Raw genomic sequence first — 72,089 nt, forward strand, 5'->3', positions numbered from 1 at the left:
CCACATACATTTCTCAAATCAAGTATTGAGAGGATTATAGTCACATATCCATCCAAACCCAATTTGGTCCAGCATGAGAAAGCATTTCTAGCATGATCTCTTCATTTCTCTTTCAAGGTTCAGAAGAGATCCAAGTATGAATAGCTTCTTTTCCAAGATAACTACCCAATTGGATGAAGATCGAAAGCTTTCAAGTAAAATCAAGAGAAAAGATAGAAGAAGAATAATGAAAACTAGTATTGATCCATCAAATTATAACAGAGCTCCCTAACCCAATGAAAGGGGTTTAGTTGTTCATAGCTCTGGAAAATGAAAACAAATATGGAGAATACATGATGAAACTAGAAGTACAGAGAAAGTAAAAAAATACAGAGAGTAGTTCTATGCCAAGAGGCTCCCTATAATTTCCAACCTTCAATTTAATTCAAAGCTACTCCTATATATACTACTCTTCTGTTCTTCTAGTTGGCTCTTCAAGTCTTGGGTATGGGCCTTTGGATCTTGAGTTTGAAGCAGTTCTCTTCTTCATTGGGCTTGGCTTTACTTGTAGAGAGAAAGTGTGTAGTGGGTAGAGACTTTAGCTCAGGACGTTAGTGGTGTTAACGTTCAGTGAAAATATAGGTTCGAGAACGTTAGTGACAATCACCTTTTTCACTAACGTTCCTCACCCAAGTAAGAGCCACGTTATCTTCAACGTTAGTGGCACAAATGTTGCCACTAACGTTGCCTCTTTGTCCTTCGCACACGTTATTGGGACTTGCTTTTCCCAATAATGTTGAGAAGTCTCCCCCTTCCCTACGTTAGAGTCCACGTTAACTTAGTTAATGTGGCTCTTTTAACGTAGGCTTGCCAACCTTCGAGAATGTTAGTGACACTTACCATTGTCACTAACGTTCCAATGTGCCCCTATTTCTCACGTTAGAGTCCACGTTAACTAGGTTAACGTGGCTTCTAACGTGGCCAAACTAGCCATCTCCAACGTTAGTGACAAAGTTGAGTGTCACTAACGTTGGCTCATCATTCCCTTATCTACGTTAGCTTCCACGTTAACTAAGTTAACGTTGGAGTTGACGTGGCTCATAGTGGCTTGTGTGGGCTCATTCCAACGTTAGTGACAATGTTGGGTGTCACTAACGTTGGCTATCACCTCCCTTCTTCACGTTAACTTCCACGTTAACTAAGTTAATGTGGGAGTTAACGTGGCTTATTGGGGTTTGTGTGGGTTCCTTCCAACGTTAGTGACAATGTTTGGTGTCACTAACGTTGTCGACCACCTTGTTTCTTTACGTTAGCTTCCACGTTAACTAGGTTAACGTGGGACTTAACGTGGCTTATTGTGACTTGGCCAACGTTAGTGACAAAGTTGAATGTTACTAACGTTGGCTTCCCCTTTACCTCTTAACATTAGAGGCCACGTTAACTAAGTTAACGTGGCTCTTAACGTGGCCACTTATGAGCTTGGTCCAACGTTAGTGATAATGTTAAGTGTCACTAACGTTGGCTCCCTTTCCTTTCTTCCACGTTAGAGTTCACGTTAACTTAGTTAACGTGCCTCTTAATGTGGGCAATGATGGCTTCGAGAGCGTTATTGGCAATTACTTTTCTCATTAACTTTGCAAGTTACTCCCATTCCACGTTAGTGTTAACATTAGTGTAACTAACGTAGCCACTAATGTGGTTCTTCTTTGCTTCCTTTGTCCTGAAATCAAGCAATAAAGTGCATCAAAGTTCTAATCCAAGTCATGAGAAATGCAACATCCAATTTGTCATTAAGTTCATGCAAAATCCTCATGAAATCATGTAAGGTGCACAATGTATGCTCGAATCAAGATGTAAGTGAATATCTACCCAAAACTAGCTTATTTCCTAAGGAAATGCATAAAACTACCCTAAAAATAGTAAAGAAAAGGTCAGTGAAACTGGCCAAAATGCCCTGGCATCATGGTTGAACCAACTTAGCTAACTTATGACCACACAACAAACTCAGGAATTTACTCCATAGTATGAACTCCACTCTGGTCTTTTATAAAACACTCATTCTCTTTTCATTTGATTCAAAAGGGAACAAGCCTACAAATAGGCAAGGTGAAGATGCAGCAGGTATCGTGGACAGCACACATATGACAAAAGCAATAAAAACAAACATTAAATTCTAATGATTTAAACTAATGAGTAACTATTAATCAAGGGCACCTTGGGACTTCCAATTTTTTTAGCATTTCAAGTATATGGAATTAAGTAACAATACGACCTTCGGGTGATGGTTTCTAGCTGTCCCCTTATTGTCACCATCCATAGTTTTTGCTCCTTTACTTCCTTGGATGATGGTGCACCATTTCCTCAGAAGGCTCCTGCAAAGTTATTGGAAGTTGCTTGTTCCCAAAGCACTTGAGAAATAGTTAGCTTGCATGTATGCTTGTGAATTTCTGAACTTAATTTGGTGTGTGAACACCAAACTTAGTTCCTTGCCTAGTATAACAGATTGCATACTTGCAGAGAGCCTCATACGTTGTTATTAACTAAGCAACTATTAACTAAAGACTAAACTACTGCTAAGTGCTTCCCCTGATTAGTTGGAACTAGCATTTTGCCATGAATTTGTGTTGCTGTGTGAGGAGATTAAAGGGTACGGATAAATGAGGAATTTGGTTGGTTAGGACGAGGTGTGATGAAGGAATTTTAGATGCCGGAAGTGTGAAGTGTGGAGAGTGAGAATTTGAGTGTGAGGGGTAAATACGCACTAGGACTCACTTATATAGGGAGATGATGAGGGGATGAAAGGTTGGATTGATGTGGTGGTTGTTGGATGGACGGATGGGGTTTTGCAGATCATGAGCACAAGGATCCTCATCTTTATGAGGGCTATTGGTTCGGTCTTCAAGGGTCTCCTTTCTTCAATGTTGCATGGCAACATTTTCCAATGCATTCCCCTTTGGGGCACGTGTGTTGTATCCTCCTTTTGTGGTGACCAAACCTTCTTCATTTAATTGTCCAATCAATCCTCTTCAATGCTCCTTTCCTTTTCCCTATAAAAATAAAATAAAAAAAATCAATATCATAAAAAAAGTTTAAACTTTACGGCTAGAATAATAAAGAAAAAGAATTAGATTGTTTATTCATGAACACCAACTAACTAACTAACTGTGTATCCTTATATGCATATTCGTGGCACTGATAAACCCATATTTCATGAGTTCTTTTGTGCTTAATTTGAGTGATTTATACAATCCTTCACCTACTTATTCACATTAATTGTACGGTTTTACTTTCCCTTCCTTATTATGTGATGTATGTGAAAAATATGTTTCCTAAGCTCTAAAATTAATTATTTAAATTACCTCTATTTCCATTCGATGTCGTGATCAGTGTGTTGAGTAGTTTCAGATTTTCTAAGGCAGAATGACTTAAAGGATGAAAAAGGAAACATACTAAAATGGAAGGAGAAAGCAAAACGGAGCTTTGAATGAAACTGGTATTCACACGGTCGCATGGACGATGCGATCGCGTGCCAAGCACGAATCAGCAGCGACGCAGCTGCATGACTGACGCGATCGCGCGCCTTAAGTAGAACGCACATGACGCAGTCGCATGACTGACACGACCACGTGGCAATGAAAATCTCCAAATGACGCGACCGCGTGACCCACGTGGATGCGTGACAGAGGCCACGTTTCAGAATTTACAGAATACGCCCCCAGCGATTTCTGAAGCTCTTTTTGGCCCAGATCCAAGTACAGACAACATAGACCAGAGGTTATAAAGTGTGGGAATGCACCCATTCAAAGAGAGCTCGCACATATTTTACTTTTCAATGATTTAGATTTAGTTAAGAGGGAGATCTTCTCCTCTCTCTCTTAGGATTTAGGATTTCTTCTTGCTTTAAGAGTGACTCTCTGATGACAAGTCATCTTAGCCTAGTTTCACTAGCCTTTTTCTTTGTTTTTATTAAGTTTTATGCACTTTCTTGCATTCTAAGTAAGTAATTTGGAGTGAAAATGCATGACTTCTCTAAATCAAACAACCACCATGTAATTGATGCAAAATCATGAGGTTTAAGCTAAATTTAATTGATAATTAATTGATTTATAAACCTTGTGAATTTTGTGATACTTTGATTGGTTGTTTTGGTTACTTGTAGGTGAAGAAAGAAGAAAAGCGTGGCTTAAGGAGCATGCCCAAAGGAAATAAGAAACGTTTCCAAGGGAAGCAACAAGCGTGTCCAAAGGAAAGAGAAAGCGTGGCAAAGGGAAGAAAAAGCATGGTCAACATCAAGGAAGAAAGGGAAGCTAAGTTGAGAAAACAAACTGAGCTTCACAAGGAATGAAAGGAGAAGGCAAGGTACAAAGCTAAGTTAAAATAGTTACCTGAGCACTAAAGAATGCAAGGAAATGGTACAAAGCTAAGTTAACTAAGTTAACTTTATCGGGGACCTCTCCAAATTAATTCAAGAAGAAATTCCAAGGGATGAAGCCAACAAGATTCGAACCAAGGACCAAGGAGAAGCAAGGAACTCACCTTGCAAGGAAATTCAAGAAGAAATAGTCAAAATGCAACCTCCAGGGTTCGAACTTGGAACCACACGCTACTCCTTGCAAGGGAATTCAAGAATAAATAGCTAGAATGCTTCATCCAGGATTTGAACCTGGGACCTTGAGACCAAGAGCAAGGCGCTACACAAGGAAGCTCAGTTGGTTTTTCCAACTGAGCATTGCCTCCCCCAAGCCCCCACAATGTGACACGGTCATGACACCAAGGAACAAGCAATTTTGGCGCAACAAAAGGCTTTGAGTGCACATCATGACACGGTCTAGAGCTAAGTTGGATTTTCCAACTGAGCTCTAATACAATTGACACTCAAACAAGGCTGGGCGCACCAATTTGACACGGATGGAGCATGCTTGAAAGCTAAGTTGGATTTTCCAACTGAGCTTTCCCCTTGAGGTGCAATTTGGGCTACAAATTGGATTAAAAATCCAATTTAATTCATTTCTTCACCAAATCAAAAGCCCACCCAAATTCCAAAATCCAAGAATAGAAAGTGTATAAATAGGAGTTAGTTTGATGTAATTAGGACTTTTACTTTTGAACTTTTGACTTTTGGGATTCTTACTTGAGAGTTTTCATTTTCATTTTTGAGCTTTTACTTTGAATTTTCTGGGAGAATTGGGAAGGAGAATTGATCTTTCTTCTTCTTGGTTCTTGCTTGAGCACTGATGAATGGATTTTTGACGGTTTAGAATTTCACAAATGAAATCTCGTTGCAAGTATGGTTTCTAAACCAATCACTAATCCTTTCATACAAAAAGTTGTTTGTCACTAAAACAAACCCCTAAAATTTATAAACCGAAGTATTCAAACCTCGGGTCGTTCTCCCTAGGAATTGTAATGGAGTGTCTTGTTATCGGTTGTGAGTTATATTTGGGGTTTTGATATGAAGCATGAAAGATAAATGGTAAGAAAGTAAACTAATGGCTAAAAAGGTCTTGGCAAGGGTTGGTGGTCAAGGATCTCTATCCTAATCACTAACCACAATATGAGAATTGGCAAGGATTAATCTCATTAAATCATCCTCTAACTAGTAGTAAAGGAAAGTCAAATGAGCTATATCAATCCTAGTCCATAAGTCCTAACTCTCCACTAATTCAATTAGTGAGAACTAGAGTCAATGAATCCCAATCATCAATTACTTGGACATTAGTAACTCAAGAGTTCCTAAGTTACCTTTCCAAGCCAAGAACATAAAACTCTACTCTAAAATCCAACCAAGCATTTCATCAAACACTTGGAAGGCATAAAAGGAAAGCATAGTAAAATTGCAAGAAGAGTAAATCTACACTACTCAATTTGCAAGGAATTAAACAACAACAAATCAAATGAACACAATTATTATGATTTACCTTGAATTGAATTGAAAGAGAAAGGAAGGAACAAAAGTAGATCTACAACAAAATGCAAGAACAACATAAAGGAAATTATAACAAAAGGGTGGAAGAAGAATGAATGTAACAACAAGGAATTGAGAGAAGAAGAAGATGAATTAAAATCTAGATCTAAGAACTAAACCTAATCCTAATTCTAGAGAGAAGTGAGAGCTTCTCTCTCTAGAAACTAACTCTAACTACTAAACTAAGCTAAAACTAAACTAATGGTAACTAACATATGTTTCCCTCTTCACTCCTTGGGTTAAATAGCATCAGAAATGAGTTGGATTGGGCCCACAAGGCTTTAGAATTCGTTGGCCACGTTTTGCTTTAAGTGAACTAGGTGGCAGCAACGGCGCATGCGCGTACTTTGCGCATGCGCGCCACCATACGTGTAGCAACTATGGCAAATCTTATATCGTTTCGAAGCCCCGGATGTTAGCTTTCCAACCCAACTGGAACTGCATCATTTGGACCTCTGTAGCTCAAGTTATGGCCGATTAAGTGCAAAGAGGTCGGCTTGACAGCTTTCCGGTTCTTTCATTTCTTCATGAGTTCTCCAACTTTTCATGTTTTCTTTCTTCATTCCCTTGATCCAATCTTTGCCTCCTAAACCTTAAATCACTTAACAAATATATCAAGGCATCTAATAGAATCAAGGTGAATTAAATTTAGCTATTTTGAGTCCTAAAAAGCATGTTTTCACATTCAAGCACAATTAAAGGAGAATATACAAAACCATGCTATTTCTTGAATAAATATGGGTAAAAGGTGATAAAATCCCCAAAAATCAATACAAAACAAACCGTCAAATTGGGGTTTGTCAACCTCCCCACACTTAAACCAAGCATGTCCTCATGCTTAAACCAAGAATGAAGTAAGGGTATGGCATTTATTCAATGGAAACTAACTAAATGCAATCTACCTATATGCAACTATCTAAATGAATGTAAGTGCTTGGTCAAAATAAATCAATTCCCAAGAAACATATATGCACAAGGGCTAAGGACTAGCAAGTCTAATCCACAATTGAATTGAGTTATTAAATATTTTTACAAACTTGCATGAAGAATGATGATCATAGGTGAAAACATGTAATTGAGCATCGAACCCTCACCGGATGTGTTTGCACTCTATTCGCTCAAGTGTTTAGGGTTGATTCACTCAATTCTCCTCTATTTCATGCTTTCCAAGATTTGTTTTTCTTCTAACAATCAACATTTATTTCATGCATGCATACAAGTATCATGAGGTCTTTTCATTGGTTGTAATGGGGCTAGGGTCAAGGTAGGATGCATATTTGGTCAAGTGAGCTTGAAATTTGAATCTTTGATAAGCTTAAACTTCCCACCTAACCTATGACATCCTATACAATTAAGTTCTAACCTAACTACCCATTTTCTCACTTTTTCACATACTCATGCATTTTCTTTTCATTTCACAACTCATATGCATTGATCTTATTGAGCTTCACTTTGGGGCATTTTGTCCCCTTATTATTTCTTTCTTTTTCTTTTTCTTTCTTTTTCCATTTTTTTCTATACTTTTCATATATTTTTTTTTCTCATTTTTTTTTCTTTCAAACTATATACAAGAGTACCAATGCATAAGGTCTATACATTTAATCAATACATGAGCATGTACCCAATTCCCAATATTTACAGTAATAATACAAAACTACCCTTTTGTTCACCCAATGTCCCAAGGTTCCCACACTTGAATGAGACACATACTTTAGCCTAAGCTAATCAAAGATCCAAATAAGGACATTTATTGTTTTTTCGCTTTAAGGCTTGTAATGTGCTAAATTAAAAACAAGTGGGTTAATCGTAGACTCAAATTTGGCTAACAATGGAAGATAAAAGGTAGGCTATTTGGGTAAGTGAGCTAATAAAATGATGGCCTCAATCATATAAATGCATGAATACACAAAATAATGGACATAAAGAATCAAACAAATCAAAGATTACAATCATAGAAAGAGAATAATGCACACAAGAAGGAAAAATAAGTGGTTATAAGATGTAACCACACCATTAGGCTCAAATCTCACAAGCTTGTGTTCTTAGCTCATAAATCATGTTCCACAAAATATATAATTCAAGCAAGTTCTATGAAAAGTTTTCCACTCAAATCAATTGGTGCCCTATAGATAGAAATCCTTGGAAAATTTCATTATTTTGACTAAGCTTATTGTGTATATATATGCAAAAATAAGAAAATGCAACAAAAATCCAAAAAACCTAAAATGAAATGCAAAAGTGTTGGGATTAGAAATTTGTCACCCAAGATTGCCGATCGGTCGGACGACCTCCCCACACTTAAAAGTTTGCACCGTCCTCGGTGCACTCAAAGATGAGCAAGGGGGTACGACAACTCTCCGGATTGCTATGTGTTCTTTCTTCCGCCTCCATGGTTGCTTGTGGTGCATTCGTTATGAAAAATAAAAATATAACACCATAAGATGAGAAGATATGAAAGCAAAGAAGCATACATTGTTGGAATGAGGTAGATCACTAGAAATGAGTGAGTGAATTAGTGTGACATTAAGAAATATTAGGTGTGTGAATTCTAAATTGCGCGGTTTAGAATACACATTAGCATAAAATCTATGTCACAAAAGAAGCATGCACTTCACTTATCCTAGTGTGCTTGAGATGCTTTAAGTAAGCTTGTAAGGTAAGACAAGCATTAGAGACACATGAAAGCATTCAAGTCAAACATATGGATGGATATAATCATGAACACAATGCATTAAGGTAAATGCACAACATCATCCATCAAGAGGTTGCCTAATCGAGGGAAAAGGATCCAAATCACATGGTGGCTAGCTACAACATGCAATTCAAAAGAGTTATAAGCTCAAAGACAATTCTCATCACTTGGTATTTTTTCAAAAGGTAAGCATGAAGAACTCAAAACCAAGTAACAAAATATAACCTCAATCATAGAATCCAACAAAGATTATCTAAAAACATTCATGCTAAAATAGCATTTAGGCAATAAGGGATATAGCAATGTATAGTAAACAAAGTCAATACTCCAACACTTATGGTGAAAAGAGAGAAAATAAAGTGAAAACTAAACTAAAACTAACTAATCAACTAACTAACTAACTAATTTGTTAACTAAAATAAATGGTTGTCAATGGTGTTTGGAAGTGTTGGATGAGGGGTAGGAGGAGGGAAAAAGAAAGGAAAAAGGGAGAAATAGAAGGAGGAGAAGAAAAGAAATGGATGGAAGAAAGGGCATCCACGCGCACGCACGCATGGCGCGCGCGCGTCGTTGGCTTATTTCGAGAGTGGCGCGTACGCGTCATGTGCGCGTGTGCGCAAGTGGGGTTTGTGCCAGAGGCACAACGTTGGCGCGGCGCAGGCACAACTCTCTGGAAAATGTATGGAGGTTGGAACTTCTCAATCCGCGCGTACGCACGCATGGCGCGCACGCGTGGATGGTCGAAAATGCTGGAAGTGCACGTACGCGCCATGTACGCGTACGCGTGGATGGTGCTCTGTTTTTCAAAATTTTTTTTTCTATGTTTTTGCACCAATCCAAGCATTCCAAACCTCCAAACAGCTACCAAAACACCATAAAACCTTATTTAACATACTTAAACTACCAAACATACTCAACTAACTAAACAAAACATGAAATTAAACTAATTCTATCAATATGTACAAAAGAGAAAATGAAAGGGTTTTACCATGGTGGGTTGTCTCCCACCTAGCACTTTTGTTTATTGTCCTTAAGTTGGACTTATGGGGAGCTCCTCATCAAGGTGGCTTGTGCTTGTATTCATCTTGGAACTCCCACCAATGCTTGGTTCTCCATTGTGCCCCAAGATTCTTCATGGATTGAGCCAAGTCTTGATGGAGTTCTTCACAAGCTTGGGGCTCCCAAAGTTGATCCTCTTCTTGTAATCCGGGATCCCACACTTTGTTTTCATACCCGTCTTGAGGTTGATCATCATTATTAGTCCAACCGGGTGGTGAGTAAGGTGAATTCTCTATATAGTGGCCAACAATCCTCCTTGACCCATCTATTTGAGCACTACTCCAACCTTTATATCTCATGTTTGATGCATCAACCATAATGAGCCTTGATTTGCAACGCCAACCACAAAACCTTTTTCGTTTACGCTTCATCCCACAAAGCTCCCTAAGTTGGCCATCCGTTTCAAGCAAACCATATTCAAGTGGGATAATAAAGCTAATAGAAATAAATTTCACCCACTCAAATGAAGGAGTAGATGGCAACCTAGGCAAAGACAACTCCAAGAGTTTTCATAAGGCGTATTCAATTCCCATCCTCCTTTTTCTAAGGATTTCCACCTCTTCACAAGACTTCTCAATTATAATCCTTTGTTCAACAATTTTATATAAACCTTTTCTCCTACTCAAGTCATAAATGGGAGGGTAAGAAAAATTTACCTCCACATTGCTTTCCATCTTGTTGGGAGAAGGTTCTTCATGCTCAAAGGATTCTTCACCACTAAGGTTTGATGCTTGATCTTCATCACCAAGGGAACTCACTTCTTGCTCTATCCCATCCAAATCTTCATATGGAATATGTCTTGGAAGGTGTGCACCTTCCTTCCTAGCATCAATTTCAATCATCTTGGAGGGGTTTTCTTCAATTCTAGCTTCCCATGGAGGCTCCGCATCTCCTAAGTCTTCAACCAATTCTTCCCTTTCTTCAATAATCATAGCTTCCTCCAATTGTTCCAATACAAAGCAACTTCCCTCATTCTCCACCAATCTCTCTTTTATGTTATGCTCTTCATTTGATTCCCCACATGTAGCCATGGGAGTTCCTTGAGAGTTCAAGCATTGGGATGCTAACCGGTTTACCACCTCATCCAAGGCGGCCGTGAATTGTTGCACATCCCTTTTCATTTCCTCTTGTCCTTGAACAAGAACATCAAGGATGTCATCCATTGGAGGTTGGGGTGGATGGAAGGGTTCATCAATTTGGGGGAAGGGTTCATAGTAGGAAGGTGGTTCTTCTTGGTAGAGTTGTGGTGGTTCTATGTTTTTCACTCTTTCCACTTGTTGCACAACACACTCCATGGTTGCTTGAAATTGATCCAATGCTTCCTTGAGACGATCCCTTGACTCTTGTTCCTCTTGGATAATATGATTAGGATCATGTGGCTTTTGGATCAATGGATATGAGTATTCTTCCATGGGAGGTTGTGGTGGAAAGTAGTATTCATCTTGTGGTTGAAAATTTTCATATATTGGAGGTGGTTCATCTTGGCAATAATGTGGAGGGGGTGGCTCTTGGAAGTGGTGATGTTGAGATGGTGGTGGCTCTATATGTGGTTCATATGGCTCATACGGTTGTTGTAATAGTGGATATGGATGAGGGTCATATGAAGGTGGTTGGTGAAAAGTGGCTTTTGAGTATGGTTGAGGGTTATGTTGAGGGTATGGCTCATAGGCATATGGTGGTGGTTCTTGAAAGTCACAAGGGAGTTCACCATAGCCATTAGATTGATATGCATCAAAGAATGGCTCTTCTTCATAGTGTATTGGTGGAGGTTGTTGCCATGAAGATTGATCATGTGCATATGGCTCTTCCCACCTTTGGTTATCCCATTCTTGATACACATCTTCATTGTAGCCCCCATTACCTACAACATAGTTGTAATCACACTCATAGCCAAAGTGAGAATTCATGATAGCAAGAGAAAATAAAAATAAAATCAAATAAGAAGCAAGAAAATTAAATCCTAAAAACTAGTAAGAACTAACAAAGAAGCAAAAGGCAAACATATTCACAATATTCACATATATACAATAACCAATAACATAACACCATTGCAACTCCCCGGCAACGGCGCCATTTTGATGAATGGATTTTTGACGGTTTAGAATTTCACAAATGAAATCTCGTTGCAAGTATGGTTTCTAAACCAATCACTAATCCTTTCATACAAAAAGTTGTTTGTCACTAAAACAAACCCCTAAAATTTATAAACCGAAGTATTCAAACCTCGGGTCGTTCTCCCTAGGAATTGTAATGGAGTGTCTTGTTATCGGTTGTGAGTTATATTTGGGGTTTTGATATGAAGCATGAAAGATAAATGGTAAGAAAGTAAACTAATGGCTAAAAAGGTCTTGGCAAGGGTTGGTGGTCAAGGATCTCTATCCTAATCACTAACCACAATATGAGAATTGGCAAGGATTAATCTCATTAAATCATCCTCTAACTAGTAGTAAAGGAAAGTCAAATGAGCTATATCAATCCTAGTCCATAAGTCCTAACTCTCCACTAATTCAATTAGTGAGAACTAGAGTCAATGAATCCCAATCATCAATTACTTGGACATTAGTAACTCAAGAGTTCCTAAGTTACCTTTCCAAGCCAAGAACATAAAACTCTACTCTAAAATCCAACCAAGCATTTCATCAAACACTTGGAAGGCATAAAAGGAAAGCATAGTAAAATTGCAAGAAGAGTAAATCTACACTACTCAATTTGCAAGGAATTAAACAACAACAAATCAAATGAACACAATTATTATGATTTACCTTGAATTGAATTGAAAGAGAAAGGAAGGAACAAAAGTAGATCTACAACAAAATGCAAGAACAACATAAAGGAAATTATAACAAAAGGGTGGAAGAAGAATGAATGTAACAACAAGGAATTGAGAGAAGAAGAAGATGAATTAAAATCTAGATCTAAGAACTAAACCTAATCCTAATTCTAGAGAGAAGTGAGAGCTTCTCTCTCTAGAAACTAACTCTAACTACTAAACTAAGCTAAAACTAAACTAATGGTAACTAACATATGTTTCCCTCTTCACTCCTTGGGTTAAATAGCATCAGAAATGAGTTGGATTGGGCCCACAAGGCTTTAGAATTCGTTGGCCACGTTTTGCTTTAAGTGAACTAGGTGGCAGCAACGGCGCGTGCGCGTACTTTGCGCGTGCGCGCCACCATACGTGTAGAAACTATGGCAAATCTTATATCGTTTCGAAGCCCCGGATGTTAGCTTTCCAACCCAACTGGAACCGCATCATTTGGACCTCTGTAGCTCAAGTTATGGCGGATTAAGTGCAAAGAGGTCGGCTTGACAGCTTTCCGGTTCTTTCATTTCTTCATGAGTTCTCCAACATTTCATGCTTTCTTTCTTCATTCCCTTGATCCAATCTTTGCCTCCTAAACCTTAAATCACTTAACAAATATATCAAGGCATCTAATAGAATCAAGGTGAATTAAATTTAGCTATTTTGAGTCCTAAAAAGCATGTTTTCACATTCAAGCACAATTAAAGGAGAATATACAAAACCATGCTATTTCTTGAATAAATATGGGTAAAAGGTGATAAAATCCCCAAAAATCAATACAAAACAAACCGTCAAATTGGGGTTTGTCAAGCACTCTTTTATTTTCTTGCTTTGGATCCTGGGTGAAGAATTGAAGAACTTCTGTTTCAATCTCACCTTGAGATCTCTTGTTTACTTTCTCTGCATAATTGAATTTAACTTTCTGTTTACTGCTTCATCTTCTCTTCAATTCTGCAATTTACTCTTCTTCACTTCTTTTGCAATTGTTCTTGTTGGATCAAGGAAGGATTTGAGATCTTGACTTGTTATCTAGTCTCTTCCACCCTGGGATCTTCAACCACTTTTACTTTGCTGCAAATTAAGCACTGCTTTCTCTATTTTTAAATTCTCAAAGCATTTTACTCTTCTGTTAAGATCTACTTCACTGCAATTCAATTTTCTCTTTTATTGTTTAATGCAATTTACTTGTTCTTGTTTAATTTCTACAATCCCAACTCCCAATCCCTTTCACAATTCAAGCAATTTACGTTTCTTGCACTTTAAGCTTCAGCCATTTACATTACTTGCAATTTAAGTTTCTGCAATTTAATTTACTTGCACTTTAAGATTCAGCTCATTTATTTTCCTACTCTTTAGTTTACTGCAAATTTCCCCTTCCCCTTTACTTTCCATGCAATTTAGCTTCTGCAAATCACAAATCACTCAACCAAATCTTGATTCGCTTGACTAAATCAACCACTAAACTAAAATTGCTCAATCCTTAAATCCCTGTGGAATCGACCTCACTCATGTGAGTTATTATTACTTGATGCGACCCGATACACTTGCCAGTGAGTTTTGTGTTGGATCGTTTTCCACACATCACTCTCAATCCAGGTTTTATATTTCTTTATTTTAACTTCCCTTTCACTTTATTTATTTATCTCAGTATCTGAGTTGGCTATTTACCTTTATAATTGGATCTATGAATTCTTCCATGTTATACATTGTTATTTGAATTAATAATATTTGAGGTATTTTCAGTTTATGATTGTTCTCTTTGAATTAAGTTACCATTGCTTCCCATTTAAGGACATTTTTTATTATTCCAGTAATTTTATTTTTCCCCTTTTGGCCCTGGTTAAGAATTCAGTAACTCAACAGTTATTAAACTCAACATAACTGATAATCGTTATCTTGCTAATTGAGCTGAACTTAAGTAATCCCAACCTTTTCTTAGGAAATAAATAGGATTCAAAGGTCGATTTAATTAGTCCTCTGACTTTCCTTTGCCCTAGTAAAGGTTGACCAAGCGGAGTTTAGATTCAACTTTCATTATAGTTAAGAGAGATAACTACGTTGGACCTTCAACTTCTCTTACCTTGCCAAAAGTCTGCTTTACAGTATTTATTTATTTTAATTGCCATTCACGTTACTTGTCATTTAGATTACTTGCTTCTCATCTTCTAAACCCCGATTACAACCTTTATAGCCAATAATAAGAACATACTTCCTCGCAGTTCCTTGAGAAGACGACCCGAGGTTTGAATACTCGGTTAACAATTTTTAAAGGGGTTTGTTACTTGTGACACCCAACACGTATGTACGAAGGGATTTTTGTCGGTTTAGAGACTATATCTACAACGCAACTGTTTCTATGAATCTCTTTACTGGTAAAAAGCCCAACGTCAAAATGGCGCCGTTGCCGGGGAACTGCTAACGTGTGCCTTGTTATTGGTTATTGTAAATTTTTTCTTTTGCTTGTTTATTTATTTTTGTTTTTCCTTTTTATCTTTATTTGCTACTATGAACTCTCACCCCTCTCGCTTTGAGTTTGGTTCTAATATTGTTAAAGGAAATAGAAGTTACAGCAGGAATGTGCATCAAGGTCAGACCAATCAAGGATGGATGAAACCAAGAGGATCTAATCAACCCTTTTGGCAGCAACACCCTCCGAGATATCCTGGACAAAGACCATTCTATAGTGCATACCCAGCTGAAAGACATGGTGGACAACCTTGTAACTACCAACAAGCCCCACCTCATGCATATAAACCATCCTTTCAACATAACCTCGAACCACCACACTCACAAGCTTCTCTTCACCATTTGCCACCATATGATCCTTCCTTACCCCAATACCAATCCAATCACCCCCAATCACCACCACTTTCCTTTGTGTCATGTCCAAGTCCAGCAACCCGAGAAGCAGAGGATCGCCTAAAGAAAACAGTAATTAAATTTCAAACAACCATTAAACAATTGGAGCAAGCGATAATTCAATGGGCTTCTAGGCGCTCAAATACACAAGGATTAGCCACAGCCCCATGTGGACAGCCCAATGAAGAGCAGAGCATGAAGGAATTGCCAAAAACTCCAGTGGACAAGACAGAGCATGAATTTGTACTAGAACAATTAGAAGAAGCTGTCATTGTTCAAGAAGAAGAGTTGGTTGAAGACCTAGGAGATGCTGAACTTCCATGGGAATCCATAATTGAGGAAAACTCCGTCCAGAATGCTACAGTTGATGCTAAGGAGGATACTATACAATCTCCAAGGCAAAACGTTTATGAGGAATCAGACGGAATAATCCAAGGATCAAATTTCCTTGATGATGATAGTCACAAGTCTAGCTCTCCTAGTGATGAACTTGCATCCGCAAGTGAATTCTCTGAGATCGAAGAATCTTCCCCAAGTGAATATGAAGATGATGCGGAGGTAGATTTCTCTCAACCTCCAATCTATGACTCAAGTGATGAGGAAGACATAGAAGACTTTGACCAGGACACAAATACAATTGAAGATCTTGGCAAAGAAGTGGAGGAATTCACAGAAGAGCACAAGGAAATGGAACTTGCAGAACCACCAAAAACACCTATCCCAAGGTCATTACCACCTAATACAGGCTTTAAGTGGGTACAATCCTTAACTTATAACTTCACTTATTCACTTGAATATAGTTTGCTTGAAACAGATGGCCAGCTTAGAGCTCTCTGCGGCTTTAAGAGTAAGAGGGAAATGGCTCGTACTCAGAGCTGGTGCACAAGGTTCAATAAGGTTCCACGCTTCTCCTCGAAGTACACGGATTGGTATCATGCTCAATTACATGGATCACGGAAAACGTTTGGTCACCAAGGTGAGATTCTACTTTTTAACCCGCCCGAATGGAAACATGTAGATCAAGACGGAGGCGGATTTAAAAGCAAGGCTTGGAATCCTGGACTCTATCCTGACATTCGTTGTCCCGGGAGCCTGAAAATCTGTTTGGAGCTGCTCAGAAGCTCTGCATGCTTAGTTTGGGACCCCGGAGGCTATTGGCATTCCAAGCACTGGTGAAGATTTTTAGACGAATTTAAACATAAACCACCATAACAGGATACTCCTCCAATGTCCAACTTAAGGACTTTAACTAAAAGTGCTAGGTGGGAGACAACCCACCATGGTATGGTCACTTCTTTTTCAATTTATTTCTTGTTAATTGCTTTCATTTTTCCTTTTTCATTTTAATTTATTAAACCTGGAATCATGCATAACATTCATGTTAATCATTGCATTCTGCATTTTTCATGCATATAAAAAAAAATAAGGGTGCACGACGCGACCGCATGCCCCATGCGATCGCGTCATATTGCGAAAAACACCACTCGCGCGGCCGCGAGATATATATATCGGCGTAAGGATCCAATGAACAGAAAGTTAGGCTGGAATCGTGCGGCCCTTGTGCGTTTCGCATAAATTGGCCCACGCGATCGCATGCCCCATGCGATCGCGTCACTTGCATAATACCAATCCCATGCGACCGTGTGAGCGACGCGATCGCGTCGCATGGATTGCACATCACCCCAAAAAGGAGACAGAGAGTTGCGCTAAAACGGTGCTGGAGTCGTGCGTTTAGCACGAATTCCAGCGACGCGATCGCGCGACCCACGCGATCGCGTCCCTCGCAAACCCCCCTCCTTCTATCACTAACCCTAAACCCTCTCTCCGCCACTGCCCCCCTCAGCCGTCACCGCGACGCCGTGCCCCGCCACCGCACCGGATGCCGCCGCAGCCACCTTCTTCCCCGTTCCACCCCTCCCGCCTACCAGGTTCCGCAAAACGCAACCCTCTTTTATCTGTTCGTCGTTTTTCTGTACTTTTTTTTTTCTGTTTCTATTCATCATTAGGATAGATAGATATCCATGCTGTAGTGGATTTTTAGGTTGTTAGGTAGCTTAGGCTGTGGTTAGTGGATCTAGGTCTGTTTACTTACATTGTTCCTGTTTCTGTTTTATCATAACTGCAATTCTGCTGTTCCTGTGACCTCATTCATATGCTGTGATTTCTTGCAATTACTGCTTGTTACTCTAAATTTTCCTGTTTCTATTCATTACTGGTAACTGCATCAAGTTTTTAATTCATATGAACTGCTATGATTGCTGTTTATTTTCCGGGACAATCCAATTTTAGCCGGAATGCTGCCCAAATTTTTTGGAAATTGTTTTCATTCATGTTTTGGTTTGGCATTTCTGAACTCTATTTTACTCTGCTTTACCCAAACCATTTCATGAATGCTATGGCAGACATTCTTATCCTCTTTGATTTCCTGGTTCATAAACTGCATTTGTGATTCACTGATTCCAATTTTTGCTTTCTTTATTTCTATTCGAATCAGCATCACCCTGTTTTCCTTGTTCGATTATGAGTACTTCTATTCTTACCTGTGAATCCTTGTTATATGGAATTTTTCTATGCCACCTACATTAACACGCACTTTACTAACTCACTAATTTTAATTTACTAATTTCTTTTTCAAATTCTAACCATACTAACCCTTTTAATCTCTTTTCTGATTATTTTCACTTTCCTCTAACTTTCTCACCATGGCATATTGATTATTTTTCCATTTAACATAAATTCAATCACATTTCATTTACTCATTTTCCTTATTCTATTTCTCCTTTGCCGCTTTGAGTTTCCTTTGTTTAATTGCCTATTTGCTTTTCTATTTTATCCATATCCTGGTTTTCTGTTTTTCAGGATGTCTGCCTCACAAAGGAAAGGAAAAGGCAAGGCTACTGGCAAGCGCAAGAGAGGAGATTCCTCCCAGTCCATCATTGCTTTAATGCACGATTCTTCATGGCGGGAGAAGAACTTCACACAGCAGGAAAAAGCTGACCAGCTGCTCCCTGCGAATGATCCTATAAAATTTGCAAACCGGTACTATGAGCTGAAGTACCCGGCTTTTGCAAACTCCAGAAATCTATACCTGGAACGAACTCTGAAGATTCCAGAAACACTCCAGCAGTACACCACTGAGCAAATCAAGCAAAGGGGCTGGTTTTTTCTGGAAAGAACACTGACAGAGGTCAATTCATCTTGGGTACAGGAATTCTACTGCAACTACTATCTCACTACCCTAGATGCAGTGAACCTGAGAGGAAAACAAATTCTGGTCACTGAAGAGGCCTTAGAGGACATTCTCCGGCTCCCAGCCAAGTCTGATCAGCCTGATGGTTATTCAAAGACTGAGGAGGACATGCGTCAGATGCAGTTTGATTGGGATGCCGTAAAGGCACGGATAGCTCTCGACCCGACAGTTCCTTGGGAGATGGGTCAGGACACTACCATGCCTAGAGGGATCAAGAGAGCATACTTAAACGATAAGGCTCGGTTATGGCATCAGATCTTGAGTAATTATGTGATGCCGAGTACTCACGAGACGGAGATCTCGGCTGCCATGATCACCCTCCTTTGGTGTGTACTGGAGGGTAAGGACCTTTATTTGCCACGTTTCATTCGGTACTATATGGCCAGGGTCCACGTCCGAGGCACCCTCCCCTTTCCATATCTAGTTACACAGCTAGGCCGTCGAGCTGACGTGCCATGGGAGGCTGCCGATGAGAGACCACCAGCGGCGGATTGCAGGAAGATCATTCCGCACAGCCGGACCTTCTTAGCCTTGGGCCACAGACCACCACCATTCACTGCAGATCTTGAGATCCCAATCCAGTCAGCACCTCCTCCACAGCAGCCAGACCCTCAGCCCACCACCACTGAGACTCCAGCTACCATCCCTACCAGTGATGACACCCCTTCACACCCGGCTTGATTGAGCATTGGGGACGATGCTTCCTTTTAAGAGTGGGAAGGTCGCCATCTCTGGCGTTTATTTTGGTGAACCACTACATCTTTTTTCTTTTATTTTGGATATTTTTCTGTATTTTTCTTTTTACTGTTATTCTCTGAGTACTTATACATTGCTCTTATGTATTTTTACTCTATTTTCTGTATTTTGCATCTTTAGTTCATATTTTAGCCATTTAGTTTATTTTAGTTATTTAGTTTAGTTTGCAATTCTGATTTATTAGTGGATTAATTAGTATAGCTTACCCTTTTTAGCATAAGATAGTATGGTTTAAATTGAAAAATATAAAAAGGAAGTAAGCTAGAAAATTGAACATATCAGATTTAAATCCATAAACCTTGTATATAGCATTACATGATGTAGTTAAGCTGACAACATTTCATCTAGGAGGAACATTAAAACTTTAAAAGCTACCCTAAATAATTTTTTTATGAGAATAATGGGAATTTTTAACTAAACCTGCATACAATATAAATGATATATGATGCTTGAGTTAGAGAACACACAGCCTGTGAGTCTTGAGCTTAATTGTATGGTTGCATTCAAACCATAATTTTATTCCTGTGTGTTTCATTTCTTTTTATTCTGATGTTCTTTCCTTTGCTTTAATTTATATGTCCAATTATAGAATATAGAATAGATACATACCAAGAGAATGATTGAGGCCATCATTTGATTTCAGCTCACTTACCCCAAATTAGCCTACCTTTTACATCACCCTTGTTAACCCCCTTGAGCCTTTTAAAACCCCTTTATTCTATTTAGCCAAATTACTATCCTTAAGCAGAAAAACAAAAGAAAATCCCAAGTGAATCCTTGGTTAGCTTAAGATAGAAAATCATGAATAGAGTTAAATGTGGGAAACCTTTTGGGAACATGGATGATAGAAACAAAAGGGTAGAGAAGTTAAAAGAAATAAAATAAATTTGGGAAGCATGCTCATGAGAAAATCAAAGTGATTTAATTGCCATGTGCCTTGAAAAAAAAATTTTTAAAAAAAGGGGATACAAAAGAAATTCCCCAATGCAAAATAAAAGCAATGCACATGGAATAGAAAAAAAAATAAAAAGTGAAACATGAGCATGTAACAATAAGTGGGATAATCTGGGAAAATAGGTAAAGAGATTTTTGTTTTACTAAATATGTATGTTAGGTGAGATCTTAGTCTAATTAAGGATTCACTTATTAGCTCACTTGACCCTATACATAAATCCTTACCTTTACCTTGGCCCCATTACAACCTCAATTAAAGACCTCATGACTTTTTGGTATCACTATATTCTATAATTGTTGATTGGTTAGATAAAGAACAAAGCTATAGAAAGCAAGAATAAAAAGAAAAATAGAGTGAATAAACCCAATAAACACTGAGTGACTAGAGAGTAAACACAAAATCCAGTGAGGGTTCAGTAACTCATCAACATATATCTGTGCTTAAATTTACTAATTGTTTTGCAAGTTTGTACAATGTTTTCTTTCCCATCTCATTTGCTAAAATGCTTTATTATTTAAGGGTTGGCTATATATATATATATACATGACTCCTTGAGAATGTGAATTAACTTGACTACATGTAAGCTTTATATATGAGTGAATAATTTAGAGTTGCATGATGCATCATTTGTTTAGGTAGTTGCATTTAAATTAGGTTGCATTGCATGACATTCCATCACTTTAACCTTAATTATTTACCTTGGATTTAGCATGAGGACATGCTAGTGTTTATGTGTGAGGAGGTTGATAAACCCATATTTCATGAGTTCTTTTGTGCTTAATTTGAGTGATTTATACAATCCTTCACCTACTTATTCACATTAATTGCACGGTTTTACTTTCCCTTCCTTATTATGTGATGTATGTGAAAAACATGTTTCCTAAGCTCTAAAATTAATTATTTTAATTACCTCTATTTCCATTCGATGCCGTGATCAGTGTGTTGAGTAGTTTCAGATTTTCTAAGGCAGAATGACTTAAAGGATGGAAAAGGAAACATACTAAAATGGAAGGAGAAAGCAAAACGGAGCTTTGAAGGAAACTGGTATTCACGCGGTCGCATGGACGACGCGATCGCGTGCCAAGTACGAATCAGCCGCGACGTTGCCGCATGACTGACGCGACCGCGCGCCTTAAGCAGAATGCACATGACGCGGTCGCATGACTGACGCGACCGCGTGGCAAGGAAAAGCTCCAAATGATGTGACCGCGTGACCCACGCGGACGCGTGACAGAGGCCACGTATCAGAATTTACAGAATACACCCCCAGCGATTTTTGAAGCCCTTTTTGGCCCAGATCCAAGTACAGACAGCATAGACCAGAGGTTATAAAGTATGGGAATACACCCATTCAAAGAGAGCTCGCACATATTTTACTTTTCAATGATTTAGATTTAGTTGAGAGGGAGATCTTCTCCTCTCTCTCTTAGGATTTAGGATTTCTTCTAGCTTTAAGAGTGACTCTCAATCCAGGTTTTATATTTCTTTCTTTTAAACTTCCCTTTCACTTTATTTATTTATCTCAGTATCTGAGTTGGCTATTTACCTTTATAATTGGATCTATGAATTCTTCCATGTTATAGATTGTTATTTGAATTAATAATATTTGAGGTATTTTCAGTTTATGATTGTTCTCTTTGAATTAAGTTACCATTGCTTCCCATCTAAGGACATTTTTTATTATTCCAGCAATTTTACTTTTTCCCCTTTTGTCCCTTGTTAAGAATTCAGTAACTCAACAGTTATTAAACTCAACATAACTGATAATCGTTATCTTGCTAATTGAGCTGAACTTATGTAATCCCAACCTTTTCTTAGGAAATAAATAGGATTCAAAGGTCAATTTAATTAGTCCCCTGACTTTCCTTTGCCCTAGTAAAGGTTGACCAAGCGGAGTTTAGATTCAACTTTTATTATAGTTGAGAGATATAACTACATTGGACCTCCAATTTCTCTTACCTTACCAAAAGTCTGCTTTATTTACAGTATTTATTTATTTTAATTGCCATTGACTTTACTTGTCATTTAGATTACTTGCTTCTTGATGAGCGGATAATTTATACGCTTTTTGGCATTGTTTTTAGTATGTTTTTAGTAGAATCTGGTTACTTTTAGGGAAGTTTTCATTAGTTTTTATGTTAAATTCACATTTCTGGACTTTACTATGAGTTTGTGTGTTTTTCTATGATTTCAGGTATTTTCTGGCTGAAATTGAGGTACTTGAGCAAAAATCAGATTCAGAGGTTGAAGAAGGACCGCTAATGCTGTTGGATTCTGACCCCCCTGCACTCAAAGTAGATTTTCTGGAGCTACAGAACCCAAAATGGTGCGCTTCTAATTGCGTTGGAAAGTAGACATCCAGGGCTTTCCAGAAATGTATAATAGTCCATACTTTGGCCGAGTTTAGACGATGTAAAAGGGCGTTGAACGCCAGTTCTACGCTGCTGTCTAGAGTTAAACGCCAGAAACATGTCACAAACCAGAGTTGAACGCCAGAAATACGTTACAACCTGGCGTTCAACTCCAGAAAGAGCCTCTGCACGTGTAACATTCAAGATCAGCCCAAGCACACACCAAGTGGGCCCCGGAAGTGGATTTATGCATCAATTAAGGTGTGGAGCTCTGTTGTTCCTCAAAGATTAATGCAAAGTACTACAGTTTTTCTATTCAATTCAACTTATTCCGCTTCTAAGATATTCATTCGCACTTCCACTTGAATGTGATGAACGTGACAATCATCATCATTCCCTATGAACGCGTGCCTGACAACCACCTCCGTTCTACCTTAGATTGAATGAGTATCTCTTGGATCTCTTAATCAGAATCTTCGTGGTGTAAGCTAGATTGATGGTGGCATTCATGAGAATCCGGAAAGTCTAAACCTTGTCTGTGGTATTCCGAGTAGGATTCTGGGATTGAATGACTGTGACGAACTTCAAACTCGCGAGTGCTGGGCGTAGTGACAGACGCAAAAGGAGGGTGAATCCTATTCCAGTATGATCTAGAACCTCAGATGATTAGCCGTGCTGTGACAGAGCATTTGGACCATTTTCACAAGAGGATAGGATGCAGCCATTGGCAAGGATGATGCCTCTAGACGATTAGCCATGCAGTGACAGCGCATCGGACCATTTTCCAGAGAGGATTAAAAGTAGCCATTGACAACGGTGATGTCCTTACATAAAGCCAGCCATGGAAAGGAGTAAGATTGATTGGATGAAGATAGCAGGAAAGCAGAAGTTCAGAGGAATGAACGCATCTCCACACACTTATCTGAAATTCTCACCAATGATATACATAAGTATTTCTATCTTTATTTATTGTCTATTTGCTATTAATATTCGAAAACTCCATAACTATTTGATATCCGCCTGACCGAGATTTACAAGGTGACCATAGCTTACTTCAAGCCGACAATCTCCATAGGATCGACCCTTACTCACGTAAGGTTTATTACTTGGACGACCTAGTGCACTTGCTGGTTAGTTGTATCGAAGTTGTGAATGAAAAACAATTTATTAAGATGTGCGTACAGAGTTTCTGGCGCCGTGGCTTGAGATCACAATTTCGTGCACCAAGTTTTTGGCGCCGTTGCCGGGGATTGTTCAAGTTTGGACAGCTAACGGTTCATCTTGTTGCTCAGATTAGGTAATTTTCTTTTTGTTTTATTTTCAAAAATTTTTTCAAAAATTTCTCCGTTGTTTTCGAAAAAATTTTTAAAATAAAATTTTTTTCAAAAAATATAATTTTCTTCAGAATTTTTAAGAATGAATTCTAGTGTTTCATGAAGCATGTTGAAGCCTGGCTGGCTGTAAAGCCATGTCTAATTCTTCTGGGTAGGGAATGTCAAGCGTGTCATGTCTGAGTTACATACTAAAGCTTGGCTGGCTAATAAGCCATGCCTGACCCTTTGATTGGAGCTTTAGTTTAAAGAGCATAAGATTCCTGGAATTCATATTAAAAAAATTTTGGAATCCTTATTTTTCTTTTTCAAAATGATTTTCGAAAAAAATAAAAGAAAATACAAAAAAATCATAAAATAAAAAAAAATCAAAAATATTTTGTGTTTCTTATTTGAGTCTTGAGTCAAATTTCAAGTTTGGTGTCAATTGCATCTTTTCTAAAAATTCTTTGCATTTTTCGAAAAATTCATGCATTCATGGTGTTCTTCATGATCTTCAAGTTGTTCTTGGTAAGTCTTCTTGTTTGATCTTGATGTTTTCTTGTTTTGCATCTTTTCTTGTTTTTCATGTGCATTTTTGCATTCATAGTGTCTAAACATGAAAGATTTCTAAGTTTGGTGTCTTGCATGTTTTCTTTGCATATAAAAATTTTCAAAAATAAGTCTTGATGTTCATCATGACATTCAAAGCGTTCTTGGTGTTCATCTTAACATTCATAGTGTTCTTGCATGCATTCATTGTTTTGATCCATAACTTTCATGCATTGCATCATTTTTATGTTTTTCTCTCTCATCATTAAAAATTCAAAAATCAAAAAAATATCTTCTCCTTTTTCTTCTCTTAAAATTTCGAAAATTAGATTTGACTTATTCAAAAATTTTAAAAATCTAGTTGTTTTCATGAGTCAAATCAAATTTTCAATTTGAAAATCTTATCTTTTTCAAAATCTTTTTCAAAAATCAAATCTTTTTCAATTTTCTTAGTTATTTTCGAAAATTTTAAAAATATTTTTCAAAAATCTTTTTCTTAATTTTATCACATAATTTTCAAAAATAACATCATCAATTAATGTTTTGATTCAAAAATTTCAAGTTTGTTACTTGCTTGTTAAGAAAGATTCAAACTTTGAGTTCTAGAATCATATCTTGTGATTTCTTGTGAATCAAGTCATTAATTGTGATTTTAAAAATCAAATCTTTTTCAAATCTAATTTCAATCATATCTTTTTATCTCATCTTTTTAAAACTTATCTTTTTCAAAATTTGATTTTAAAATATCTTTTCTAACTTCTTATCTTCTTATCTTTTCAAAAATTGATTTTCAAAATTTGTTTCAACTAACTAACTAACTTTTTGTTTGTTTCTTATCCTTTTCAAAACTACCTAACTAACTCTCTCTCTAATTTTCGAAAATATCTTCCCTCTTTTTCAAAATTTCTTTTTAATTAAATAATTATTTTAATTTTTGATTTTAATTTTCGAAAAATTACTAACCTTTTTCAAAAACTATTTTCGAAAATCATTAACTATTTTTTAAAAATTATTTTCGAAAATTCTCCTTCTCTCTCATCTCCTTCTATTTATTTATTCATCTACTAACACTTCATCTCACCCAAATTCGAACCCCCTCTTCCATCTGTGTTCGAATTTCTTCTTCTTCTTTTCTTCTACTCACACAGGGACCTCTATACTATGGTAAAAAGGACCCTTATTATTATTATTTTTCTGTTCTTTCTTTTTCATATGAGCAGGAGCAAGGACAAGAACATTCTTGTTGAAGCAGATCTAGAACCAAAAAGGACTCTGAAAAGGAAACTAAGAGAAGCTAAATTACAACAATCCAGCAAGCACCTTTCAGAAATTTTCGAACAAGAAGAGGAGATGGCAGCCAAAAATAATAATAATGCAAGGAGGATGCTTGGTGACTTTACTGCACCTAATTCTAATTTACATGGAAGAATCATCTCCATTCCTACCATTGGAGCAAACAATTTTGAGCTGAAACCTCAATTAGTTTCTCTGATGTAGAAAAACTGCAAGTTTCATGGACTTCCATCTGAAGATCCTTTTCAGTTCTTAACTGAATTCTTGCAGATCTGTGATACTGTTAAGACTAATGGAGTAGATCCTGAAGTCTACAGGCTCATGTTTTTCCCTTTTGCTGTAAGAGACAGAGCTAGAATATGGTTGGACTCTCAACCTAAGGATAGCCTGAACTCTTGGGATAAGCTGGTCAAGGCTTTCTTAGCCAAGTTCTTTCCTCCTCAAAAGCTGAGTAAGCTTAGAGTGGATGTTCAGACCTTCAGACAGAAAGAAGGTGAATCCCTCTATGAAGCTTGGGAGAGATACAAAGGACTGACCAAAAAGTGTCCTTCTGACATGCTTTCAGAATAGACCATCCTGGATATATTCTATGATGGTCTGTCTAAATTAGCTAAGATGTCATTGGATACTTCTGCAGGTAGATCCATTCACCTAAAGAAAACGCCTGCAGAAGCTCAAGAACTCATTGACATGGTTGCTAATAACTAGTTCATGTACACTTCTGAGAGGAATCCTGTGAGTAATGGGACGCCTATGAAGAAGGGAGTTCTTGAAATTGATACTCTGAATTCCATATTGGCTCAGAATAAAATATTGACTCAGCAAGTCAATATGATTTCTCAGAGTCTGAATGGAATGCAAGCTGCATCCAATAGTACTCAAGAGGCAGCTTCTGAAGAAGAAGCCTATGATCCTGAAAACCCTACAATAGCAGAGGTAAATTATATAGGTGAACCTTATGGAAACACATATAATCCATCATGGAGAAATCACCCAAATCTCTCATGGAAGGATCAACAAAAGCCTCAACAAGGTTTTAATAACAATAGTAAACTTTTTCCATTATCCACTTAGCAACAGACAGAGAACTCTGAACAAAACACCTCTAATTTAGCAAACTTAGTCTCTGATCTATCTAAGGCCACTGTAAGTTTCATGAATGAAACAAGGTCCTCCATTAGAAATTTGGAGGCACAAGTGGGCCAGCTGAGTAAAAGGATCACTGAAATCCCTCCTAGTACTCTCCCAAGCAATACAGAAGAAAATCCAAAAGGAGAGTGCAAGGCCATTGAATTGATCACCATGGCTGAACTTGTAAAGGAAGGAGAGGACGTGAATCCCAAGGAGGAAGACCTCCTGGGACGTCCAGTGATCAATAAGGAGTTTCCCTCTGAGGAACCAAAGGAATCTGAGGCTCATCTAGAGACCATAGAGATTCCATTAAACCTCCTTATGTCATTCATGAGCTCTAATGAATATTCCTCTTCTGAAGAGAATGAGGATGTTACTGAAGAGCAAGTTACCAAGTACCTTGGTGCAATCATGAAGCTGAATGCCAAATTATTTGGTATTGAGACTTGGGAAGATGAACCTCCCTTGTTCACTAATGAACTGAGTGATCTGGATCAACTGACATTACCTCAGAAGAAACAGGATCCTGGAAAGTTCGTAATAGCTTGTACCATAGGCAACATGATCTTTGAAAAGGCTCTGTGTGACCTTGGTTCAGGGATAAACCTCATGCCCCTCTCTGTAATAGAGAAACTGGGAATCTATGGGGTGCAAGCTGCTAAAATCTCATTAGAGATGGCAGACAATTCAAGAAAACAGGCTTATGGACAAGTAGAGGACGTGTTAGTAAAGGTTGAAGGCCTTTACATCCCTGCTAATTTCATAGTCTTAGATACTGGGAAGAATGAGGATGAATTCATCATCCTTGGAAGACCCTTCCTAGCCACAGCAAAAGCTGTGATTGATGTTGACAGAGGTGAATTAGTCCTCCAATTGAATGAGGACTCCCTTGTGTTTACAACTCAAGGTTACCCTTCTGTAAACATGGAGAGGAAGCATAAAAAGCTTCTCTCAAAACAGAGTCAACCAGAGCCCCACAGTCAAACTCTAAGTTTGGTGTTGGGAGGCCACAACCAAACTCTAAGTTTGGTGTTGAACTCCCATATCCAAACTCTAAGTTTGGTGTTGGGGAGTCTCAACAATGCTCTGAACATCTGTGAGGCTCCATGAGAGCCCACTGTCAAGCTATTGACATTAAAGAAGCGCTTGTTGGGAGGCAACCCAATTTTTATTTATCTAATTCTATTTTTCTTGTTCTTTCATGTTTTATTAGGTTCATGATCATGTGGAGTCACAAAATAAATATAAAAATTAAAAACAGAATCAAAAAAATAGCAGAAGAAAAATCTCACCCTAGAGGAAGACCTTACTGGCGTTTAAACGCCAGTAAGAAGCATCTGGCTGGCGTTCAACGCCAGAACAGAGCATGGTTCTGGCACTGAACGCCCAAAATGGGCAGCATCTGGGTGTTTGAATGCCAGAATGGCACCCTGGAGAAGAGCTGGCGCTGAACTCCCAGAACAAGCATGGTTCTGGTGTTCAACGCCAGAAATGGGCAACAAATGGGCGTTCAACGCCCAGAACAAGCACCAATCTGGCGCTGAACGCCCAGAGTTGTGTGCAAGGGCATTTTGCATGCCTAATTTGGTGCAAGGTTGTAAATCCTTGAACACCTCAGGATCTGTGGACCCCACAGGATCACCTTAGGATCTGTGGATCCCACAGGATCCCCATCTACCTCCACTCACTTCTTCTCACCTCTCTTTCACACAATCCCATAAACCTACCTCATAAACTCCACCTACCTTCAAAATTCAAAATCAATTTCCCACCCAAACCCACCCTATATGGCCAAACCTTACGCCCCTCCCTTCCCTATATAAAGCCTTCCATTCTTCTTCATTTTCACACAACACAACCCTCTCTTCCCCTTCTTGGCCGAAACACAACCCTCCCCCCTCTCCTCCATATTTTCTTCTTCTTCTTCATCTATTATTTCTTCTCTTGCTCGAGGGCGAGCAAAATTCTAAGTTTGGTGTGGTAAAAGCATAAGCTTTTTGTTTTTCCATTACCATTGATGGCACCTAAGACCGGAGAATCCTCTAGAAAAGGGAAAGAGAAGACAAAAGCTTCCACCTCCGAGTCATGGGAGATGGAAAGATTCATCTCCAAAGCTCATCAAGACCACTTCTATGATGTTGTGGTCAAGAAGAAGGTGATCCCCGAGGTCTCTTTCAAGCTCAAGAAGAATGAGTATCCGGAGATCCGACATGAAATCCAAAGAAGAGGTTGGGAAGTTCTAACAAAACCCATCCAACAAGTCGGCATCCTAATGGTTCAAGAGTTCTATGCCAATGCATGGATCACTAGGAACCATGATCAAAGTAAGAACCCAAACCCAAAGAATTATATTACAATGGTTCGGGGGAAATACTTAGATTTTAGTCCGGCAAATGTGAGGTTGGTGTTTAACTTACCTATGATGCAAGGAGATGCATGCCCCTACACTAGAAGGGTCAACTTTAATCAAAGGTTGGACCAAGTCCTCATAGACATATGTGTGGAAGGAGCTCAATGGAAGATTGACTCCAAAGGCAAGCCGGTTCAATTAAGAAGACTGGACCTCAAGCCTGTGGCTAGAGGATGGTTGGAATTCATCCAACGCTCCATCATCCCACTAGCAACCGATCTGAAGTTACTGTGGATCGGGCCATCATGATCCATAGCATCATGATTGGAGAGGAAGTAGAAGTTCATGAAGTCATCTCCCTTGAACTCTAGAAAATAGCCGAAAAGCCCTCTCCTTGGGCAAAGTTAGCTTTTCCTCATCTTATTTGCCATCTATGTTACTCAGTTGGAGCTTTCATAGAAGGAGACATTCCCATTGAGGAAGAGAAGCCCATCACTAAGAAAAAGATGGAGCAAGCAAGAGAGCCCATTCATGGAGCTCAAGAGGCGCATGAAGCTCATCACCATGAGATCCCGGAAATGCCTCAAATGCATTTTCCTCCACAAAACTATTGGGAGCAAATCAACACCTCTCTAGGAGAATTAAGTTCCAACATGGGACAATTAAGGGTGGAACATCAAGAGCACCCCATCATCCTTCACGAAATAAGAGAAGATCAAAAAGCAATGAGGGAGGAGCAACAAAGACAAGGAAGAGACATAGAAGAGCTCAAGGACATCATTGGTTCCACAAGAAGGAAACGCCACCATCACTAAGGTGGACTCATTCCTTATTCTTACATTCTCTATTTTTCGTTTTCTCTATGTTAAGTGCTTATCTATGTTTGTGTCTTATTACATGATCATTAGTAGTTAGTAACTTTGTCTTAAAGTCATGAATGTCCTATGAATCCATCACCTCTCTTAAATGAAAAATGTTTTAATTCAAAAGAACAAGAAGTACATAAGTTTTGAATTTATCCTTGAACTTAGTTTAATTATGTTGATGTGGTGACAATGCTTCTTATTTTCTGAATGAATGCTTGAACAGTGCATATGTCTTTTGAAGTTGTTGTTTAAGAATGTTAAATATGTTGCCTCTTGAAAGAATGATGATAAGGAGACACGTTATTTGATAATCTGAAAAATCATAAAAATGATTCTTGAAGCAAGAAAAAGCAGCAAAGAACAAAGCTTGCAGAAAAAAAAAAAGAAAAAAAAGTAGCAAAAAAAAAAAAATAGAAAGAAAAAGAAAAAGCAAGCAGAAAAAGCCAAAAGCTCTTAAAACCAAGAGGCAAGAGCAAAAAGCCAGTAACCCTTAAAACCAAAACGCAAGGGTAATAAAAAGGATCCCAAGGCTTTGAGCATCAGTGGATAGGAGGGCCTAAAGGAATAAAATCCTGGCCTAAGTGGCTAAACCAAGCTGTCCCTAACCATGTGCTTGTGGCGTGAAGGTGTCAAGTGAAAACTTGAGACTGAGCGGTTAAAGTCAAGGTCCAAAGCAAAAAAAAAAAGAGTGTGCTTAAGAACCCTGGACACCTCTAATTGGGGACTTTAGCAAAGATGAGTCACAATCTGAAAAGGTTCACCCAATTATGTGTCTGTGGCATTTATGTATCCGGTGGTAATACTGGAAAACAAAGTGCTTAGGGCCACGGCCAAGACTCATAAAATAGCTGTGTTCAAGAATCATCATATTGAACTAGGAGAATCAATAACACTATCTGAACTCTGAGTTCCTATAGATGCCAATCATTCTGAACTTCAATGGATAAAGTGAGATGCCAAAACTATTCAAGAGGCAAAAAGCTACAAGTCCCGCTCATCTGATTGGAGCTATGTTTCATTGATAGTTTGGAATTTATAGTATATTCTCTTCTTTTTATCCTATTTGATTTTCGGTTGCTTGGGGACAAGCAACATTTAAGTTTGGTGTTGTGATGAGCGGATAATTTATACGCTTTTTGGCATTGTTTTTAGTATGTTTTTAGTAGAATCTGGTTACTTTTAGGGATGTTTTCATTAGTTTTTATGTTAAATTCACATTTTTGGACTTTACTATGAGTTTGTGTGTTTTTCTGTGATTTCAGGTATTTTCTGGCTGAAATTGAGGGACTTGAGCAAAAATCAGATTTAGAGGTTGAAGAAGGACCGCTAATGTTGTTGGATTCTGACCTCCCTGCACTCAATGTAGATTTTTTGGAGCTACAGAACTCAAAATGGCGCGTTTCCAATTGCGTTAGAAAGTAGACATCCAAGTCTTTCCAGCAATGTATAATAGTCCATACTTTGGCCGAGTTTAGATGACGTAAAAGGGCGTTGAACGCCAGTTCTACACTGCTGTCTAGAGTTAAACGCCAGAAACAAGTCACAAACCAGAGTTGAACGCCAGAAATACGTTACAACCTGGCGTTCAACTCCAGAAAGAGCCTCTGCACGTGTAACATTCAAGCTCATCCCAAGCACACACCAAGTGGTCCCCGGAAGTGGATTTATGCATCAATTACTTACTTCTGTAAACCCTAGTAGCTAGTTTATTATAAATAGGACTTTTTACTATTGTATTAGACATCCTGTATTGTATTTTTTGATCCTGCGATCACGTTTTGGGGGCTGGCCATTCGGCCATGCCTGGACCTTTCACTTATGTATTTTCAACAGTAGAGTTTCTACACTCCATAGATTAAGGTGTGGAGCTCTGCTGTTCCTCAAAGATTAATGCAAAGTACTACTGTTTTTCTATTCAATTCAACTTATTCCGCTTCTAAGATATTCATTTGCACTTCAACCTAAATGTGATGAACGTGACAATCATCATCATTCCCTATGAACGCGTGCCTGATAACCACCTCCGTTCTACCTTAGATTGAATGAGTATCTCTTGGATCTCTTAATCAGAATCTTCGTAGTGTAAGCTAGATTGATGGCGGCATTCATGAGAATCCGGAAAGTCTAAACCTTGTCTGTGGTATTCCGAGTAGGATTCTGGGATTGAATGACTGTGACGAACTTCAAACTCGCGAGTGCTGGGCGTAGTGACAGACGCAAAAGGAGGGTGAATCCTATTCCAGTATGATCTTGAACCTCAGATGATTAGCCGTGCTGTGACAGAGCATTTGGACCATTTTCACAAGAGGATAGGATGCAGCCATTGGCAAGGGTGATGCCTCTAGACGATTAGCCATGCAGTGACAGCGCATCGGACCATTTTCCAGAGAGGATTAAAAGTAGCCATTGACAACGGTGATGTCCTTACATAAAGCCAGCCATGGAAAGGAGTAAGATTGATTGGATGAAGATAGCAGGAAAGCAGAAGTTCAGAGGAATGAACGCATCTCCATACACTTATCTGAAATTCTCACCAATGATATACATAAGTATTTCTATCTTTATTTTCTGTCTATTTACTATTAATATTCGAAAACTCCATAACTATTTGATATCCGCCTGACCGAGATTTACAAGGTGACCATAGCTTGCTTCAAGCCGACAATCTCCGTGGGATCGACCCTTACTCACGTAAGGTTTATTACTTGGACGACCCAGTGCACTTGCTGGTTAGTTGTATCGAAGTTGTGAATGAAAAACAATTTATTTAGACGTGCGTACAGAGTTTCTGGCGCCGTGGCCTGAGATCACAATTTCGTGCAACACTTCTCATCTTCTAAACCCCGATTACAACCTTTATAGCCAATAATAAGAACATACTTCCTCGTAATTCCTTGAGAAGACGATCCGAGGTTTGAATACTCGGTTAACAATTTTTAAAGGGGTTTGTTACTTGTGACACCCAACACGTTTGTACGAAGGAATTTTTGTCGGTTTAGAGACTATATCTACAATGCAACTGTTTCTATGAATCTCTTTACTGGTAAAAAGCCCAACGTCAGGCACCTTGGGTGACACCAAACTTAGTTTGGAGCATTGTGATGAAAAAGTCTTTGTTCAAAGCTCCAAGACTAGCATGCTCTGAGTTGCATTCATGCTTTCTTGGCATGCTTTGAACACCAAACTTGTTCTTCACTATATACTGCATAACAAGGATTTTACCAAGTGTTAGTCAAGTTTGGTTTGGAATTCATAAAAATTGACTTATTAACTATTTTCTAAAAGCATATAAAACATGGGTTGCCTCCCATGAAGCGCTTCTTTAGAGTCACTAGCTTGACGTTTTGCCTTCATCAGGGAGGTCGATAGTGCTTCAAGTCTTCTCCTCTGGCAGTAGACCTATATCCAGTAGTTGTATCAATGATCTCTACATGTTCCAAGGAGAGAACTCGGTTGATAGCGAAGACCTTAGGTAGCTGAGATGGCACAGTGGGGAGATCAGGGGGGATATCTGGGAAGTAAGCTGAGATCACTTTATCCCCTGGAGAGAAGTCCTCTGTAGGAATCTTTTTGTTCCTCCACCTCCTTGGTACCTTCTTCTTTGTTCCTTGTGATGTTGTCTTACTCTTTGTGGCCTCTTCTTCTAAAGGAATTTTGATGTTGTCATCACATGCCTCTGGTGGTTTAGGTTCTTCCAGCTTTTCCTTGAGCTGTGACAGCTGCTTGTTTCCTTGTCCATCAACCAAGGGAATCTCCGGATGAGCTTGTTGTTCTTCAGTACTCATCTCTTCCTTCAGTATCTCACTGTGATCCTTCCTTGGTTCCTTGTTCTCTTGATCTGTTTCTTGTGAGTGTTTGAAAATAGTGAAGGCGAGCTGTTCATGATGGATCCTCAAAATTAGCTCCCCTCGCTCCACATCTATGAGTGCTCTGGCTGTAGCTAGGAATCGTCTTCCCAATATGATTGGGTGAGTGTAACTCTCTTTCATGTCCAATATGACAAAGTCTGTTGGGAGGAAGTATTTCCCAACCTTTACCAACACATTTTCCACCACTCCTATTGCTTGTTTTTGAGTTTTGTCACCCAGCCTGATGACTACATCTGTGGGCATTATCTCATTGATCTGCAGCCTCTTCGCAAGGGACAAGGGCATTAAGTTGATTCTTGCTCCCAAATCGCAGAGTGCTCTATCAAACATTGTTTCTCTTATGGCACAGGGTATGTGAAAACTCCCTGGGTCCTTTCTTTTTGTAGGAAACTCTGGTTGAATGAGGGCGCTGCACTCCTTGTTCATCACTATAGTTTGGCCTCCCTTGAGTGAGCTTTTCCTGGGAAGCAGTTCCTTCATATAGTTGATGTATGCAGGCATTTGTTGGATGGTCTTGATGAATGGTATGTTTACATGCAGAGATGCAAACAAGTTAATAATTCTTGAGTATATTCTCTTCTCCATAGCACCATTGAGTAGTTGGAGAAAGGGTGCATAGAGTCTTAGCAGCTCTTGTTGTGAGATTTTTGGTTCTTGGTGATCTTTTTCCTTCTTCTCTACTGAGGTATCTCCAGGTTGTTCTGACTGCTTGCTTGGCTTGTCCTCAGTCTCCTTATCACTTATAGTGACCATCTTGCAATCTTCCCATCTTACTTTCTTGGTTTCACCTCTCGGATTTTTTTCTGTATCACTTGGGGATCCATCTGTAGGTTTGGGCATCTACTCAGAGAGATATCCCACTTGAGATTCCAACCTCTTGATGGTATCTCCCTGGTTCTTAAAATTTGCTTACACTTCCTCCTTAAATGCCTTGTTGTCTTGAATCTCTTTCCCTATGCCTTCAAGTAGATTCTCAATCCTTGAGAGTCTGCCATCAAATGATGGTGGATTGGGATTAGAGGTGGAAGGATGAGGAGTGTTATTTTGGTTTTGATATGGATGTGGAGAGGTGTTGTCATGGTGGTGTTGATATGTTCTCTGTGTGAATTATTGGTGAGCTGCATTATTGTTGGGGTTGTGATGTCTCCGATCTTGGCCTTGATCTTGTTGATTCCCCCACCCAAAGTTTGGGTGATTCCTCCAACCAGGGTTGTAGGTCTTGGAGTATGGATCATGGTTTTGCCTAGGTGAATTCCCAATGTAGTTGGCTTGCTCCTGACTACCCTCTTCTTCTTCATTCACTCCTTCTTGGGTTGCTGATGAAGTGGTGATTGCTGCTACTTGGTTCCTCTCCATCTTCTTGGTGAGGTCAGCCAGCTGCTTGGTAATGAGCTTATTTTGGGCCAGCAGAGCATCTACATTGTTTAGCTCCATCACTCCTCTAGTGTTCCCTCTTTCAGAAGCATAGAAACAGTCATTTTCTGCTATAGTTTCAATGACATCTATGGCCTCCTCAATGGTCTTCTTGTTCAGAGATCCCCCGGATGAGTGGTCTACTGCTTTCTTTGATTCATAAGAAAGGCCTTCATAGAAAATGTGTAGCTGCACCCATTCATTGAACATATCTGGTGGACACCTCCTTGTCAGGTCCTTAAACCTCTCCCATGCTTCATATAGAGTCTCACCATCTTGTTGCCTGAAAGTTTGGACCTCAGCTCTCAGCCTGTTAATTCTTTGGGGAGGATAGAATCTGGCTAAAAATTTGTTCACCACATCTTCCCAAGTTGTCAAACTCTCCTTCGGAAAAGACTCCAGCCACTTGGCTGCGTTATCCTTGAGTGAGAATGGAAATAAGAGCAGTCTATAGGCGTCAGGATGAACACCATTAGACTTTACCGTGTCACATATCCTCAGGAAGGTGGTTAGATGTTGATTGGTGTCTTCTTGGACTCCTCCTCCGAACGAACAGTTGTTCTGAACAAGGGTGATGAGCTGCGGTTTTAGTTAAAAATTATTGGCATGGACGGTCGGCTTTTGAATGCTACTTCCACAGTTTCCTGGGTTTGGATTGATGTAAGAGCCTAGAACTCTTCTCTCCTCCCCAGCATAATTTGCTCGACCTTCTCTGCCATGGTTGTGAGCCTCTTCTTCATGATGGTTTTCCATGTTTTCTTTCATGTTTGGTTCAAAGTATTCCTCCTCTTCCTCGGCACCCACTACTCATTTTTCTCTTGCTTCCCTCTTTAATCTAAGGAAGGTCTTCTTAGGTTCTGAATCAAAGGAAGTTGAAGCCCCGCTTCTTCTCCCTGTCATACAACCAACAAAGCACAAGCAAGGAAAATGGATGCAGAAAGTATTTCTGTTAGAATTACTGTTAGTGTGAGTGATGCAATATATCAAACAGTTAGTGGGTCAGTGAATGGAATTGTAAATAACTAAAAAAAATGAAAAAGTAAGGGGAGGGGAAGAAATTAACTAAAACTGAAAGTAAATTACTCAAACAGAAAATTAAATCAAACAAAGTAAAAATGCTCAATCTAGTTATCCTCCAATTTAATCATTGTTGATTCAAAATCAATCCCCGGCAACGGCGCCATAAACTTAATACGCAAAAAACTTGTCTCGCAACAAATTTCCTTCGGCAAGTGTACCGAATTTGTCGTCAAGTAAAAACTCACAATAGAGTGAGGTCGAATCCCACAGAGATTGATTGATCAAGCAACTTTAATTAAAGGAATGTTCTAGTTGAGCGAACCAGAATTTGAGTTGGGAAGTGAAGAAAATTAAATGGCGAGAAAGTAAATAGCAGAAACAGTAAATGCTGGAAATAAAGAGCTGAATGTAAATGGCGGAAAGTAAATTGCAGAATCTTAAATGGGGATGGAGAAATTGCTCATAAAAGTAAATGGCAGAAATTAAAAAGAATGAGTAAGATCAGAAATGGGGAGTTCATTGGGCTCAGGAGATGTTGCATTCTCCGGATCAAGTTCATTTTCATCTCTTCCTCAATCAATGCATTCATTGATCTCCTTGGCAATCTTAAGTGATCGAATTACAATTCCTTGTAATTCAATCTCTCAAATCTTGATCAATAGCCAATTCCTTGGTCAATATCTCATGAGAAGAGATGAAGTATGGTCACTGATTATACCACATGCATTTCCCAAATCAAGTGTTGGAAGGATTATAGTCACATATCCATCCACACCCAATTTGGTCCAGCATGAGAAAGCATTTCTAGCATGATCCCTTCATTCCTCTTTCAAGGTTCAGAAGAGATCCAAGTATGAATAGCTTCTTTTCCAAGATAACTACCCAATTGGATGAAGATCGAAAGCTTTCTAGTAAAATCAAGAGAAAAGATAGAAGAAGGAGAATGAAAACTAAAATTGATCCATCAAATTACAACAGAGCTCCCTAACCCAATGAAAGGGTGATGAGCGGATAATTTATACGCTTTTTGGCATTGTTTTTAGTATGTTTTTAGTAGGATCTATTTAATTTTAGCGATGTTTTTATTAGTTTTTATATTAAATTCACATTTCTGGACTTTACTATGAGTTTGTGTGTTTTTCTGTGATTTCAGGTATTTTCTGGCTGAAATTGAGGGACTTGAGCAAAAATCAGATTCAAAGGCAGAAGAAGGACTGCTGATGCTGTTGGATTCTGACCTCCCTGCACTCAAAGTGGATTTTCTGGAGCTACATAACTCAAACTGGTGCACTTCTAATTGCGTTGGAAATTTGACATCCAGGGCTTTCCAGCAATATATAATAGTCCATACTTTGGGCGAGTTAAGATGATGAAAAAGGGCGTTGAACGCCAGTTCTACGCTGCAGTCTCGAGTTAAACGCCAGAAACACGTCACGAACTAGAGTTGAACGCCAAAAACATCTTACAACTTGGCCTTCAACTCCAGAAGAAGCCTCTGCACGTGTAACATTCAAGCTCAGCCCAAGCACACACTAAGTGGGCCCCGAAAGTGGATTTATGCATCAATTACTTACTTCTGTAAACCCTAGTAACTAGTTTAGTATAAATAGGACCTTTTACTATTGTATTAGGCATCTTGGGATGTCTAGTTCTTAGATCATGGGGGCTGGCCATTCGGCCATGCCTGGACCTTATCACTTATGTATTTTCAACGGTAGAGTTTCTACACACCATAGATTAAGGTGTGGAGCTCTGCTGTTCTTCACGAATTAATGCAAAGTACTACTGTTTCTCTATTCAATTCAACTTATTCTGCTTCTAAGATATTCATTCGCAATTCAATATGAATGTGATGAACGTGACAATCATCATCATTCCCATACGAACGCGTGCCTGACAACCACTTCCGTTCCACCTTAGATTGGATGAATATCTCTTGGATCTCTTAATTAGAATCTTCGTGGTATAAGCTAGATTGATGGCGGCATTCATGAGAGTCCGGAAAGTGTAAACCTTGTCTGTGGTATTCCGAGTAGGATTCAGGGATTGAATGATTGTGACGAACTTCAAACTCGCGAGTGCTGGGCGTAGTGACAGACGCAAAAGGATAGTAAATCCTATTCCAGTATGATCGAGAACCTCCAGATGATTAGCCATGCAGTGACAGCGCATCGGACCATTTTCACAGAGAGGATGGGATGTAGCCATTGACAACGGTGATGCCTCCAGATGATTAGCCATGCAGTGACAGCGCATCGGACCATTTTCACAGAGAGGATGAGATGTAGCCATTGACGACGGTGATGACTTTACATAAAGCCAGCCATGGAAAGGAGTAGGATTGATTGGATGAAGACAGCAGGAAAGCAGAGGTTCAGAGGAACAAACGCATCTCTATATGCTTATCTGAAATTCCCACCAATGAATTACATAAGTATTTCTATCTTTATTTTCTATTTATTTATAATTTATTTTCAAAAACTCCATAATCAATTATTATTTGCCTGACTGAGATTTACAAGGTGACCATTGCTTGCTTCATACCAACAATTTCCGTGGGATCGACCCTTACTCACGTAAGGTTTTATTACTTGGACGACCCAGTGCACTTGCTGGTTAGTTGTGCAAAGTTGTGAAGTTATGTTTGGACCATGGTATTGTGCACCAGTTTTGGCACCATTGCCAGGGAGAGAACGATCAACAAATTTTACAACCTCTGAGTAACAATTTCGCATACCAAGTTTTTGGCGCCGTTGCCGGGGATTGTTCGAGTTTAGACAACTGACGGTTCATCGTGTTGCTCAGATTAGGTAATTTTCTTTTTGTTTTATTTTCAAAAATTTTTCAAAAAAATCTTTCAAAAATTTCTCATCTGTCTTCGAAAATTATTTCAGAATTTTTAAGAATGAATTCTAGAGTTTCATGAAAAATGTTGGAGCCTGGCTGGCTGTAAAGCCATGTCTAATTCTTTTGGATAGGGGCTTCCAACCATCAGCATAGAGGCAAGTTAATTTGAATATCAGCTGTTGCAAGCCTGATTTATATCCTAAAGCTGGCTGGCTATTAAGCCATGCCCAACCCTTGGATTGGAGCTTTAGGCCAACATTGAAATATTCCTGGAATTCTTATTAAAAATTTTGAATTTCTATTTTCTTTTTCCTTTATGTTTTTCGAAAAAATTAAAAGAAAATCCAAAAAAATTAGAAAATCATAAAAATAAAAAATATTTTGTGTTTCTTGTTTGAGTCTTGAGTCAATTTTTAAGTTTGGTGTCAATGGCATACTCATCTTGCATTTTTCAAAAATTGCATTCATGCATTGCATTCATCATGATCTTCAAGTTGTTCTTGATAAACCTTCTTGATTGATCTTCATATTTTATTATTTTGTGTTGTATGGTGTTTTTCATATGCATTCTTGCATTCATAGTGTCTATACATTAAAGATTTCTAAGTTTGGTGTCTTGCATGTTTTCTTTGCATTAAAAATTTTCAAAAATAAGTTCTTGGTGTTCATCTTGACATTCAAAGTGTTCTTGGTGTTCATCTTGAAATTCATGGTGTTCTTGCATGCATCACATGTTTAGATCCAAAATTTTCATGCATTGCATCATTTTCATGTTTTTCTCTTTCATCATTAAAAATTCAAAATTCAAAAAATATCTTTCCCTTTTTCACTCATAAATTTCGAAAATTTGGATTGACTTTTTCAAAAATTTTTAAAATCTAGTTGTTTTTATAAGTCAAATCAAATTTTCAATTTAAAAATCTTATCTTTTTCAAAATCTCTTTCAAAAATCAAATCGTTTTCATTTCTCTTATTTATTTTCAAAAATTTTAAAAATATTTTTCAAAAATCTTTTTCTTAATTTTATTTCATAATTTTCGAAAATATCATCAAAAATTAATGTTTTGATTCAAAAATTTCAAGTTTGTTACTTGCTTGTTAAGAAGGATTCAAACTTTTAGTTCTAGAATCATATCTTGTGATTACTTGTGAGTCAAGTCATTAATTTTAATTTTTAAAATCAAATCTTTTTCAAAACTAATTTCAATCATATCTTTTCAAAAATATCTTTTTATCCTATCTTTTTCAAATATCTTTTCTAACTTCTTATCTTCTTATCTTTTCAAAATTGAATTTCAAATCTTTTTCAACTAACTAATTGACTTTTTGTTTGTTTCTTATCTTTTTCAAAACTACCTAACTAACTATCCCTCTCTAATTTTTGAAAATCCTCTTTCTCTCTCAGCTGCTTCTATTTATTTATTCATCTACTAACACTTCATCTCACCCAAATTCGACCCCCCTCTGCCATCTGTGTTCGAATTTTCTCTTCTTCCCTTCTTTACATTACATTATTTTCTTCTTCTACTCACACAGGGGAACCTCTATACCTGTGTAAAAAGGAAGAGGAGATGGCAGCCGAAAATAATAATAATGCAAGGAGGATGCTTGGTGACTTTACTGCACCTAATTCCAATTTACATGGAAGAAGTATCTCCATCCCTACCATTGGAGCAAACAATTTTGAGTTGAGACAGAGCTAGAGTGTGGTTGGACTCTCAAACCAAAGATAGCCTGAATTCTTGGGATAAGCTGGTCACGGCTTTCTTAGCCAAGTTCTTTCCTCCTCAAAAGCTGAGCAAGCTTAGAGTGGATGTTCAAACCTTCAGACAGAAAGAAGGTGAATCCCTCTATGAAGCTTGGGAGAGATACAAGGAACTGACCAAAAAGTGTCCTTCTGACATGCTTTCAGAATGGACCATCCTGGATATATTCTATGATGGTCTGTCTGAATTAGCTAAGATGTCATTGGATACTTCTGCAGGTGGATCCATTCACCTAAAGAAAACGCCTGCAGAAGCTCAAGAACTCATTGACATGGTTGCTAACAACCAGTTTATGTACACTTCTGAGAGGAATCCTGTGAGTAATGGGATGTCTCAGAAGAAGGGAGTTCTTGAAATTGATACTCTAAATGCCATATTGGCTCAGAACAAAATATTGACTCAGCAAGTCAATATGATTTCTCAGAGTCTGAATGGAATGCAAGTTGCATCCAACAGTACTCAGGAGGCATCTTCTGAAGAAGAAGCTTATGATCCTGAGAACCCTGCAATAGCAGAGGTAAATTATATGGGTGAACCTTATGGGAACACCTATAACCCCTCATGGAGAAATCACCCAAATTTCTCATGGAAGGATCAACAAAAGCCTCAGCAAGGATTTAATAATGGTGGAAGAAACAGGTTTAACAATAGTAAACCTTTTCCATCATCCACTCAGCAACAGACAGAGAATTCTGAGCAGAATCCATCTAGCTTAGCAAGTTTAGTCTCTGATCTATCTAAGGCCACTGTGAGTTTCATGAATGAAAAAAGGTCTTCCATTAGAAATTTGGAAGCACAAGTGGGCCAGCTGAGTAAAAGAATCACTGAGATCCCTCCTAGTACTCTCCCAAGCAATACAGAAGAAAATACAAAAGGAGAGTGCAAGGCTATTGACATAGTCAACACGGCCGAACCTAGAGAGGAAGGGGAGGACGTAAATCCCAAGGAGGAAGACCTCCTGGGACGTCCAATGATCAATAAGGAGTATCCCTTTGAGGAACCAAAGGACTCTGAGGCTCATATAGAGACCATAGAGATTCTATTGAACCTCCTTACGCCCTTCATGAGCTGTGAAGAGTATTATTCTTCTGAAGAGAATGAGGATGTTACTGAAGAGCAAGTTGCCAAGTTCCTTGGTGCAACCATGAAACTGAATGCCAATTTATTTGGTAGTGAGACTTGGGGAGATGAACCTCCCCTGTTCACCAATGAACTAAATGCATTGGATCAACTGAGATTGCCTCAGAAGAAACAGGATCCTGGAAAATTCCTCATTCCTTGTACCATAGGCACCATGACCTTTGAGAAGGCTCTATGTGACCTTGGGTCAGGAATAAACCTCATGCCACTCTCTGTAATGGAGAACTTGGGAATCTTTGAGGTGCAAGCTGCCAGAATCTCATTAGAGATGGCAGACAACTCAAGAAAAGAGGCTTATGGACAAGTAGAGGACGTGTTAGTAAAGGTTGAAGGCCTTTACATCCCTGTTGACTTCATAAACCTAGATTCTGGGAAGGATGAGGATGAATCCATCATCCTTGGAAGACCCTTCCTAGCCACAGCAAGAGTTGTGATTGATGTTAACAGAGGTGAACTAGTCCTTCAATTGAATGAGGACTCCCTTGTGTTTAAAACTCAAGGTCATCCTTCTGTAAACATGGAAAAGAGGCACAGTAAGCTTCTCTCAAAACAGAGTCATACAGAGCCCCTACAATCAAAATCTAAGTTTGGTGTTGGGAAGTCTCAACAATGCTCTGAACATCTGTGAGGCTCCATGAGAGCCCACTGTCAAGCTATTGACATTAAAGAAGTGCTTGTTAGGAGGCAACCCAATTTTTATTTATCTAATTTTATTTTTCTTGTTCTTTCATGTTTTATTAGGTTCATGATCATGTGGAGTCACAAAATAAATAGAAAAATTGAAAACAGAATCAAAAATAGCAGAAGAAAAATCACACCCTGGAGGAAGGACTTACTGGCGTTCAATGCCAGAACAGAGCATGGATCTGGCGCTGAACGCCTGAAACAAGCATAGAACTAGTGTTCAACGCCAGAAACATGCTGCATCTGGGCGTTGAACGCCCAGAACAAGCATCAGTTTGGCGTTTAAACGCCAGAATTGCATGCAAAGGCATTTTACATGCCTAATTGGTGCAGGGATGTAAATCCTTGACACCTCAAGATCTGTGGACCTCACAGGATCATCTCAGGATCTGTGGACCCCACAGGATCCTTACCTTCCCTCCTCATAATCCTAGATTCTTCCACATCTTCTTCTTCATCTATTCTTTCTTCTCTTGCTCGAGAGCGAGCAATATTCTAAGTTTGGTGTGGTAAAAGCATAAGTTTTTTATTTTTTCATAACCATTGATGGCACCTAAGGCCAGAGAAACCTCTAGAAAGAGGAAAGGGAAGACAAAAGCTTCCACCTCCGAGTCATAGGAGATGGAGAGATTCATCTCAAGGGTCTATAGCTCAGTGGTAGAACATTTGACTGCAAATCAAGAGATCCCTGAGATACCTCAGGGGATACATTTTCCTCCACACAATTATTGGAAGCAACTAATGGTGGAACATCAAGAGCACTCAATCATCCTCCTTGAAATTAGAGAAGATCAAAGAGCTATGAGGGAGGAGCAACAAAGACAAAGAAGAGACATAGAAGAGCTCAAGGACATCATTGGTACCTCAAGAAGAAAATGCCACCATCACTAAGGTGGACTCATTCCTTGTTCTTAAATTTTCTGCTTTTCATTTTTTTATGTTAAATGTTTATCTATGTTTGTGCCTTTATTACATGATCATTAGTGTCTAAGTGTCTATGCCTTAAAGTAGTGAATATGAATCCATCACCTCTCTTAAATGAAAAATGTTTTTAATTCAAAAGAACAAGAACTACATGAGTTTCGAATTTATCTTTGAACTTAGTTTAATTATATTGATGTCGTGACAATACTTTTTGTTTTCTGAATGAATGCTTGAACAGTGCATATGTCTTTTGAAGTTGTTGTTTAAGAATGTTAAATATGTTGGCTCTTGAAAGAATGATGACAAGGAGACATGTTATTTGATAATCTGAAAAATCATTAAAATGATTCTTGAAGCAAGAAAAAGCAGTGAATACAAAAGCTTGCAGAAAAAAATTAGAAAAAAAAATAGCGAGAAAATAAAAAAATAGAAAAAAAAGAGAAAAAGCAAGCAGAAAAAGCCAAAAGCTTTTAAAACCAAAAGGCAAGAGCAAAAAGCCAATAACCCTTAAAACCAAAAGGCAAGGGTAAATAAAAAGGATCCCAAGACTTTGAGCATCAGTGGATAGGAGGGCCTAAAGGAATAAAATCCCGGCCTAAGCGGCTAAACCAAGCTGTCCCTAACCATGTGCTTGTGGCGTGAAGGTGTCAAGTGAAAACTTGAGACTGAGCGGTTAAAGTCAAGGTCCAAAGCAAAAACAGAGTGTGCTTAAGAACCCTGGACACCTCTAATTGGGGACTTTAGCAAAGCTGAGTCACAATCTGAAAAGGTTCACCCAATTATGTGTCTGTGGCATTTATGTATCCGGTGGTAATACTGGAAAACAAAGTGCTTAGGGCCACGGCCAAGACTCATAAAGTAGCTGTGTTCAAGAATCAACATACTGAACTAGGAGAATCAATAACACTATCTGAACTCTGAGTTCCTATAGATGCCAATCATTCTGAACCTCAATCATTCAAGAGGCAAAAAGCTACAAGTCCCGCTCATCTGATTGGAGCTATGTTTCATTGATATTTTGGAATTTATAGTATATTCTCTTCTTTTTATCCTATTTGATTTTCAGTTGCTTGGGGACAAGCAACATTTTAAGTATGGTGTTGTGATGAGCAGATAATTTATACGCTTTTTGGCATTGTTTTTAGTATGTTTTTAGTAGGATCTAGTTACTTTTAGGGATGTTTTTATTAGTTTTTATGTTAAATTCACATTTCTGGACTTTACTATGAGTTTGTGTGTTTTTCTGTGATTTCAGGTATTTTCTGGCTGAAATTGAGGGACTTGAGCAAAAATCAGATTCAGAGGTAGAAGAAGGACTGCTGATGCTGTTGGATTCTGACCTCCCTGCGCTTCCAATTGCGTTGGAAAGTAGACATCCAGGGCTTTCCAGAAATATATAATAGTGCATACTTTGGCCGAGTTTAGACGACGCAAAAGGGTGTTGAACGCCAGTTCTACGCTGCAGTCAGGAGTTAAACGCCAGAAACACGTCACGAACCAGAGTTGAACGCCAAAAACACGTTACATATTGGTGTTCAGCTCCAGAAGAAGCCTTTGCACGTGTAACATTTAAGCTCAGCCCAAGCACACACCAAGTGGGCCCCGGAAGTGGATTTATGCATCAATTACTTACTTCTGTATACCCTAGTAACTAGTTTAGTATAAATAGGACCTTTTACTATTGTATTAGGCATCTTGGGACGTCTAGTTCTTAGATCATGGGGGCTGGCCATTCGGCCATGCCTGGACCTTATCACTTATGTATTTTCAACAGTAGAGTTTTTACACACCATAGATTAAGGTGTGGAGCTCTGCTATTCCTCACGAATTAATACAAAGTACTACTGTTTCTCTATTCAATTCAACTTATTTCGCTTCTAAGATATTCATTCGCAATTCAATATGAATGTGATGAACGTGGCAATCATCATCATTCCCATACGAACGCGTGCCTGACAACCACTTCTGTTTCACCTTAGATTGGATGAATATCTCATGGATCTCTTAATCAGAATCTTCGTGGTATAAGCTAGATTGATGGTGGCATTCATGAGAGTCCGAAAAGTCTAAACCTTGTCTGTGGTATTCCGAGTAGGATTCAGGGATTGAATGACTGTGACGAACTTCAAACTCGCGAGTGCTGGGCGTAGTGACAGACGCAAAAGGATAGTAAATCCTATTCCAGTATGATCGAGAACCTCCAGATGATTAGCCATGCAGTGACAGCGCATCGGACGATTTTCACAGAGACGATGGGATGTAGCCATTGACAACGGTGATGCCTCCAGATGATTAGCCATGCAGTGACAGCGCATCGGACCATTTTCACAGAGAGGATGAGATGTAGCCATTGACGACGGTGATGCCCTTACATAAAGCCAGCCATGGAAAGGAGTAGGATTGATTGGATGAAGACAGCAGGAAGGAAGAGGTTCAGAGGAACGAATGCATCTCTATATGCTTATCTGAAATTCCCACCAATGAATTACATAAGTATTTCTATCTTTATTTTCTATTTATTTATAATTTATTTTTGAAAACTCCATAATCAATTATTATCTGCCTGACTGAGATTTACAAGGTGATCATAGCTTGCTTCATACCAACAATCTCCGTGGGATCGACCCTTACTCACGTAAGGTTTTATTACTTGGACGACCCAGTGCACTTGCTGGTTAGTTGTGCGAAGTTGTGAAGTTATGTTTGGACCATGGTATTGTGCACCGGTTTTGGCGCCATTGCCAGGGAGAGAACGAGCAACAAATTTTACAACCTCTGAGTAACAATTTCGCATACCAAAGGGGTTTAGTTGTTCATATCTCTGGAAAATGAAAACAAAGATGGAGAATACATGCTGAAAGTAAACTAGAAGTGTAGAGGAAGTGAAATACAGAGAGTAATTCTAGGCCAAAGGCTCCCTAAAGTTTCCAGCTCCCCAAACTAATTCAAAGTTACTCCTATATATACTACTCTTCTGATCTTCTAGTTGGCTCTTCAAGTCTTGGGTATGGGCTTTTGGATCCTGAGTTTTAAGCAGTTATCTTCATCATTGGGCTTAGCTATGCTTGCAGAGAGAAAGTGTGAAGTAGGCAGGGACTTTTAGCTCAGGACGTTAGTGGTGTTAACGTTAAGTGAAAGTGTGGGTTCAAGAACGTTAGTGACAATCACCCTTTTCACTAACGTTGCTTACCCAAGTATGAGCCACGTTAACCTCAACGTTAGTGGCACAAACGTTACCACTAACGTTGCCTCTTGGTCCTTCGCACACGTTATTGGGACTTACCTTTCCCAATAACGTTGATAAACCTCCCCCTTCCCTACGTTAGAGTCCACGTTAACTTAGTTAACATGGCTCTTAACGTAAGCTTGCCAATCCTTCGAGAACGTTAGTGACACTTACCCCAATACCAATCCAATCACCCCCAATCACCACCACTTTCCTTTGTGTCATGTCCAAGTCCAGCAACCCGAGAAGCAGAGGATCGCCTAAAGAAAACAGTAATTAAATTTTAAACAACCATTAAACAATTGGAGCAAGCGATAATTCAATGGGCTTCTGGGTGCTCAAATACACAAGGATTAGCCACAGCCCCATGTGGACAGCCCAATGAAGAGCAGAGCATGAAGGAATTGCCAAAAACTCCAGTGGACAAGACAGAGCATGAATTTGTACTAGAACAATTAGAAGAAGCTGTCATTGTTCAAGAAGAAGAGTTGGTTGAAGACCTAGGAGATGCTGAACTTCCATGGGAATCCATAATTGAGGAAAACTCCGTCCAGGATGCTACAGTTGATGCTAAGGAGGATACTGTACAATCTCCAAGGCAAAACGTTTATGAGGAATCAGACGGAATAATCCAAGGAGCAAATTCCCTTGATGATGATAGTCACAAGTCTAGCTCTCCTAGTGATGAACTTGCATCCGCAAGTGAATTCTCTGAGATCGAAGAATCTTCCCCAAGTGAATATGAAGATGATGCGGAGGTAGATTTCTCTCAAATATAGTTTGCTTATTCACTTATTCACTTGAATATAGTTTGCTTGAAACAGATGGCCAGCTTAGAGCTCTCTGCGGCTTTAAGAGTAAGAGGGAAATGGCTCGTACTCAGAGCTGGTGCACAAGGTTCAATAAGGTTCCACGCTTCTCCTCGAAGTAAACGGATTGGTATCATCCTCAATTACATGGATCACGGAAAACATTTGGTCACCAAGGTGAGATTCTACTTTTTAACCCGCCCGAATGGAAACATGTAGATCAAGACGGAGGCGGATTTAAAAGCAAGGCTTGGAATCCTGTTTGGAGCTGCTCAGAAGCTCTGCATGCTTAGTTTGGGACCCCGGAGGCTATTGGCATTCCAAGCACTGGTGGAGATTTTTAGACGAATTTAAACATAAACCACCATAACAGGATACTCCTCCAATGTCCAACTTAAGGACTTTAACTAAAAGTGCTAGGTGGGAGACAACCCACCATGGTATGGTCGCTTCTTTTTCAATTTATTTCTTGTTAATTGCTTTCATTTTTCCTTTTTCATTTTAATTTATTAAACCTGGAATCATGCATAACATTCATGTTAATCATTGCATTCTGCATTTTTCATGCATATAAAAAAAAATAAGGGTGCACGACGCGACGGCATGCCCCATGCGATCGCGTAATATTGCGAAAAACACCACTCGCGCAACCGCGTGACCCACGCGGCCGTGAGATATATATATCGGCGTAAGGATCCAACGAACAGAAAGTTAGGCTGGAATCGTGCGGCCCTTGTGCGTTTCGCACAAATTGGCCCACGCGATCGCATGCCCCATGCGATCGCGTCACTTGCATAATACCAATCCCACGCGACCGCGTGAGCGACGCGATCGCGTCGCATGGATTGCACATCACCCCAAAATGGAGACAGAGAGTTGCGCTAAAATGGCGCTGGAGTCGTGCGTTTAGCACGAATTCCAGTGACACGATCGCGCGACCCATGCGATCGCGTCACCCGCAAACCCCCTCCTTCTATCACTAACCCTAAACCCTCTCTCCGCCACTGCCCCCCTCAGCCGCCACCGTGATGCCGTGCCCCGCCACCGCGCCGGACGCCGCCGCAGCCACCTTCTTCCCCGTTCCACCCCTCCCACCTACCAGGTTCCGCAAAACGCAACCCCCTTTTATCCGTTCGTCATTTTTCTGTACTTTTTTTTTCCGTTTCTGTTCACCATTAAGATAGATAGATATCCATGCTGTAGTGGATTTTTACATCACCCTTGTTAACCACCTTGAGCCTTTTAAAACCCCTTTATTCTATTTAGCCAAATTACTAGCCTTAAGCAGAAAAACAAAAGAAAATCCCAAGTGAATCCTTGGTTAGCTTAAGATAGAAAATCATGAATAGAGTTAAATGTGGGAAACCTTTTGGGAACATGGATGATAGAAACAAAAGGGTAGAGAAGTTAAAAGAAATAAAATAAATTTGGGAAGCATGCTCATGAGAAAATCAAAGTGATTTAATTGCCATGTGCCTTGAAAAAAAAATTAAAAAAAAAAGGGGATACAAAAGAAATTCCCCAATGCAAAATAAAAGCAATGCACATGGAATAGAAAAAAAAAATAAAAAGTGAAACATGAGCATGTAACAATAAGTGGGATAATCTGGGAAAATAGGTAAAGAGATTTTTGTTTTACTAAATATGTATGTTAGGTGAGATCTTAGTCTAATTAAGGATTCACTTATTAGCTCACTTGACCCTATACATAAATCCTTACCTTTACCTTGGCCCCATTACAACCTCAATTAAAGACCTCATGACTTTTTGGTATCACTATATTCTATAATTGTTGATTGGTTAGATGAAGAACAAAGCTATAGAAAGCAAGAATAAAAAGAAAAATAGAGTGAATAAACCCAATAAACACTGAGTGACTAGAGAGTAAACACAAAATCCAGTGAGGGTTCAGTAACTCATCAACATATATCTGTGCTTAAATTTACTAATTGTTTTGCAAGTTTGTACAATGTTTTCTTTCCCATCTCATTTGCTAAAATGCTTTATTATTTAAGGGTTGGCTATATATATATATTTACATGACTCCTTGAGAATGTGAATTAACTTGACTACATGTAAGCTTTATATATGAGTCAATAATTTAGAGTTGCATGATGCATCATTCGTTTAGGTAGTTGCATTTAAATTAGGTTGCATTGCATGACATTCCATCACTTTAACCTTAATTATTTACCTTGGATTTAGCATGAGGACATGCTAGTGTTTAAGTGTGAGGAGGTTAATAAACCCATATTTCATGAGTTCTTTTGTGCTTAATTTGAGTGATTTATACAATCCTTCACCTACTTATTCACATTAATTGCACGGTTTTACTTTCCCTTCCTTATTATGTGATGTATGTGAAAAACATGTTTCCTAAGCTCTAAAATTAATTATTTTAATTACCTCTATTTCCATTCGATGCCGTGATCAGTGTGTTCAGTAGTTTTAGATTTTCTAAGGTAGAATGGCTTAAAGGATGGAAAAGGAAACATACTAAAATGGAAGGAGAAAGCAAAACGGAGCTTTGAAGGAAACTGGTATTCACGCGGTCGCATGGACGACGCGATCGCGTGCCAAGCACGAATCAGCAGCGACGCTGCTGCATGACTGACGCGACCGCGCGCCTTAAGCAGAACGCACATGACGCGGTCGCATGACTGACGCGACCGCGTGGCAAGGAAAAGCTCCAAATGACGCGACCGCGTGACCCACGCGGACGCGTGACAGAGGCCACGTATCAGAATTTACAGAATACACCCCCAGCGATTTTTGAAGCCCTTTTTGGCCCAGATCCAAGTACAGACAGCATAGACCAGAGTTTATAAAGTATGGGAATACACCCATTCAAAGAGAGCTCGCACATATTTTACTTTTCAATGATTTAGATTTAGTTGAGAGGGAGATCTTCTCCTCTCTCTCTTAGGATTTAGGATTTCTTCTAGCTTTAAGAGTGACTCTCAATCCAGGTTTTATATTTCTTTATTTTAAACTTCCCTTTCACTTTATTTATTTATCTCAGTATCTGAGTTGGCTATTTACCTTTATAATTGGATCTATGAATTCTTCCATGTTATAGATTATTATTTGAATTAATAATATTTGAGGTATTTTCAGTTTATGATTGTTCTCTTTGAATTAAGTTTCCATTGCTTCCCATCTAAGGACATTTTTTATTATTCCAGCAATTTTACTTTTTCCCCTTTTGGCCCTGGTTAAGAATTCAGTAACTCAACAGTTATTAAACTCTACATAACTGATAATCGTTATCTTGCTAATTGAGCTGAACTTAAGTAATCCCAACCTTTTCTTAGGAAATAAATAGGATTCAAAGGTCAATTTAATTAGTCCCCTAACATTCCTTTGCCCTAGTAAAGGTTGACCAAGCGGAGTTTAGATTCAACTTTTATTATAGTTGAGAGATATAACTACGTTGGACCTCCAATTTCTCTTACCTTACCAAAAGTCTGCTTTATTTACAGTATTTATTTATTTTAATTGCCATTGACTTTCCTTGTCATTTAGATTACTTGCTTCTTGATGAGCGGATAATTTATACGCTTTTTGGCATTGTTTTTTGTATGTTTTTAGTAGAATCTGGTTACTTTTAGGGATGTTTTCATTAGTTTTTATGTTAAATTCACATTTCTGGACTTTACTATGATTTTGTGTGTTTTTCTGTGATTTCAGGTATTTTCTGGCTGAAATTGAGGAACTTGAGCAAAAATCAGATTCAGAGGTTGAAGAAGGACCGCTAATGCTGTTGGATTCTGACCCCCCTGCACTCAAAGTAGATTTTCTAGAGCTACAGAACTCAAATTGGTGCACTTCTAATTGCGTTGGAAGGTAGACATCCAGGGCTTTCCAGCAAAGTATAATAGTCCATACTTTGGCCGAGTTTAGACGATGTAAAAGGGCGTTGAACGCCAGTTCTACACTGCTGTCTAGAGTTAAACGCCAGAAACAAGTCACAAACCAGAGTTGAACGCCAGAAATACGTTACAACCTGGCGTTCAACTCCAGAAAGAGCCTCTGCACATGTAACATTCAAGATCAGCCCAAGCACACACCAAGTGGGCCCCGGAAGTGGATTTATGCATCAATTACATACTTCTATAAACCCTAGTAGCTAGTTTATTATAAATAGGACTTTTTACTATTGTATTAGACATCCTGGATTGTATTTTTTATTCCTGTGATCACGTTTTGGGGGTTGGCCATTCGGCCATACCTGGACCTTTCACTTATGTATTTTCAACGGTAGAGTTTCTACACTCCATAGATTAAGGTGTGGAGCTCTGTTGTTCCTCAAAGATTAATGCAAAGTACTACTGTTTTTCTATTCAATTCAACTTATTCCGCTTCTAAGATATTCATTCGCACTTCCACCTGAATGTGATGAACGTGACAATCATCATCATTCCTTATGAACGCGTGCCTGACAACCACCTCCGTTCTACCTTAGATTGAATGAGTATCTCTTGGATCTCTTAATCAGAATCTTCGTGGTGTAAGCTAGATTGATGGCGGCATTCATGAGAATCCGGAAAGTCTAAACCTTGTCTGTGGTATTCCGAGTAGGATTCTGGGATTGAATGACTGTGACGAACTTCAAACTCGCGAGTGCTGGGCGTAGTGACAAACGCAAAAGGAGGGGTGAATCCTATTCCAGTATGATCGAGAACCTCAGATGATTAGCCGTGCTGTGACAGAGCATTTGGACTATTTTCACAACAGGATAGGATGCAGCCATTGGCAAGGGTGATGCCTCTAGACGATTAGCCATGCAGTGACAGCGCATCGGACCATTTTCCAGAGAGGATTAAAAGTAGCCATTGACAACGGTGATGTCCTTACATAAAGCCAGCCATGGACAGGAGTAAGATTGATTGGATGAAGATAGCAGGAAAGCAGAAGTTCAGAGGAATGAATGCATCTCCATACACTTATCTGAAATTCTCACCAATGATATACATAAGTATTTCTATCTTTATTTTCTGTCTATTTACTATTAATATTCGAAAAATCCATAACTATTTGATATCCGCCTGACCGAGATTTACAAGGTGACCATAGCTTGCTTCAAGCCGACAATCTCCGTGGGATCGACCCTTACTCATGTAAGGTTTATTACTTGGACGACCCAGTGCACTTGCTGGTTAGTTGTATTGAAGTTGTGAATGAAAAACAATTTATTAAGACGTGCGTACAGAGTTTCTGGCGCCGTGGCCTGAGATCACAATTTCGTGCACCAAGTTTTTGGCGCCGTTGCCGGGGATTGTTCGAGTTTGGACAACTAACGGTTCATCTTGTTGCTCAGATTAGGTAATTTTCTTTTTGTTTTATTTTCAAAAATTTTTTCAAAAATTTCTCCTTTGTTTTCGAAAAAATTTTTAAAATAAAATTTTTTTCAAAAAATATAATTTTCTTCAGAATTTTTAAGAATGAATTCTAGTGTTTCATGAAGCATGTTGAAGCCTGGCTGGCTGTAAAGCCATGTCTAATTCTTCTAGGTAGGGAATGTCAGGCGTGTCATGTCTGAGTTACATACTAAAGCTTTGCTGGCTAATAAGCCATGCCTGACCCTTTGATTGGAGCTTTAGTTTAAAGAGCATAAGATTCCTGGAATTCATATTAAAAAAATTTTGGAATCCTTATTTTTCTTTTTCAAAATGATTTTCAAAAAAAATAAAATAAAATACAAAAAAATCATAAAATAAAAAAAAATCAAAAATATTTTGTGTTTCTTATTTGTGTCTTGAGTCAAATTTCAAGTTTGGTGTCAATTGCATCTTTTCTAAAAATTCTTTGCATTTTTCGAAAAATTCATGCATTCATGGTGTTCTTCATGATCTTCAAGTTGTTCTTGGTAAGTCTTCTTGTTTGATCTTGATGTTTTCTTGTTTTGCATCTTTTCTTGTTTTTCATGTGCATTTTTGCATTCATAGTGTCTAAACATGAAAGATTTCTAAGTTTGGTGTCTTGCATGTTTTCTTTGCATATAAAAATTTTCAAAAATAAGTCTTGATGTTCATCATGACATTCAAAGCGTTCTTGGTGTTCATCTTAATATTCATAGTGTTCTTGCATGCATTCATTGTTTTGATCCATAACTTTCATGCATTGCATCATTTTTATGTTTTTCTCTCTCATCATTAAAAATTCAAAAATCAAAAAAATATCTTCTCCTTTTTCTTCTCTTAAAATTTCGAAAATTAGATTTGACTTATTCAAAAATTTTAAAAATCTAGTTGTTTTCATGAGTCAAATCAAATTTTCAATTTGAAAATCTTATCTTTTTCAAAATCTTTTTCAAAAATCAAATCTTTTTCAATTTTCTTAGTTATTTTCGAAAATTTTAAAAATATTTTTCAAAAATATTTTTCTTAATTTTATCACATAATTTTCAAAAATAACATCATCAATTAATGTTTTGATTCAAAAATTTCAAGTTTGTTACTTGCTTGTTAAGAAAGATTCAAACTTTGAGTTCTAGAATCATATCTTGTGATTTCTTGTGAATCAAGTCATTAATTGTGATTTTAAAAATCAAATCTTTTTCAAAACTAATTTCAATCATATCTTTTTATCTCATCTTTTTAAAACTTATCTTTTCAAAATTTGATTTTAAAATATCTTTTCTAACTTCTTATCTTCTTATCTTTTCAAAAATTGATTTTCAAAATTTGTTTCAACTAACTAACTAACTTTTTGTTTGTTTCTTATCTTTTTCAAAACTACCAAACTAACTTTCTCTCTAATTTTCGAAAATATCTTCCCTCTTTTTCAAAATTTCTTTTTAATTAAATAATTATTTTAATTTTTTATTTTAATTTTCGAAAAATTACTAACCTTTTTCAAAAACTATTTTCGAAAATCACTAACTCTTTTTCAAAAATTATTTTCGAAAATTCTCCTTCTCTCTCATCTCCTTCTATTTATTTATTCATCTACTAACACTTCATCTCACCCAAATTCGAACCCCCTCTTCCATCTGTGTTCGAATTTCTTCTTCTTCTTTTCTTCTACTCACACAGGGACCTCTATACTATGGTAAAAAGGACCCCTATTATTATTATTTTTCTGTTCTCTCTTTTTCATATGAGCAGGAGCAAGGACAAGAACATTCTTGTTGAAGCAGATCCAGAACCAAAAAGGACTCTGAAGAGGAAACTAAGAGAAGCTAAATTACAACAATCCAGCAAGCACCTTTCAGAAATTTTCGAACAAGAAGAGGAGATGGCAGCCGAAAATAATAATAATGCAAGGAGGATGCTTGGTGACTTTACCGCACCTAATTCTAATTTACATGGAAGAAGCATCTCCATTCCTGCCATTGGAGCAAACAATTTTGAGCTGAAACCTCAATTAGTTTCTCTGATGCAGAAAAACTGCAAGTTTCATGGACTTCCATCTGAAGATCCTTTTCAGTTCTTAACTGAATTCTTGCAGATCTGTGATACTGTTAAGACTAATGGAGTAGATCCTGAAGTCTACAGGCTCATGCTTTTCCCTTTTGCTGTAAGAGATAGAGCTGGAATATGGTTGGACTCTCAACCTAAGGATAGCCTGAACTCTTGGGATAAGCTGGTCAAGGCTTTCTTAGCCAAGTTCTTTCCTCCTCAAAAGCTGAGTAAGCTTAGAGTGGATGTTCAGACCTTCAGACAGAAAGAAGGTGAATCCCTCTATGAAGCTTGGGAGAGATACAAAGGACTGACCAAAAAGTGTCCTTCTGACATGCTTTCAGAATGGACCATTCTGGATATATTCTATGATGGTCTGTCTGAATTAGCTAAGATGTCATTGGATACTTCTGTAGGTGGATCCATTCACCTAAAGAAAACGCGTGCAGAAGCTCAAGAACTCATTGACACGGTTGCTAATAACCAGTTCATGTACACTTCTGAGAGGAATCCTGTGAGTAATGGGACGCCTATGAAGAAGGGAGTTCTTGAAATTAATACTTTGAATGCCATATTAGCTCAGAATAAAATATTGACTCAGCAAGTCAATATGATTTCTCAGAGTCTGAATGGAATGCAAGCTGCATCCAACAGTACTCAAGAGGCAGCTTCTGAAGAAGAAGCCTATGATCCTGAAAACCCTACAATAGCAGAGGTAAATTATATAGGTGAACCTTATGGAAACACATATAATCCATCATGGAGAAATCACCCAAATCTCTCATGGAAGGATCAACAAAAGCCTCAACAAGGTTTTAATAATGGTGGAAGAAATAGGTTTAACAATAGTAAACCTTTTCCATCATCCACTTAGCAACAGACAGAGAACTCTGAACAAAACACCTCTAATTTAGCAAACTTAGTCTCTGATCTATCTAAGGCCACTGTAAGTTTCATGAATGAAACAAGGTCCTCCATTAGTAATTTGGAGGCACAAGTGGGCCAGCTGAGTAAAAGGATCACTGAAATCCTTCCTAGTACTCTCCCAAGCAATACAGAAGAAAATCCAAAAGGAGAGTGCAAGGCCATTGAATTGATCACCATGGCTGAACTTGTAAAGGAAGGAGAGGACGTGAATCCCAAGGAGGAAGACCTCCTGGGACGTCCAGTGATCAATAAGGAGTTTCCCTCTGAGGAACCAAAGGAATCTGAGGCTCATCTAGAGACCATAGAGATTCCATTAAACCTCCTTATGTCATTCATGAGCTCTGATGAATATTCCTCTTCTGAAGAGAATGAGGATGTTACTGAAGAGCAAGTTACCAAGTACCTTGGTGCAATCATGAAGCTGAATGCCAAATTATTTGGTATTGAGACTTGGGAAGATGAACCTCCCTTGTTCACTAATGAACTGAGTGATCTGGATCAACTGACATTACCTCAGAAGAAACAGGATCCTGGAAAGTTCGTAATACCTTGTACCATAGGCAACATGATCTTTGAAAAGGCTCTGTGTGACCTTGGTTCAGGGATAAACCTCATGCCCCTCTCTGTAATAGAGAAACTGGGAATCTATGGGGTGCAAGCTGCTAAAATCTCATTAGAGATGGCAGACAATTCAAGAAAACAGGCTTATGGACAAGTAGAGGACGTGTTAGTAAAGGTTGAAGGCCTTTACATCCCTGCTAATTTCATAGTCTTAGATACTGGGAAGAATGAGGATGAATTCATCATCCTTGGAAGACCCTTCCTAGCCACAGCAAAAGCTGTGATTGATGTTGACAGAGGTGAATTAGTCCTCCAATTGAATGAGGACTCCCTTGTGTTTACAACTCAAGGTTACCCTTCTGTAAACATGGAGAGGAAGCATAAAAAGCTTCTCTCAAAACAGAGTCAACCAGAGCCCCACAGTCAAACTCTAAGTTTGGTGTTGGGAGGCCACAACCAAACTCTAAGTTTGGTGTTGGGGAGTCTCAACAATGCTCTGAACATCTGTGAGACTCCATGAGAGCCCACTGTCAAGCTATTGACATTAAAGAAGCGCTTGTTGGGAGGCAACCCAATTTTTATTTATCTAATTCTATTTTTCTTGTTCTTTCATGTTTTATTAGGTTCATGATCATGTGGAGTCACAAAATAAATATAAAAATTGAAAAAGGAATCAAAAAAATAGCAGAAGAAAAATCTCACCCTGGAGGAAGACCTTACTGGCGTTTAAACGCCAGTAAGAAGCATCTGGCTGGCGTTCAACGCCAGAACAGAGCATGGTTCTGGCGCTGAACGCCCAAAATGGGCAGCATCTGGGCGTTTGAATGCCAGAATGGCACCCTGGAGAAGAGCTGGCGCTGAACGCCCAGAACAAGCATGGTTCTGGCGTTCAACGCCAGAAATGGGCAACAAATGGGCGTTCAACGCCCAGAACAAGCACCAATCTGGCGCTGAACGCCCAGAGTTGTGTGCAAGGGCATTTTGCATGCCTAATTTGGTGCAAGGTTGTAAATCCTTGAACACCTCAGGATCTGTGGACCCCACAGGATCACCTTAGGATCTGTGGATCCCACAGGATCCCCATCTACCTCCACTCACTTCTTCTCACCTCTCTTTCACACAATCCCATAAACCTACCTCATAAACTCCACCTACCTTCAAAATTCAAAATCAATTTCCCACCCAAACCCACCCTATATGGCCGAACCTTACCCCCCTCCCTTCCCTATATAAAGCCCTCCATTCTTCTTCATTTTCACACAACACAACCCTCTCTTCCCCTTCTTGGCCGAAACACAACCCTCCCCCCTCTCCTCCATATTTTCTTCTTCTTCTTCATCTATTCTTTCTTCTCTTGCTCGAGGGCGAGCAAAATTCTAAGTTTGGTGTGGTAAAAGCATAAGCTTTTTGTTTTTCCATTACCATTGATGGCACCTAAGACCGGAGAATCCTCTAGAAAAGGGAAACGGAAGACAAAAGCTTCCACCTCCGAGTCATGGGAGATGGAAAGATTCATCTCCAAAGCTCATCAAGACCACTTCTATGATGTTGTGGTCAAGAAGAAGGTGATCCCCGAGGTCCCTTTCAAGCTCAAGAAGAATGAGTATCCGGAGATCCGACATGAAATCCAAAGAAGAGGTTGGGAAGTTCTAAGAAAACCCATCCAACAAGTCGGCATCCTAATGGTTCAAGAGTTCTATGCCAATGCATGGATCACTAGGAACCATGATCAAAGTAAGAACCCAAACCCAAAGAATTATATTACAATGGTTCGGGGGAAATACTTAGATTTTAGTCCGGCAAATGTGAGGTTGGTGTTTAACTTACCTATGATGCAAGGAGATGCATGCCCCTACACTAGAAGGGTCAACTTTAATCAAAGGTTGGACCAAGTCCTCATAGACATATGTGTGGAAGGAGCTTAATGGAAGATTGACTCCAAAGGCAAGCCGGTTCAATTAAGAAGACTGGACCTCAAGCCTATGGCTAGAGGATGGTTAGAATTCATCCAAGGCTCCATCATCCCCACTAGCAACCGATCTGAAGTTACTATGGATCGGGCCATCATGATCCATAGCATCATGATTGGAGAGGAAGTAGAAGTTCATGAAGTCATCTCCCTTGAACTCTACAAAATAGCCGAAAAGCTCTCTCCTTGGGCAAGGTTAGCTTTTCCTCATCTTATTTGCCATCTATGTTACTCAGTTGGAGCTTTCATAGAAGGAGACATTCCCATTGAGGAAGAGAAGCCCATCACTAAGAAAAAGATGGAGCAAGCAAGAGAGCCCATTCATGGAGCTCAAGAGGCGCATGAAGCTCATCACCATGAGATCCCGGAAATGCCTCAAATTCATTTTCCTCCACAAAACTATTGGGAGCAAATCAACACCTCTCTAGGAGAATTAAGTTCCAACATGGGACAATTAAGGGTGGAACATCAAGAGCACCCCATCATCCTTCACGAAATAAGAGAAGATCAAAAAGCAATGAGGGAGGAGCAACAAAGACAAGGAAGGGACATAGAAGAGCTCAAGGACATCATTGGTTCCTCAAGAAGGAAACGCCACCATCACTAAGGTGGACTCATTCCTTATTCTTAGATTCTCTATTTTTGGTTTTCTCTATGTTAAGTGCTTATCTATGTTTGTGTCTTATTACATGATCATTAGTAGTTAGTAACTTTGTTTTAAAGTCATGAATGTCCTATGAATCCATCACCTCTCTTAAATGAAAAATGTTTTAATTCAAAAGAACAAGAAGTACATAAGTTTCGAATTTATCCTTGAACTTAGTTTAATTATGTTGATGTGGTGACAATGCTTCTTATTTTCTGAATGAATGCTTGAACAGTGCATATGTCTTTTGAAGTTGTTGTTTAAGAATGTTAAATATGTTGCCTCTTGAAAGAATGATGATAAGGAGACACGTTATTTGATAATCTGAAAAATCATAAAAATGATTCTTGAAGCAAGAAAAGCCAGCAAAGAACAAAGCTTGCAGAAAAAAAAAAAAGAAAAAAAAGGAGCGAAAAAAAATAGAAAGAAAAAGAAAAAGCAAGCAGAAAAAGCCAAAAGCTCTTAAAACCAAGAGGCAAGAGCAAAAAGCCAGTAACCCTTAAAACCAAAATGCAAGGGTAATAAAAAGGATCCCAAGGCTTTGAGCATCAGTGGATAGGGGGGCCTAAAGGAATAAAATCCTGGCCTAAGTGGCTAAACCAAGCTGTCCCTAACCATGTGCTTGTGGCGTGAAGGTGTCAAGTGAAAACTTGAGACTGAGCGGTTAAAGTCAAGGTCCAAATCAAAAAAAAAAAAAGAGTGTGCTTAAGAACCCTAGACACCTCTAATTGGGGACTTTAGCAAAGCTGAGTCACAATCTGAAAAGGTTCACCCAATTATGTGTCTGTGGCATTTATGTATCCGGTGGTAATACTGGAAAACAAAGTGCTTAGGGCCACGGCCAAGACTCATAAAATAGCTGTGTTCAAGAATCATCATACTGAACTAGGAGAATCAATAACACTAGCTGAACTCTGAGTTCCTATAGATGCCAATCATTCTGAACTTCAATGGATAAAGTGAGATGCCAAAACTATTCAAGAGGCAAAAAGCTACAAGTCCCGCTCATCTGATTGGAGCTATGTTTCATTGATAGTTTGGAATTTATAGTATATTCTCTTTTTTTTATCCTATTTGATTTTCAGTTGCTTGGGGACAAGCAACATTTAAGTTTGGTGTTGTGATGAGCGGATAATTTATACGCTTTTTGGCATTGTTTTTAGTATGTTTTTAGTAGAATCTGGTTACTTTTAGGGATGTTTTCATTAGTTTTTATGTTAAATTCACATTTTTGGACTTTACTATGAGTTTGTGTGTTTTTTTGTGATTTCAGGTATTTTCTGGCTGAAATTGAGGGACTTGAGAAAAAATCAAATTTAGAGGTTGAAGAAGGACCGCTAATGCTGTTGGATTCTGACCTCCCTGCACTCAAAGTGGATTTTCTGGAGCTACAGAACTCAAAATGGCGCGTTTCCAATTGCGTTAGAACGTAGACATCCAGGGCTTTCCAAAAATGTATAATAGTCCATACTTTGGCCGAGTTTAGATGACGTAAAAGGGCGTTGAACGCCAGTTCTACGCTGCTGTCTAGAGTTAAACGCCAGAAACAAGTCACAAACCAGAGTTGAACGCCAGAAATACGTTACAACCTGGCGTTCAACTCCAGAAAGAGCCTCTGCACGTGTAACATTCAAGCTCAGCCCAAGCACACACCAAGTGGTCCCCGGAAGTGGATTTATGCATCAATTACTTACTTCTGTAAACCCTAGTAGCTATTTTATTATAAATAGGACTTTTTACTATTGTATTAGACATCCTGGATTGTATTTTTTGATCCTGTGATCAAGTTTTGGGGGCTGGCCATTCGGCCATGCCTGGACCTTTCACTTATGTATTTTCAACAGTAGAGTTTCTACACTCCATAGATTAAGGTGTGGAGCTCTGCTGTTCCTCAAAGATTAATGCAAAGTACTACTATTTTTCTATTCAATTCAACTTATTCCGCTTCTAAGATATTCATTCGCACTTCAACCTGAATGTGATGAACGTGACAATCATCGTCATTCCCTATGAACGCGTGCCTGACAACCACCTCCGTTCTACCTTAGATTGAATGAGTATCTCTTGGATCTCTTAATCAGAATCTTCGTGGTGTAAGCTAGATTGATGGCGGCATTCATGAGAATCCAGAAAGTCTAAACCTTGTCTGTGGTATTCCAAGTAGGATTATGGGATTGAATGATTGTGACGAACTTCAAACTCTCGGGTGCTGGGCATAGTGACAGACGCAAAAGGAGGGTGAATCCTATTCCAGTATGATCGAGAACCTCAGATGATTAGCCGTGCTGTGACAGAGCATTTGGACCATTTTCACAAGAGGATAGGATGCAGCCATTGGCAAGGGTGATGCCTCCAGACGATTAGCCATGCAGTGACAGCGCATCAGACCATTTTCCAGAGAGGATTAAAAGTAGCCATTGACAACGGTGATGTCCTTATAGCCATGGAAAGGAGTAAGATTGATTGGATGAAGATAGCAGGAAAGCAGAAGTTCAGAGGAATGAACGCATCTCCATACACTTATCTGAAATTCTCACCAATGATATACATAAGTATTTCTATCTTTATTTTCTGTCTATATACTATTAATATTCGAAAACTCCATAACTATTTGATATCCGCCTGACCGAGATTTACAAGGTGACCATAGCTTGCTTCAAGCCGACAATCTCCGTGGGATCGACCCTTACTCACGTAAGGTTTATTACTTTGACGACCCAGTGCACTTGCTGGTTAGTTGTATCAAAGTTGTGAATGAAAAACAATTTATTAAGACGTGTGTACAGAGTTTCTGGCGCCGTGGCCTGAGATTACAATTTCGTGCACCACTTCTCATCTTCTAAACCCCGATTACAACCTTTATAGCCAATAATAAGAACACACTTCCTCGTAGTTCCTTGAGAAGACGACCCGAGGTTTGAATTCTCGGTTAACAATTTTTAAAGGGGTTTGTTACTTGTGACACCCAACACGTTTGTACGAAGGAATTTTTGTCGGTTTAGAGACTATATCTACAATGCAACTGTTTCTATGAATCTCTTTACTGGTAAAAAGCCCAACGTCAGGCACCTTGGGTGACACCAAACTTAGTTTGGAGCATTGTGATGAAAAAGTCTTTGTTCAAAGCTCCAAGACTAGCATGCTCTGAGTTGCATTCATGCTTTCTTGGCATGCTTTGAACACCAAACTTGTTCTTCACTATATACTGCATAACAAGGATTTCACCAAGTGTTAGTCAAGTTTGGGTTGGAATTCATAAAAATTGACTTATTAACTATTTTCTAAAAGCATATAAAACATGGGTTGCCTCCCATGAAGCGCTTCTTTAGAGTCACTAGCTTGACGTTTCGCCTTCATCAGGGAGGTCGATAGTGCTTCAAGTCTTCTCCTCTGGTAGTAGACCTATATCTAGTAGTTGTATCAATGATCTCTACATGTTCCAAGGAGAGAACTCGGTTGATAGCGAAGACCTTAGGTAGCTGAGATGGCACAGTGGGGAGATCAGGGGGGATATCTGGGAAGTAAGCTGAGATCACTTTATACCCTGGAGAGAAGTCCTCTGTAGGAATCTTTTTGTTCCTCCACCACCTTGGTACCTTCTTCTTTGTTCCTTGTGATGTTGTCTTACTCTTTGTGGCCTCTTCTTCTAAAGGAATTTTGATGTTGTCTTCACATGCCTCTGGTGGTTTAGGTTCTTCCAGCTTTTCCTTGAGCTGTGACAGCTGCTTGTTTCCTTGTCCATCAACCAAGGGAATCTCCGGATGAGCTTGTTGTTCTTCAGTACTCATCTCTTCCTTCAGTATCTCACTGTGATCCTTCCTTGGTTCCTTGTTCTCTTGATCTGTTTCTTGTGAGTGTTTGAAAATAGTGAAGGCGAGCTGTTCATGATGGATCCTCAAAATTAGCTCCCCTCGCTCCACATCTATGAGTGCTCTGGCTGTAGCTAGGAATCGTCTTCCCAATATGATTGGGTGAGTGTAACTCTCTTTCATGTCCAATATGACAAAGTCTGTTGGGAGGAAGTATTTTCCAACCTTTACCAACACATTTTCCACCACTCCTATTGCTTGTTTTTGAGTTTTGTCAGCCAGCCTGATGACTACATCTGTGGGCATTATCTCATTGATCTGTAGCCTCTTCACAAGGGACAAGGGCATTAAGTTGATGCTTGCTCCCAAATCGCAGAGTGCTCTATCAAACATTGTTTCTCTTATGGCACAGGGTATGTGAAAACTCCCTGGTCCTTTCTTTTTGTAGGCAACTCTGGTTGAATGAGGGCGCTGCACTCCTTGTTCATCACTATAGTTTGGCCTCCCTTGAGTGAGCTTTTCCTGGGAAGCAGTTCCTTCATATAGTTGAACGCCAAACACCTTACAACTTGGCGTTCAACTCCAGAAGAAGCCTCTGCACGTGTAACATTCAAGCTCAGCCCAAGCACACACCAAGTGGGCCCCGAAAATGGATTTATGCATCAATTACTTACTTCTGTAAACCCTAGTAACTAGTTTAGTATAAATAGGACCTTTTACTATTGTATTAGGCATCTTGGGACGTCTAGTTCTTAGATCATGGGGGCTGGACATTCGGCCATGCCTGGACCTTATCACATATGTATTTTCAATGGTAGAGTTTCTACACACCATAGATTAAGGTGTGGAGCTCTGCTGTTCCTCACGAATTAATGCAAAGTACTACTGTTTCTCTATTCAATTCAACTTATTCCGCTTCTAAGATATTCATTCGTAATTCAATATGAATGTGATGAACGTGACAATCATCATCATTCCCATACGAACGCGTGCCTAACAATCACTTCCGTTCCACTTTAGATTGGATGAATATCTCTTGGATCTCTTAATTAGAATCTTCGTGGTATAAGCTAGATTGATGGCGGCATTCATGAGAGTTCGGAAAGTCTAAACCTTGTCTGTGGTATTCCGAGTAGGATTCAGGGATTGAATGACTGTGACGAACTTCAAACTCACGAGTGCTGGGCGTAGTGACAGACGCAAAAGGATAGTAAATCCTATTCCAGTATGATCGAGAACCTCCAAATGATTAGCCATGTAGTGACAGCGCATCAGACCATTTTCACAGAGAGGAAGGGATGTAGCCATTGACAACGGTGATGCCTCCAGATGATTAGCCATGCAGTGACAGCGCATCGGACCATTTTCACAGAGAGGATGAGATGTAGCCATTGACGACGGTGATGACTTTACATAAAGCCAGTCATGGAAAGGAGTAGGATTGATTGGATGAAGACAGCAGGAAAGCAGAGGTTCAGAGGAACAAACGCATCTCTATATGCTTATCTGAAATTCCCACCAATGAATTACATAAGTATTTCTATCTTTATTTTCTATTTATTTATAATTTATTTTCGAAAACTCCATAATCAATTATTATCTGCCTGACTGAGATTTACAAGGTGACCATAGCTTGCTTCATACCAACAATCTCTGTGGGATCGACCCTTACTCACGTAAGGTTTTATTACTTGGACGACCCAGTGCACTTGCTGGTTAGTTGTGCAAAGTTGTGAAGTTATGTTTGGACCATGGTATTGTGCACCAGTTTTGGCACCATTGCCAGGGAGAGAATGATCAACAAATTTTACAACCTCTGAGTAACAATTTCGCATACCAAGTTTTTGGCGCCGTTGCTCAGATTAGGTAATTTTCTTTTTGTTTTATTTTCAAAAATTTTTCAAAAAAATCTTTCAAAAATTTCTCATCTGTCTTCGAAAATTATTTCAGAATTTTTAAGAATGAATTCTAGAGTTTCATGAAAAATGTTGGAGCCTGGCTGGCTGTAAAGCCATGTCTAATTCTTTTGGATAGGGGCTTCCAACCATCAGCATAGAGGCAAGTTAATTTGAATATCAGCTGTTGCAAGCCTGATTTATATCCTAAAGCTGGCTGGCTATTAAGCCATGCCCAACCCTTGGATTGGAGCTTTAGGCCAACATTGAAAGATTCCTGGAATTCTTATTAAAAATTTTGAATTTCTATTTTCTTTTTCCTATATGTTTTTTGAAAAAATTAAAAGAAAATCCAAAAAAATTAGAAAATCATAAAAATAAAAAATATTTTGTGTTTCTTGTTTGAGTCTTGAGTCAATTTTTAAGTTTGGTGTCAATGGCATACTCATCTTGCATTTTTCAAAAATTGCATTCATGCATTGCATTCATCATGATCTTTAAGTTGTTCTTGATAAACCTTCTTGATTGATCTTCATATTTTATTGTTTTGTGTTGTATGGTGTTTTTCATATGCATTCTTGCATTCATAGTGTCTATACATTAAAGATTTCTAAGTTTGGTGTCTTGCATGTTTTCTTTGCATTAAAAATTTTCAAAAATAAGTTCTTGGTGTTCATCTTGACATTCAAAGTGTTCTTGGTGTTCATCTTGAAATTCATGGTGTTCTTGCATGCATCACATGTTTAGATCCAAAATTTTCATGCATTGCATCATTTTCATGTTTTTCTCTTTCATCATTAAAAATTCAAAATTCAAAAAATATCTTTCCCTTTTTCACTCATAAATTTCGAAAATTTGGATTGACTTTTTCAAAAATTTTTAAAATCTAGTTGTTTTTATAAGTCAAATCAAATTTTCAATTTAAAAATCTTATCTTTTTCAAAATCTCTTTCAAAAATCAAATCTTTTACATTTCTCTTATTTATTTTCGAAAATTTTAAAAATATTTTTCAAAAATCTTTTTCTTAATTTTATTTCATAATTTTAGAAAATATCATCAAAAATTAATTTTTTGATTCAAAAATTTCAAGTTTGTTACTTGCTTGTTAAGAAGGATTCAAACTTTTAGTTCTAGAATCATATCTTGTGATTACTTGTGAGTCAAGTCATTAATTTTGATTTTTAAAATCAAATCTTTTTCAAAACTAATTTCAATCATATCTTTTCAAAAATATCTTTTTATCCTATCTTTTTCAAATATCTTTTCTAACTTCTTATCTTCTTATCTTTTCAAAATTGAATTTCAAATCTTTTTCAACTAACTAATTGACTTTTTGTTTGTTTCTTATCTTTTTCAAAACTACCTAACTAACTATCCCTCTCTAATTTTTGAAAATACTCTTTCTCTCTCATCTGCTTCTATTTATTTATTCATCTACTAACACTTCATCTCACCCAAATTCGAACCCCCCTCTGCCATCTGTGTTCGAATTTTCTCTTCTTTCCTTTTTTACATTACATTCTTTTCTTTTTCTACTCACACAGGGGAACCTCTATACCTGTGTAAAAAGGATCCCTATTATTATTATTATTATTATGCTCCCTCTTTTTCATATGAGCAGGAGCAAGGACAAGAACATTCTTGTTGAAGCAGATCCTGAACCTAAAAGGACTCTGAAAAGGAAACTAAGAGAAGCTAAAATACAACAATCCAGAGATAACCTTACAGAAATTTTCGAACAGGAAGAGGAGATGGCAGCCGAAAATAATAATAATGCAAGGAGGATGCTTGGTGACTTTACTGCACCTAATTCCAATTTACATGGAAGAAGTATCTCCATCCCTACCATTGGAGCAAACAATTTTGAGTTGAGACAGAGCTAGAGTGTGGTTGGACTCTCAAACCAAAGATAGCCTGAACTCTTGGGATAAGCTGGTCACGGCTTTCTTAGCCAAGTTCTTTCCTCCTCAAAAGCTGAGCAAGCTTAGAGTGGATGTTCAAACCTTCAGACAGAAAGAAGGTGAATCCCTCTGTGAAGCTTGGGAGAGATACAAGGAACTGACCAAAAAGTGTCCTTCTGACATGCTTTCAGAATGGACCATCCTGGATATATTCTATGATGGTCTGTCTAAATTAGCTAAGATGTCATTGGATACTTCTGCAGGTGGATCCATTCACCTAAAGAAAATGCCTGCAGAAGCTCAAGAACTCATTGACATGGTTGCTAACAACCAGTTTATGTACACTTCTGAGAGGAATCCTGTGAGTAATGGGATGTCTCAGAAGAAGGGAGTTCTTGAAATTGATACTCTAAATGCCATATTGGCTCAAAACAAAATATTGACTCAGCAAGTCAATATGATTTCTCAGAGTCTGAATGGAATGCAAGCTGCATCCAACAATACTCAAGAGGCATCTTCTGAAGAAGAAGCTTATGATCCTGAGAACCCTGCAATAGCAGAGGTAAATTATATGGGTGAACCTTATGGGAACACCTATAACCCCTCATGGAGAAATCACCCAAATTTCTCATGGAAGGATCAACAAAAGCCTCAACAAGGCTTTAATAATGGTGGAAGAAACAGGTTTAATAATAATAAACCTTTTCCATCATCCACTCAGCAACAGACAGAGAATTCTGAGCAGAATCCATCTAGCTTAGCAAGTTTAGTCTCTGATCTATCTAAGGCCACTGTGAGTTTCATGAATGAAACAAGATCTTCCATTAGAAATTTGGAAGCACAAGTGGGCCAGCTGAGTAAAAGAATCACTGAGATCCCTCATAGTACTCTCCCAAGCAATACAGAAGAAAATACAAAAGGAGAGTGCAAGGCTATTGACATAGTCAACATGGCCGAACCTAGAGAGGAAGGGGAGGACGTAAATCCCAAGGAGGAAGACCTCCTGGGACGTCCAATGATCAATAAGGAGTATCCCTTTGAGGAACCAAAGGACTCTGAGGCTCATCTAGAGACCATAGAGATTCCATTGAACCTCCTTACGCCCTTCATGAGCTCTAAAGAGTATTCTTCTTCTGAAGAGAATGAGGATGTTACTGAAGAGCAAGTTGCCAAGTTCCTTGGTGCAATCATGAAACTGAATGCCAATTTATTTGGTAGTGAGACTTGGGGAGATGAACCTCCCCTGTTCACCAATGAACTAAATGCGTTGGATCAACTGAGATTGCCTCAGAAGAAACAAGATCCTGGAAAGTTCCTTATTCCTTGTACCATAGGCATCATGACCTTTGAGAAGGCTCTATGTGACCTTGGGTCAGGAATAAACCTCATGCCACTCTCTGTAATGGAGAACTTGGGAATCTTTGAGGTGCAAGCTGCCAGAATCTCATTAGAGATGGCAGACAACTCAAGAAAAGAGGCTTATGGACAAGTAGAGGACGTGTTAGTAAAGGTTGAAGGCCTTTACATCCCTGATGACTTCATAAACCTAGATTTTGGGAAGGATGAGGATGAATCCATCATCCTTGGAAGACCCTTCCTAGCCACAGCAAGAGCTGTGATTGATGTTAACAGAGGTGAACTAGTCCTTCAATTGAATGAGGACTCCCTTGTGTTTAAAACTCAAGGTCATCCTTCTGTAAACATGGAAAAGAGGCACAGTAAGCTTCTCTCAAAACAGAGTCATACAGAGCCCCTACAATCAAAATCTAAGTTTGGTGTTGGAAAGTCTCAACAATGCTCTGAACATCTGTGAGGCTCCATGAGAGCCCACTGTCAAGCTATTGACATTAAAGAAGCGCTTGTTGGGAGGCAACCCAATTTTTATTTATCTAATTTTATTTTTCTTGTTCTTTCATGTTTTATTAGGTTCATGATCATGTGGAGTCATAAAATAAATAGAAAAATTGAAAATAGAATAAAAAATAGCAGAAGAAAAATTACACCCTGGAAGAAGGACTTATTGGCGTTCAACGCCAGAACAAAGCATGGATCTGGCGCTGAACGCCAGAAACAAGCATAAAACTAGTGTTCAAGGCCAGAAACATGCTGCATCTGGTCGTTGAACGCCCAGAACAAGCATCAGTTTGGCGTTTAAATGCCAGAATTGCATTCAAAGGCATTTTACATGCCTAATTGGTGCAGGGATGTAAATCCTTGACACCTCAAGATCTGTGGACCTCACAGGATCATCTCAGGATCTGTGGACCCCACAGGATCCTCACCTTCCCTCCTCATAATCCTAGATTCTTCCACATCTTCTTCTTCATCTATTCTTTCTTCTCTTGCTCGAGGGCGAGCAATATTCTAAGTTTGGTGTGGTAAAAGCATAAGTTTTTTATTTTTCCATAACCATTGATGGCACCTAAGGCCAGAGAAACCTCTAGAAAGAGGAAAGGGAAGATAAAAGCTTCCACCTCCGAGTCATAGGAGATGGAGAGATTCATCTCAAGGGTCTATAGCTCAGTGGTAGAACATTTGACTGCAAATCAAGAGATCCCTGAGATACCTCAGGGGATACATTTTCCTCCACACAATTATTGGGAGCAACTAAGGGTGGAACATCAAGAGCACTCAATCATCCTCCATGAAATTAGAGAAGATCAAAGAGCTATGAGGGAGGAGCAACAAAGACAAGGAAGAGACATAGAAGAGCTCAATGACATCATTGGTACCTCAAGAAGAAAACGCCACCATCACTAAGGTGGACTCATTCCTTGTTCTTAAATTTTCTGTTTTTCATTTTCTTATGTTAAATGTTTATCTATGTTTGTGCCTTTATTACATGATCATTAGTGTCTAAGTGTCTATGCCTTAAAGTAGTGAATATGAATCCATCACCTCTCTTAAATGAAAAATGTTTTAAATTCAAAAGAACAAGAACTACATGAGTTTCGAATTTATCTTTGAACTTAGTTTAATTATATTGATGTGGTGACAATACTTTTTGTTTTCTGAATGAATGCTTGAACAGTGCATATGTCTTTTGAAGTTGTTGTTTAAGAATGTTAAATATGTTGGCTCTTGAAAGAATGATGACAAGGAGACATGTTATTTGATAATCTGAAAAATCATAAAAATGATTCTTGAAGCAAGAAAAAGCAGTGAATAGAAAAGCTTGCAGAAAAAAAATTAGAAAAAAAAATAGCAAAAAAATAAAAAAATAGAAAAAAAGAGAAAAAGCAAGCAGAAAAAGCCAAAAGCTTTTAAAACCAAAAGGCAAGAGCAAAAAGCCAATAACCCTTAAAACCAAAAGGTAAGGGTAAATAAAAAGGATCCCAAGGCTTTGAGCATCAGTGGATAGGAGGGCCTAAAGGAATAAAATCCCGGCCTAAGCGGCTAAACCAAGCTGTCCCTAACCATGTACTTGTGGTGTGAAGGTGTCAAGTGAAAACTTGAGACTGAGCGGTTAAAGTCAAGGTCCAAAGCAAAAACAGAGTGTGCTTAAGAACCCTGGACACCTCTAATTGGGGACTTTAGTAAAGCTGAGTCACAATCTGAAAAGGTTCACCCAATTATGTGTCTGTGGCATTTATGTATCCGGTGGTAATACTGGAAAACAAAGTGCTTAGGGCCACGGCCAAGACTCATAAAGTAGCTGTGTTAAAGAATCAACATACTGAACTAGGAGAATCAATAACACTATCTGAACTCTGAGTTCCTATAGATGCCAATCATTCTGAACCTCAATCATTCAAGAGGCAAAAAGCTACAAGTCCCGCTCATCTGATTGGAGCTATGTTTCATTGATATTTTGGAATTTATAGTATATTCTCTTCTTTTTATCCTATTTGATTTTCAGTTGCTTGGGGACAAGCAACATTTTAAGTTTGGTGTTGTCATGAGCGGATAATTTATACGCTTTTTGGCATTGTTTTTAGTATGTTTTTAGTAGGATCTAGTTACTTTTAGGGATGTTTTTATTAGTTTTTATGTTAAATTCACATTTCTGGACTTTACTATGAATTTGTGTGTTTTTCTGTGATTTCAGGTATTTTCTGGCTGAAATTGAGGGACTTGAGCAAAAATCAGATTCAGAGGTAGAAGAAGGACTGCTGATGCTGTTGGATTCTGACCTCCCTGCACTCAAAGTGGATTTTCTGGAGCTACAGAACTCAAAATGGCGCGCTTCCAATTGCCTTAGAAAGTAGACATCCAGGGCTTTCCGGAAATATATAATAGTCCATACTTTGGCCGAGTTTAGACGACGCAAAAGGGTGTTGAACGCCAGTTCTACGCTGCAGTCTGGAGTTAAACGCCAGAAACACGTCACGAACCAGAGTTGAATGCTAAAAACACGTTACAACTTGGTGTTCAACTCCAGAAGAAGCCTTTGCGCGTGTAACATTCAAGCTCAGCCCAAGCACACACCAAGTGGGCCCCGAAAGTGGATTTATGCATCAATTACTTACTTCTGTAAACCCTAGTAACTAGTTTAGTATAAATAGGACCTTTTACTATTGTATTAGGCATCTTGGGACGTCTAGTTCTTAGATCATGGGGGCTGGCCATTCGGCCATGCCTGGACCTTATCACTTATGTATTTTCAACGGTAGAGTTTCTACACACCATAGATTAAGGTGTGGAGCTCTACTGTTCCTCACGAATTAATGCAAAGTACTACTGTTTCTCTATTCAATTCAACTTATTCCGCTTCTAAGATATTCATTCGCAATTCAATATGAATGTGATGAGCGTGGCAATCATCATCATACGAACGCGTGCCTGACAACCACTTCTATTTCACCTTAGATTGGATGAATATCTCATGGATCTCTTAATCAGAATCTTCGTGGTATAAGCTAGATTGATGGTGGCATTCCTGAGAGTCCGGAAAGTCTAAACCTTGTCTGTGGTATTCCGAGTAGGATTCAGGGATTGAATGACTGTGACGAACTTCAAACTCGCGAGTGCTGGGCGTAGTGACAGACGCAAAAGGATAGTAAATCCTATTCCAGTATGATCGAGAACCTCCAGATGATTAGCCATGCAGTGACAACGCATCGGACCATTTTCACAGAGACGATGGGATGTAGCCATTGACAACGGTG

The 72,089-nt window shown here is 38.7% G+C and overlaps 5 non-coding genes across 5 annotated transcripts; 1 reads left to right on the top strand and 4 right to left on the bottom strand.

Annotated features, from left to right (window-relative positions):
• Nucleotides 1-26,277: 26,277 nt before the first annotated feature.
• Nucleotides 26,278-26,385, bottom strand: LOC112768607 (small nucleolar RNA R71). Its single transcript, XR_003186014.1, has one exon. It is a non-coding gene; the product is annotated as a small nucleolar RNA R71 (small nucleolar RNA).
• Nucleotides 26,386-35,658: 9,273 nt separating this feature from the next.
• LOC112768085 (small nucleolar RNA R71) lies at nt 35,659-35,765 on the top strand. Its single transcript, XR_003185523.1, has one exon. It is a non-coding gene; the product is annotated as a small nucleolar RNA R71 (small nucleolar RNA).
• A 5,355-nt stretch (nt 35,766-41,120) lies between these two features.
• LOC112768448 (small nucleolar RNA R71) lies at nt 41,121-41,228 on the bottom strand. Its single transcript, XR_003185876.1, has one exon. It is a non-coding gene; the product is annotated as a small nucleolar RNA R71 (small nucleolar RNA).
• Nucleotides 41,229-55,504: 14,276 nt separating this feature from the next.
• LOC112768608 (small nucleolar RNA R71) lies at nt 55,505-55,612 on the bottom strand. Its single transcript, XR_003186015.1, has one exon. It is a non-coding gene; the product is annotated as a small nucleolar RNA R71 (small nucleolar RNA).
• An 11,448-nt stretch (nt 55,613-67,060) lies between these two features.
• Nucleotides 67,061-67,168, bottom strand: LOC112768044 (small nucleolar RNA R71). Its single transcript, XR_003185483.1, has one exon. It is a non-coding gene; the product is annotated as a small nucleolar RNA R71 (small nucleolar RNA).
• Between the last annotated feature and the right edge of the window lie 4,921 nt (nt 67,169-72,089).

Source organism: Arachis hypogaea, chromosome 17 (assembly GCF_003086295.3).
Source record: "Arachis hypogaea cultivar Tifrunner chromosome 17, arahy.Tifrunner.gnm2.J5K5, whole genome shotgun sequence".
NCBI lineage: Eukaryota > Viridiplantae > Streptophyta > Magnoliopsida > Fabales > Fabaceae > Arachis > Arachis hypogaea.